The following is a 72,089-nucleotide window of genomic DNA, read 5'->3' as shown; positions in this document are numbered from 1 at the left end:
ATGACACACTTTTTTAAAAGTATGAGGAATCGTAATCCAAAATTTATCAATAGGTCGATTTTCGGTGGAGCAAGGGGCAAAGTATAACTATGCCTCATTGCCTTATGGAACCTTCCCAACCTTCCCTTCGGAATCGTTTATCGTTGAGGGATTAGTTCGATTTTTGTATCGTACGAAGAAGTCAAATAGAACTATGAAATCACACTCCAAAAACAATGATACAGACAATAGAGAAGGGTCCATAGGGAAATAATTAATCAAATAGGGTAAAAATGCTTTTTATTCGCCGAAGTAATTTTGGCCTCCGTCATCAGATGACCATAACACCCCCTTGATTACAGCATATGGATGCATATTGATGTCCAGGCCTGTTGGAAACGTTTACCAACTTTGAATGTCTTCAAGGAAAGGGATTACTTTGGAATTAATACAAATTGACTCTCCTTATAATATATTGTTAATGTCTACTTGTCACTTTGAGATAGAATAAAGTGCATATTGAGATCAAATGGCTTCTTATTTGAAATAAAATGTCACTTTTACGTTCTTGGTAAGATAAATCAGAGTATGATCAAGTGTCTTGTAATAAATGTAGGTTGATGAGATAACAGGGAAGACGCAGGATGATATTTTATGGGGAGGGGGGCTTGGTTAAGATTTTTGGAAAAAATTTACTTAATTAAATTTTTCTGAAAATAAATTTTAAAATTAAAATTTTGGGAAAAAAATTTCAAAATCTATAGCTATTCTCTAAAATTCAATTTTTTGAAAAAAAAATTCAAATAATAAATTTTTTGGAAAAAAAATTCAAAAATCCTCAGATATTCATAAAAAATTATCTTTTTTGTAAAAAAACTTTCAAACGTTACATTTTTTTAAAAATTTCAAAATTCATAGTTACTCTCAAAAAATCGAATTTGGGGAAAGAAAATTCAAAAACATTATTTCAAAAATTAAATTTAAAAAAAAAAAACAAATACTAAATTTTTTAGTAATTCAAAAATACTTTAATTTGAAGGGTCTACAGCCCCTCCAGCCCACCCCCTGCAGACGCCCTTGGATAAGTACAAAAATGTTCCACTATTCTCAAGTGTGTCATAATTAAATTTACACCCAGTAGATCCATTATCAAGAATGGTTTTATTCCATAATGTACATGTGGTTGTACACAGTTTATTTTTTTGGCTGTAAACACACATCTTCCCACATTTAATCAAATAACTTTAGCCTCATAATTGTCAAAGTATATATTTTTATATAAATAGACCCATTGGTTGTACATTACCTATCTACGACGTAAAATTCCATCAAAAATTGTTTTGATGTTTGTTAATAAAGCTCGTGTTTGTTCTGCTGAAAGGTTCTTCAACCCAAAATGTCTCACAATGACTCTTTAAAACTGTTTCAGGTATATGCATAATACACATACGTTATAGGTACTAAATGTAATCTATTGAAGCGTGGATAATATTTGAAGAAGAAAAAAAACTTAGGGCAGTTCACTATTACCTCAGGGATCAAACATAAACTCTCATTCATCATTCTTAGATATTATCATCCAAGTAGGATTTAACAACTGGTAAAAAAGACTATGAAAATCAAGTTACGATTGAACGTTTTCATTGATGTCATTAATTGCACCATAATTGTAGGAGAAGCCATATGGGGGGGGGCTCAAAATTGATGTTTGTACTACAGAATATAAACACATTTCCAATAAATCCAGCTGAAACTTCATTAAATGGATTTATGAATACAATAAGATTCAACACTTTCATTGAATACTACTTTATCTTTAAAGCATAAAGATAAAGTACATAGAGTGATTGATGACTGATGATACTAACTAAGGGAAATTCTTTGACGTCGCAACAGCAGACTAGAAAAAAAAAAGATAGTTGATCAAAACAATCGAAAATATAGTATTTCCGACTATAATTAAGTTCCAACAATTTTATAGTATTCTAATAATCCTGAATCAAACAATATATTAACACTAATTAAATCCATTTGAAAATGTTACACAGACAAAAAATTACATCATTTTAAGGGAACAAAGTTTGTAGCATACTTACGTATCTTATTCAATTAAATACTAAATAATCCATGATTAATGCTTTGAAAGGCTAAATAAAATTATATTTATAATTTAAAATTGGAATAAAATCTAATATACTTCATTCTTCGGTAGTTAATTCAAACCATATAAAAAAATTTAAGTTGCAAGTCTTCACATTCCAAAATCTGCCTTTGGTCTAATAAAACCATGGAAAATTCACTTCAGTTAATATTTGTGGAGGAACTATATATTGTCCAATTAATATATTGCGCCAAGAACTGTTTGGATCAATTTGCAAAAATAAAGGCTTTATTCAAATCTTATGTAAATCAATTCTAAAAAATAAAAAAAATTGTAAACTCAATAACTGAAGTAGGGATTCCATTAATTAAGTCGTCTATAAATGTAGCCAAATGTCATAAAATCTTATTTTTACTGTGTCTAAGTATGTTAGTATAAGAATCCACATACGTTTTCGAATGCAATCTGTGATTATCAAAGAAAATAGAATAGGTTCTTCTACTTTCGGAAATCGAAGAATGTGTTTGCGAAATTAAGTAAGCTATAGAAATTATTATTAAAGTAATTATTCCATTTTTTCATGATTATTAAGCTCAATAAAATTATTTTTTTAGTATTCATTTATTGTATTAAGTTCTTTTTGGGGCATTTGATATCTGTCACAAGGAGCGCTAAAATCTCGTGACGTAACTCCTCTTATAGGGCTCTGGATACCAACCTATAAAATAAATAATAACTGGATACTCAATTGATACGTCAGTTGATATTTTATGTTATTTCTATGTAATAAAAAAACCAAGTAGTAGTAGTATTTATGTTGTAGTCAACAGCTGAAAGACGATCTAATCTCCTTTTTTTTCAATAGGTTGTGCATCTAGTTATTTATAAATTATAATATAGGTGGATGAGTAATTGTAATACATAAAATGTAACAATATTGTAGTTAAAATTTATTTTTCCCAATAATTCCTTATTTATTAAAGCTATATTTAGAGTTTTCAATTATTATCCATGGTTATATTCCTGTATTTAAGGTCCCAATGACATTATCCGTTGCCCTATGGTTAATTTTTTTAAGGATTTCTTTTTAAAAAAAGATTATTCCACCAAATTATGCTGCGGAGCAAAAAAAAAAAAATTAAATGAAATATGCCGTCAAAAAAACATCAACGAAAATCAAAAATTATTTGACAATTTGAAGAATGTTTTGCAGATTAGCTACAATGAACTGTGTCAAGGCAGGAAGTAGAGAAGGAAATAAACAGACATTTGCAAGAATGACTAAGATGTCGATCCACAAATTATACTCATAGTCCAACAACGATTCTGCAACAAATCCACAAGGTTACTCTCCGTCTTTTATGAGCACACACGAATGTTCAATCAGGTTTTGAATATAATTGAATCGATATAAGAAAGGATCTTCAACTACAAGCAAAAGTAGGATTGTATTTTTTTAAAACAGAATGTAAACGTTTCCAACACACTTGAGTAAATGTATAATAATTAATAACTGAGTGCGGATTTAACATATAGGCATGTATAATTGTGTAAATAAATTGAGTTACATAATATAATATACAAAATTAGATTTGTATTACATAGATTTTCCCATTCATAGAAAATACCGATATGTTGTTGCTTCTTATACAATAATAAACATATGTGAAAAAAGGCTCTCAAAATGACTAGTGCAACGACAGAATCTTTTTTTGTTTTTTAAACCTCATCTAAAATTCAATAATTATTTTTACATTGCACAGCGAAAAATAAACTAAGAAAAAAAAATCAAACAAAGTCTATACTACGTTAATGAGACAAAAAAAATATATGTTTGTAGAATTTAAACTTAACACTTAGTCTTCAGGATTGTTAATGCACTAAATCACAGATAATTCATCGATATACACATGTATCGTTTAACTAATTTCTTTGTATTTTTTTTTTTTTTTTTTGGTAAATAGTAATTTAATTTGGGCTAAAGTTAAAAGAGCAACTTGACTCAACTAAAAGCTGAAATCTGGGAAAAATAGTATAACAATTGAATGGCGATTATACATTAGATAGAGAAAAAATTGTGCTATAAGAAATTTAAAAAAAATGCAAAACTAAAGGGAAAAAATTGGCCCCATATGTGACTGGACTCTCGTATGGATATGTACATGATTAATTTCCATTTAAAGAAAGAGGAACAGAATTAACATCTTTCAATTGGAATTTTCCATCTTTCTCCTCAACAAGAACACTTGAATGTCTATAGATATCTTTTGGAAGTGGAGTCACTTTTACAAATGTTGGATCAACAATTTTTCGCAGCTCAGGGGTCTCTGAAAGTCGATAATCCAAGTAGTCATCAACTTTCAAAAAATGATCTTTACGCGAGAGACATTGGATCATCCCTGTAACAATGACATGTTCAAGCTCAACTGCTGGATGGCCCATTCCTTCGAGATAAGAGGCAGCTGCGGCTTTTGAGAAAAACTCTCTTCGTGATGGCCATTCTTGTGGAACTTTCGAGTATGTTTTACATTCTGGTGATAAATAGGATGATTGCACCTCAGGATTTCTTCCCATTCTAATGCGTTTGACTGACCAACCCCGTGGAAGAGAAGTATCTTGAATATACTGTACAGAATCGTCTAAATCTAGATAATTAATTTGTGGACGGAGGAGTGTAGAAGAATATCTATGTTGATCTGACTCATAAATGAACCATCCAGCATCTAAACGACGTTTTTTACAAGCAGGACTGGGGGAAAGACATGATAAACTTGAATAATCAGATGCTATACAACCACCAGGGGTAGAGTAGGACCGTTTTCTTATTCCAGAGTTATTTTGTTGGAACAAATACGATATAGCGTTCTCAATTTTAAGGAAAACCGCACCATCTGGACTCTGATACTCAGTTCTTGATTCCTTTCCATAGTCTTCTTCTTTGTAACAACGGATGATCCAACCTGGAGGTAAACGAGTAGAAGTTGTAACAATGGGAGGGGAGGTGTTTTAAACTTAGAAATTGGAGATTTTGAAGCATTGATATTAATATGGTCATCAGACACTCTGAAACCATTATTAATTATTCTTCGATTCATTACTATATTCTTCTTTATTTTAACTAAGAATCTTTTATGCCTTTCCTTCCGAGATAAATGAACGGTTGACTCAGCTTGTAATGCAGCATTCTTCCACTTATGTAGCATCTTTCCAACAGGGCTCCAATCCATTGAACAACTAACATCCTCTTTAATGGCTTCTTTGGCAAATCTACGAAATTCTGCCACAGAGCACCAAGGCATTGTCTTAGTTACCCAACCAGACTCATCATTCCAATTGAAAAATTGAACATGCACAGATATCTTGTTTTTAGCCTCTCTTATGTAATCCCCATCAGAACTTCGAGTCACAAAACAAGGCCAGTAAGGGAACCCAGCCATGTGACCCCATATTAAAGTTCCAAGTTTTGGCAAGTTGTCTTTGGTATTATCACAAGTATTTTCATAATCAGACAAGAGATCAGAATCTGAAGCATTTGTCTCATCATCAACAAATTCGTAAATATCTTTGGATTTAGTATCGATTAAATGAGATGGGTTTCTTCGAGGTAATTGTCGACCTTGAATATTTTGATGATCGTTGCGAGATACAGTTTGGTATAGAGGAAACTTACTGCTAATATTTTCAGACTCGGAGGTCTTACTACTCCTTCGCCTACTTTTCTTTTTCTTAGCAAGTACATTTCGTGTTGCCCCATCAATATTTGTTGGAATATATACAAATCCTAGTTTTTCCAATCTCAATGCAACAGGGATACACATAACAGCCTCTGCTTCCTTAACAGCCCGTTCGAAAATATTACGGAACTTTTTCCCTGGCTCAAAATCCTTTTTCCTCTTTGGAAATTTATATGCAAGCTCCTTAAACTTTTCATAACCTTCATAGGACAATACATCCGATTCATTTACCCAAGCGCGTAGATTATCATATGCCAAGAAATGAATATGAGTCTTCGTACGCTTGGATGATTCTATAACTTTGCTCGTAACTCCTTCGTATGGATCAACTGTAGTTATTCCAGGCCAATAAGAAAACCCTCTAATTTTAGCCCAGAGAAGACAACCTTCTATAGTCATTTGATCACTCAGCGAACATGACTTGTGTATCTTCTGAGAAAAATCCATTTCAACACATCCCTGAGTTCTACCATCTGAATCCGGATCACAGTCCGACATTCTTGATTGTTTTAAATGAACTCCCGAGTCATCTGAATCTTCTGCAGTTAATGAAGGTCGTTCTTCTTCTGATAAGCTCATTTTTACAAACCTTCAATGGTAGTTATTTATAAATATTCTATCTTGTAACAATGGGTATTTATAAATCCATGGGCTTGATATTTAAAGTTAGTTCTTGTGATCACTTTTTAGATCCTGCAAAAAAAAAAAAAAAAAAATGAGCGTTTTTAGAACTATATATTTATAAAAAACGCGATAAGTGATTAAAATATATCAAATTTGAACTGCAATCCAAAGTTTTGAATGCACTCTCATGAATTTGAAATGAACAGTCCTTATCAAGATGTTCACAACATTCGATAAATTATAAGATGTGTTATTCTATTTGATGCAATTAATGAAAATAAGATATAAACAATGACAGCCCTGATTAGTTATTTGATTATAAAAATATAATCTTTGTAACTTGTAATACATAATGATGATCAATAAATAAAATATGGAAGATCTGTCTCAGAACATAGATGAATAACGAAATAAGCTCATAATTCATAACAATCGGCCTCCTCACTTGGATATCAACTATTTAGCAAACAATGGATTTAACGTTGAAATCCTCATCCATTAGATAAATTAAGGAGGACAATGTCAAAAGGATTCTTTTGCTAATGATTTGATTCTTCCCTTTTTGAATGTACATATACTAGTTCTTTATATCAAGTTCAAATACAAACCTTGATATGACAGTCGCCATTTTATATTGTGTCTTTTCCCCTTTTCCATGTATGTAGTACTCAGTAGCTAAGTTAGTTGTTGTAAGTTGAACTTCTTGTTTCTTCCCCTCATCCGAAAAGTCGTGCTAGAGCTGTTGCTGTTTTACGTACATACAGGGAATAATGATGGAGCAGGAACAAGGCTATAGCATTATACTTCTTCTTCTATTAAAGAACTCACACAACTTCTCCTCTATACGGGGTGTCGTAATTTCAAACATGAGTTGGTAAATTTCATGCATATTCATTCAATGATTTTCTGTAAAATGACAAAGTTATTATAAAATAGGATATAGATTATTACTTAAGCATATAATTCATAGAGATTTATAGAATAATATTCTGAATAGTACATAAAAACCAATCCAAGCTGTAATGTTACAATATGTTGCACATAATCAAGGCCATCGGACCCGGGGAGGCATATAATGCCATATTCCCCTTATTAATTTTGGTGCCCGGTACTTTCCCTTAAAATATAAAGAAATAGGGTGTACACGTCGTCATTGTTTATTTTTGGTTGAAATTGCTGGGGTACACTGTATAATTTTACCCACATGTCGTCATACTTTCTCTTTCTATCTCGAAATTGGAGACAGCAACAGCAGAAAGTTGAAACTCAATTATCGCAACCTTTATTATTAAAAGGTTTTGATAATTGAGTTTCAACTTTCCGCTGTCGCTGTCTTCAATTTTGAGATAGATTGTACTCGGATAATCCATCATGTCTCATAATAATTAATAACGGAGTAGTGATTAGCACTACTTCCGTTAGAATCGTTGTTCGATTTGTTTATTTATATTTTTCTTATTATATTATATTAATTTTATTAACCATTTTGTATCTGGTTCGAACTCATTATATCGTGTTGAAATTTTAAGGGATAGTTAATATCATTATTTATTTATATTTTAAAGAGAAAATCTTATAAGCGAAATGTCTCTACGGCAAAATAGTATAAAGCGAAAGTACTGAGTACCATTAATTTTATTTAAAATGTAGGTACATATTGTCTCTTTGACTTTAAATATACGGTATACATATTCCAAAATTCTTCTCGCTCTAATCTTCAAATTCTCAAATCCTGAAGCGTTTCTTCAAATAATTTATAATGTTATAAATGCTGGTTAAATCCATGCTTAATCAACTGGCTATGATAAGTAAGAATTTATCCAATAAACTAAAGGAACTATTATGATTCAGTTGACGTGTAGATGCGAATCTTATATTCCAGATAATCTAAGTATCTAGTAGTTTTATTGAAAAGAAACTTCTCTTTTCAAGATGAAATTTGGAGGCGCTGCTCATATCAATAATCTCCTCCACGTTCGAAATCAATTTCAAGTGAAAAGCAATGGTGAACCTGAATTTAAAAATCATGGATCTAAAATACCCAAAAATTCTTTATTCCCTATTTCATCCTCTGAAATGGAGTCCGACGTGGATCAAGTTTTTACTTCGGACAAGATCACTTTTTTGACTTTTCGCGGAACCCCATTTTTTAATATATCACTGCAAACACTTCGTATGTTCTTATTCGTTATACATTTAATAGCCTTATGGGCTTCTATTCGCGCGTTTATGGTTTGGGAGGAGGTCCAACCCTTTATGCCAAGGAATGATCATGGAATACGTGTGGGAGAGAGTCACTGGCTCAATAAACAAGTTACTTAGTATAATATTATGTAGTTTACATTTTTGGATATATTTTTTTGGTACATATCGTACCCTACTTTTTCTTTAACTTCTAGGTTGGAACTATTCGAAGCTGCGAAATTCTTTACTTTGACGTTCTAATAGCCTCCTATGCTTTTTATATGTTGATATATTATGTTTTTGTCGGAATTGGAATTACCGTGCAGTTTGGCTCATCCGTAAAGAATATTTACTTTCTCTTGTTATTGAGTCCTGTGATACTCTTATTAATAATATTTGAGGTAAATATATAATTAATTGCCTTTAAGCAGTAATTTACGCTTTCTCGTTAAAGTGTAGTATAATTTTATTCATTATTGACAATCGTCATTTTATAAGAGTAAGCCTAGAGTATGAAGTCATGTTTAAGAATACTTTAGATGAAAGACTTTATTGCCTAATGGTCTACCTCCATCATTATATTAATCAAGATGCTCTCAAAACTATGTTAACCTACTCAACCTGTGCTTCAATACAAGTAACCTTCTCAATACTCACTTAGTATCCACTAATTATTAATAACTTTTTCTTGCATGATCCGTTATAGTTTTTTACAATCCTTCTCCCTTTTTTCGTACGAAATCTTCCATTTCAAAAAAAGAAGATTTGGAGCACAAAAATGGACGTTCACATGATGGAAATTAATAAAATCTTTACTCGGAGTAACTTTGATGAGAATCAAACCCCCAAAGAAAATTATGAAAACGGCAATAGTGATTTGGAATATAGAAGTGCCGGCTATGTAGCTTTATTTAATTATAATTAGCTTATAAGTATTAGCTTATTAAGGTAGGCGTTTAATTAAATTATTATATATGTATGTATGTATTAAAAATAAATTTCCCAGTCCAAATTTTCCATTGGCTCAGCATTCTTCAGCTTTTGTAATTGTTGTACTAAAAAACTATGATTATAGTAAGTAATTGATCCATATCGGATTTTATTTTGTTTAGTTTGCTCTCTTTGCCACTTGAAGAATTGTCCTCTATGGATGTGATAGTAGATAGATTCTCTATCCCTCACATCCAGTCTAACTTCCTCCTTAGGAACTATCCTCAAATTTCCTTTGACTAAAGAATTAAAACACTTGTTAACAGCAGAAATTGATTTTAAAGTCGAGAGATTGCAGTAATTTAATATTCTTTCAACGAGTCCTTCTCTTCCAGTCATGAGTAGTCTTTCTATCACGGAGAATCGACTCCATAGTTGAGTATTTGATTTGATATATAAAGATATGATTGGATGTGCTAGAGAGAGTTGTTGTAAATCACTGTAATATAAATTATTTATAATTTTATTCATTATATGATGATATCCTGGATTTTGTAGAATATCCATTAAAATGCTGGTTGTAGTAGTTCTGTCCATTATGGGTCCAGGATGAAAACTGCAATTTGTTACTTAGCATAATATGTATAATAAAATATGCTACATGTCTTAGTAACAGGTGACGTTTAGTTTGAGAATGATCTTTAGAAATTGATTAGGGAAATATGTGTTTGATGGATCACCTTATCAAATTATACTATAATAATATAGATTTTGGTGTAATTTAATTAGAATTAACGTGGAGGAAACACTATCTTGTGAGTACGACTACATTATGTATGGCTGTCTTGGATACTATTTAGGAGTAGGGCTTCAAAATCTAACTACGCAAAGGTGTAAAAATGTGGAAAAATAAGGATGAGTGAATTACATAATATACCTAGTATCTACCATGGAGAATCTATTGGAATGCTTACTCGTTTTGTTTTTTAATATATATATTCATGGAATCTCCCATCTTAATTATGGTAGGGTGTACGTACAAGAATATTGTTGTTTATAGTGCGTGAAGGGGAGCATTTATGAAATCATTGTTGCATAAGTTTCTTATGTATTGTTTATGTTTTTAATTAGATAATTTTTTGTTTTGTTGCAATTATATTTACGATTTAGTATCATATAACATAAATTTCCGTTTATGTTTTTAATTAATTTTCTAGTAGAGGAGACGGGAGATAGTTCCAATACTTTTTATTTTTGTTTTAATTAGTTTGTTTGACTCAAATTAGGGCCATCTGCAGAGGGTGGGCTGGAGCCCTCCCCCCCTCATTGACAAATTTCCAAAAAAATTAACTTTGGAATTTTTTTTCCATAAATTTAAATTTTTTGTAAATACCTATGGGCTTTGATTTTATTTCAAAAAAATTCCAAAAACCAAGCCCCCCTAAAAAATAATAAAAATATATATATAATCCTGCTTACGCCCCTGTAGACACGCCAAAATTTGGCACAATATACCAACATATGTTTTGTCATTGTTATAATATATTTATATATTATACTAGAAAGTAATTTTCCCATAAATTACTTTTGAATGGATCCCGTTAAATGTTGTAACTGTCCCCGTAGCCATAGATGATAGTAACAGTTAAAAAATGAGTGAGATAATAATTAAGATATATAATATTTATATTATATAATACCGATCAGTATTATAGGTTGGATTAATTTACTCCCACAAACCTCTTCAGACCCATTCCCTAGCTAACACTAACAAGCATGTTTCCTAATTCATAAGTGTACCTATATTGTATATCTAATAAAACAAATATATATGTATGAATCGTTTAACCAAGTGGATACATTTTTGATCTAAGACATACAATGTTTTCAATGCAGATCTCGCAGTTGTTTAGCATGTTGCATCGAACGTGTATACAGGGTGCTCTGCATATAGTGCTCCCTGATTCTAAACATTTTTGTTATAAGAAATAATAATGTTGTCATGTTAATGAAATCTCACAGGAGTTTTGCATATAGTATTGAGCGTGTATACAGGGTGCACTGAATAGAATGCACCCTGATGAATACCACTCATATTTTTGATCTAAAAAATAACTATTTAGTCGTATCAATTAAATATTGCAGGCGCGTACATGTAGCATCGGGTATGTATAAAAGGGGTATTGTTTTGTTAGTGAGCGCTATATAGGCTAAAGTACTCCCTGCTTTATCTGTAAGCGCAAATTTTTATTATTATTCTTTGATTCTTGGGGAGAAAAAACTATCACTATTGAGTAGCTACATGTGAGCGTGCTCATAAAAAACATAGTGACACCGAGGATTTGTTGGGGAGTTATTATTAAAGCAAAATTTGTCTTTGAGCCTATACCTAATTACTCTGGGTACTAGCGTTATTTAAATTATAAAGAAGAATAAACAATATAATTAAAAATGCAGCACTTGTGTCTTGTTCGAACTGACCCCTTTGCACTGAGTGTTAAAAGATCTCCAATTTATCACAATGAGTGAGTTTTGAATTTTGATAAAATGATAGCAGAATAATCAATAATCCAAATGATATAAGTTATTGCAATGTCAAATAAAAATTAAATGTATTTTAATAAAATCATTACTCAGATATAAAATACCCCCCGACCAAAAAAAAAATCAGTTTTTATCTAATATCTGAAAGAAAAAAATACAAAAATAGTTAATTTTTTTCTACATCAATTTGCATTATGTTGTACAATTGTAATGTAAATTTGGTGGTTATAGGTTATAGCTTTTTGAATAATCGCGAGAATGGGCCTGTTGCTACTGTCTCCAGTCTCCCCTCGATTATATTATTATTGAGGTACACATTCATTTCTAAATAGCATTTGTCGTACATTCAGTATACATCTCGAGCTTGGAATAACCAGTTATTTGAAAAGCAAATTAGCACCAGAGCGATAATAATTAACTATAAAATATTATAATAGTAAAGACTATTATTAGTTATTGCCCATTATGTCAATTTCTTAAGTTATGTTTATGCCCAAATATACGTATCTTTGATGTGTAATTCTTTTTAAGATATTTAGGGGAATCCATCTAGATAAAAGAGGGTTTTTAATTCGATTAAATCTTCTGTTATGATGAGTAGGTATGTACCCTCTTAGAATATGCTGATAATTGATAACATGGAATGAATGTCATCGTTTTTACTTGGAAAAGAAGGTACATCATCACAACTAAGTAAATAAGCAATTGTATACACAAAATGTATTATATGAGGGAGCTAGAGAATGAATATTTAATGAAATAGAGGTCGTTGGCGTAAGTTGTCCTTGAAGAAGTGGATTTGGACCTGTGATGTGTATGCTATGATGTCGACACTCTCCCTCCTTCGATATGTACATAATAGTCGACATAGCATAGAAGCATTGCTTAGGTCTCTCTCTCTATCTAGGCTTTTTACACATACATATGCATATTTAAAGGTAGGCTAGTCTACCCAAGAGGAAAAATAATAAAATGTTGTACTTGTATATGTAGCTAGTAGTAAGATAAGTGAATCTAGAAAGAGAAAAAAACACTGTGAATTGTATATACGCCACTTTGAAGTTCTAGCTCTGCTCAGCTCACCGGACGGACTCTTCTATTTTTAGTGAATTCCCACTTTACCGAGTTTTTTTCTCTTTTTTTTTCATTCCTTAGTTCTTCTTATTTTGTTTGACTTTTTATTGTGTGGATTTTCTCTCTTTCTTCTCTCCTTGTGTCGTCTCCCCTGAGTTGAATCTCTGTCAAATCCAATAGTGAATTTAATAAAAGTTATTTATTTAAAGGTCTTCTAGGGATTGAAGCCAAGTTTCTGGATGTCTCATGCTCCTTTGATGTCTAAAACCTCCAATAGTTCGACACGTGTCACTTGCTACTTAATTAAGCAAGCAAGGAAGGAACGTGGCATGTCCTTGGAAGTAGTAGAAGAATCATGGCAGAGTCACGCAAAGACACTTCGGATCTCTACCGACAGTTGCTCGACAGCAACGACTTAGTCAAGGAATTGGATGATATTGAAGCAATTTCTCAGCAAATCTCACAGCACGCAGAGCTCCTCTATCAAAATTGGAAGACGCATAACAGTCGAGCTTCGAGTCTTGAGCCACAAGAGAACAGATTTCGTAACCATCCTCATCACAATACTCTTCGTCACTCTTCCGTCTCTCCAATTAGTAATATTAACAATGAAGCTCATAAATTCCTAACTCTTCCAGCGCGATCCTCTTCCATGACACCTCAAAACACATTAGAACTTTTAGCATCACCTGATGTGAGTGGGAATCTAAAGGATTTAGTCAGCAATTTCGTGTCTTCAGATCGTGCCAAACAAGCCGCACGGCAAACCACCGTTTCTCAAATGAATCCCATTCGTCGATCCCCAGATGTCCATAGGGCAATGCCCACCATTTTCAATCACAAGAAACCTATGCATGAAACAACAACGACAGCAAAAACGTCGAAAGAGCTTGAGTTCATTCCTATTCCTGTCAAGCATGAAACCTCCTCTTCTTCTGATGAACAGGATATCGACTCTCGTATTCATCGCAGTGGTGTATCCTCTGCGAAGTACCTATTTGAAACCCCTAAAAGTGACATGGAAACTACTCCCTTAAGTGTACTCCGTCCTCGTCCACTTGCAGCTTCTACCCGGAGTTTATTTCATAATCGTAAATCCGTCCCAGCTCCACCACATCCTGAGCTAACACCTCAACAAAAACAACATATATTTGAACGAACAAATTCTGCAGCACAAACCCCATCTGTGCAGTCCTTACCCATTCATCGGTTTCGTAATTCGGGCTCCGTGGCAGAGCGTGTACTCATTTTTGAAAAATGTCCCGTGTTCACAAACCCATCGAATTTAATTTCCGATCCTAAAAGTCGTCCTTCAAGTTTTAGTGGTGCTCCCTCAAAAGTGATACCCATTACAAATTTAAAAAACAACGAAGTGTACCCCTCAAATCTACGAAATCGACACTCGATAGCAGTGAGTCCTTCTTTCAGCGAGTCAGGAGAGGTGAGGCATAGGATGAATTATTATCATGTCAAGTACAAAGAGTGATGATGCAATAGATGTAATTTAAATTTGTATTCATTATAAATGACTGCCTTATTTTAATATCATTACTTATGTTTTGCTATTGTAATATTTCAGTTTGTATAACGAAATTAAATTATTTTAATTTAATTCTGTTCGAACAAACTTGCATTCTCTCACGATAAAGTATAAACATGCATTCATTTGCCAATGTCTAAAGGAACATATAGTATATTTTTAAACGAATTTAGCCCCTGAATTATGAATTATTAGCACACCCATATCTATATAATATGGAAATAGAACATCATATAGGTCATATAAGGAAAGTCATTCGATTAACACTATTTATCACGCATGAATTATTTTTTACATAATTTATTTCGATGTACATACTCTTGAATCATTTGTAGTTCAAGGTATAATGTAGGCTATTTGCGTCTTCTTTACAAATCACGTATGTACAAGTGTCAGTTGGAAGTGAAAAGTCAATTAATTTTTTAAACTATACAAATGTATAATGGGGTTTATATCCCGCAATTCAAAAGTGATTACGCAAAGTCTTATTTTTGATTTTGTTTATAAATAGTAAGAAAGATACAACATTCAAAAGCTTATTGAAGGTCGAATTACTGTCCATTTTCACCCTCTTAAAAAAATCGACTTATGACTAAAAGCTAAAAATCATTTATTTCTTCGATTATAAGCAATTAATAACTCGTACTTTTATTAAAATTTATCTTTTTATTTAAAAAAAGTAAAAATATAGATAATATGAGGATTTATGATGTTGCAAAAAAACAAAACAAAAACGACTAAACTTAATTGCTATAGTTTTTTTTGTTGAAATATTTATTTGAAGAAATTGTGTGTAGTAAATAAGTATTCTTCCATGTAAATGATTTATTTCTAATTTTTATACTTGACTGCCAAAATTTTACTTCCGAATGTGGGCGTAGATTATAGATAAATCATTAATTTTCATGCGAATGAAGGAAGTGTCTTTGTTTTTGGTGTGTGTTGTTATTATGATGCTCCTGTTCCTTTTTACAATAAGGCAATTTACAATGTATGCATATTTCATTTTGTAAAAAATTGTACTAATGATGATTTTTAATTTTTATATAGAACGATAAATTAAGGTTAAAAGACTCTTTTGGTCCAAGAATCATACGTGAAATTCCAATCAAGAAGTTAGATCAGCCCAAACCACCGGAAACGAATTTTTCTTCCCCTCTCACGGAGAATAAGCCCACTACAAAATTTTATTCGCACTCCGACCCCTTACCTGCTGCTACTTCGCCATCTACTACAACTACTTCTTCTAATTCCTCTTCTTCTGGACAAATCCGTCCATTGGTCTCTCAGTGCTGGTCACCTCCCTCTAAAATCCTTCTCAAGCCCAAAGTGAAGCCTAATAAGGTTACTTTAAGGAAAAAGGATTCTGTAGAAAAAAGTCAGAAGCACAAAGATATTCCTAGGTACTTACGGAGTAACATTTACTCAAAAGTGGAATTGATATTTAAAGTACTCGTAATTATATTACAGGTTTTTCTTTCCATTTGGAAACCCTGCAACTCGGCAAGAGACAATTGATTCAATTATAGACAAATTTGGAAAAGAGTTCCAAAAGTTTGGAGGCTCTGTTAGCATCGAAGAATTAGGTGCCATATTTAAATCATGTGGGGTTAGTTATTTCTGGAAGGGTATAGTATTCAATGCAGTCAAGGATGAAAATAGTAAAACACTCTCTTTCACCAAATTTTCTGATTACTGGAAGAAAATCATTTCAACCAATTATGATGAAGCTTCACAGTTTATACGAATTGTCACCAAGAGCTCTATTCGTAAGGATATTTTACCTGATGATTTAGTACCTTTGATTCAGGATGTAGTTGATACGCACCCTGGTCTAGGGTTCTTGAAGGATGCCACAGATTTCCATTCCAGATATGTTCATACTGTAAGTTACTACTTATTACCCAACCAATTATATCTTAATATACATCCTTCATTTTAGGTGATAGCAAGAATATTTTTTTCTGTCAATCGTTCATGGTCAGGGAAAATTACTGTAAGTGAATTGCGTAAATCAAATTTCCTATCCACTCTTATGCTTTTAAGTGATGAAGAAGACATCAATCGAATTACAAATTACTTTTCATATGAACATTTCTATGTCATTTATTGCAAATTTTGGGAGCTGGATACGGACCATGACTTGTTTATTGACAGAGAGGATTTGTCACAGCATAATGATCAAGGTAGGAACATGTCTGAATTTATTGCTTTAATCCATGTCTCAATGTTTGGTATATCGATATATTTTAGCAATAAGCTCGCGAATGATTGATCGGATATTTTCTGGAACCGTTACCAGAGGAACGGCTCAAAAAGAGGGGAAAATGTCTTACACTGAATTTGTTTGGTTTTTATTGGCAGAGGAGGATAAGAGATCTCCCACTTCAATTGAGTACTGGTGAGTGAGACGGCCTATAATGGTCCCTGAAGCTCTACTATAAGAATTTTTTTTTACTAATTTTCATTTAGGTTCCGTTGTATGGACCTTGATGGTGACGGTTATCTTTCCATGTATGAATTGGAATTCTTTTATGAGGAACAGCTCACAAGAATGGAACAATTAGGAATAGAAACACTTCCATTTGAAGACTGTCTATGTCAGGTAAGAGATTCTGCTTCAGAATGATAAAAACATTTTTGTAATATTCCTTTTAAGATGCTCGATATGATAATGCCACAAGAAGGGAATCGTATTTCCCTCACGGATTTGAAGGCTTGTCGAATGACTCCAATCTTTTTCGACACGTTTTTTAACTTGGAGAAATATCTTGACCATGAGCAAAGAGATCCTTTTGCTTCTCAGAGGGAATTGGATGAGGACGGAAATGAGGTAAGGATTTGATTACTAAAGTAATTGTGAGTTTCACTAATTTTGCTTTTTTTTTCCCCCAACACTATAGATTTCTGATTGGGATCGCTTTGCTGCTGATGAATATGAATTGCTAGTTGCGGAAGAAGGAAATAATGAGAATATGGAAAGACTGTAAGCTATTTAAATCAGACTTTTCTTATAATTAGTTAATAACTATTTTTATTTTTTTTTGTATTATAGAGAAATGAATTACGATGAATTAGACCCAGAAATGCATTTAGGGGAAAATTATGAAAAAACGGAAATTGAAAAAAGTTAAAATGGATTCGATGTTATGAGAAAAATAAAACATCCTAATTGGAGACCAAAGTTGCCGTATCCAAAAAAAATTATACAAGAAACACGATGGACCTTCCTTCATGCGGAAAATCTCATCACACAATTTTTTTGAAGAAACTGAACCAACAAACAAACAAACATAAAAAACTAATTTTTCTAAAGTGAAAAAAAAAAAAACATAAATAGAAAATTGCCATATATTAATCATAATTTTGTTAATTTATATGTAATCAATCATTATTTTTAAAAAAAACCACAAATATTTTAAAAAAATCCAATTTTTTTCTTCGCTCATGGATATTTAAAAAAAAAAAAGTTTTTATAGCTTCTACTTTAATTTTTTTCCCATATTATGCATAAGCTGCGATCGGCTAGATTCTAAATTATTTATTTGTTATAACTTTCTTGTTTTACAATAAACAGAGATGATCTTTGTTTTGTTGCTTTGTCAATGGTATTAAGGCAGCTTTAAAAAATAAATAAATGCTAATCATCATTAAATAGATAAACCATTTGCTAGCCTTAATAGAAATATATATATATATCTGTTCAGTCATCTTTTTTACTACACAAAATCAAAATTACTGACCGAATCGCAAAAAAAATAGACACACATTTACCACAACCATTTCGATCTAAATAAATTTATGTGCGAATACGTTGTGTTATAATCCTTTGTTAACATTGTAATAATTTTAAATAAAGCTCCAGTAACAAAACTAAATAAAATCTGCTTTTATTTGCTTGTCTGCATCGTTTAAAGATGAACAAGTTGTTTCACTTAAGGCCAGATGAGTAGCATAATATGTTGGGGGAAGTAAATTCGTATTTTCAATGTATTTCAATGCTTCATCAGAAGTGTACCAATCATCCGATTTTAGCCAAGTATATCCCGTTCTGTTGGATAAATTGTTGCCAACGAGAATCCAACTTCATAATGGCCTTGTCCCTATTTTCAAGACACTCCGACAACCAATTTTCACAGCCCTCAAGTGCGTTGGCCATAGACAGGTACAGATGTTAGTCATTGTTTCCAGATCCAGACTGTAGGTTGGATACATAAAAATTTCCCATCCGAGCTTCCAGAGCTTTTGAGGTGTCATCAAAGATGTGTGTGACCTGGTGTTGTCTAGATGATGTCTTGTTGTCTCCTATTCACCAATGCTGGTCGCTTCTGTTTGATTGCCAGCCTCAAACGGTCGAATTATTCATAGGAGAGGGCTGAATTGAGCCGGGGAGGGGGAATCGCTCGAACATCTGTTGTGCAACACAAACCGAAAGAGTATTTATCCCGAATACATTACAAATTTTCTTGGTCGCTTTCGACGTGTTTTTCCCTTTCGGGTAGTAAAACTGTAAAATATGGTAAATTTCTTCCTTAGATACCTCCATATTTGACGCTTGATAATTCACGGGTGAACCAACCCAGCACAATAATGCCAAAAACGCGTTTGTAGTATACACTCATACTTTTAAAACCCATTATCCGATGTGACCAATAATGAACAAGATAGATTTAGTTTAAAAAAGGATGTGCAAATACGAAATTAATTTTTCCCCAACCTAATATTAGGTATATAGCAGTTCAGGTTTTACTATTGTATGCTTTTTTTTATAGCAAAATACACTATTTACATCCGAAAAAAATAAAGATTTAAATCAGTATAGAGATGGTCTCTAACAAAAGAGTATAACCTCCTATGAACAAATTACTCGTGACTCTTTGGGTTACCAATGTATTGGTTACTTCATTCTTCATTCATGATGTAACGAAGGTAGAATATCTTTTTCGAAAGGAACAAGTCCCTATTTGAAAAATTACGAATTAAATGTATGGTGAGGATCAATTTTCAACTATGACAAACGCTATAACTTTGCATTGGGTTGGTTAATTGTGAAGTAATGTAGGCTATTTATTTCCTTATGGTGTTACAAATAGGAGGGAGAACAGAAGGGATATTCGTAATTTTGTATCGATCCTTATTTTGGACTGAAGACTGCAGCCCCGTTCAGTTCAGTCAGCTTGGTCCAGTGTAGTTCAGGGCTGCTTATCAGCAGTCCTAAAATAGTACTGAGAATCCGAAGGACCTACGGTCTTAAGGAACGTTTCTAAGACTGAGTTGGACTGGTCCGAATAAATAAGGGATGATAAACCACTAGATATTTGCCTTTCCGACAGTTAATATGTTCTCTTTTTAAGCTTCAAAGTTAAAAGACGGTTCTATAATTATGTATAAACGCTCCTCCCCTGGTAATGTAATTTGCATTTGCAATTTTGTAGACCTTCTGACTCTTACATTACTATTCATTTAGTGTACTGGCAATTATTCGTGTATCAACTAGACTGTTCCATATTGTCACTCCTACAAACTAATATTTACTTTTTTTGGCATGTAAATAAAGGATTTAAAAAATATTGCAGAGCAAAGTCTGGACGGATCGAGCCGAACTACATTGACACATTCCAAGGGTGCAATTATAATTTTTAAACGGGGGGAAATCATTCATTTTTTGACTACATAAAAGTTTATGAGGGGGGGGGGGCATAATCGCCATTAAACTTTCATGCTTTTGTATAATTTAGTATTGGGTTCAAGATTGTATAAATCATTTCTTTAACTAGGAAACAAACAGTAAATATATTTTATGTTTTTATTGTATTTTTCAATTTTTTGCTGTAAGTATTTCCCTTAGCTTCTTATCTTATCTATTCTTCCTTTCTCCACTCCACACCTATTTGACTTTTATTCCTCTAGTCATCAAATATACTCATCAAGGAGTGTTGTGCAATGTGCATATAAATATGTTAGCCTAAGAATAAGTTAGATATGATATGTTAGTATATGGGGTCATACATCAACTGGACGTCATAAATATATGACCCTATATATATATAATATTGTACAAAAATTCAAAAAACCATAGAAAGACGTAGCTCAATAGATAACATGCTCGGGAGAAATTATTATTTCGAAATCAACGTGCGTAGGTTTGCGCCCCGGTGCTTTCTAGAGAAGGGACTATACTTCATGTATATTGATATCAAAGAAGATTTCTAGGTCAGATGGAGTAAATGTAATGAAATAATGTTTACTTATACTTTATTAGTGCAACTCCATCTGACTATTTAAAGGAACATTAAAAAAAACCTCCCCATCCAAAAAAATATTATCCTGCGGACGCCCCTGATTAGTGGTCTTCAAGAAAACCAATATATGTTATCTAAAAACATACTTTTGGGTGCATGTCGAGGGTAAGGCCTACAGTTTCCTTCATCCAAATACCGATGCCTTCAATGCTATTGTAAGCCCAGCTCTGGGACGCCATGAAAAAAGACTACATCCGCAGTGGGTGCCACAGGCCTTCTGCCACCCCCTGGAAGCCATCCTTCCCGCTAAGGGCGGGAACATTAAAGATAAGAAGAGCTCAGATACCCACCAATTGATTGAATTTCATCAAAATTAATACTAAGTATTTATTCAAATTTTAATGGACTACTCGGTATAGGCTAGAGTAAAACTAGAATGTGTACTCGGGAGAGCACACATCTCCCTCAAAAATCATATTCCCTAAAAAATAACAACAAATGACACTCATTTGAGTTATGTCTCTCAGTTTGATTTGTGTGACTTTGACCTCTAAAAATTTAGAGGTCTCAATTTGTTCCAAAGCTATAGTCGACTTTATATTTTTAACATTTTGTTCTGTTTGAAACTCTGAGATCCTGAGATCTCTTGCATGGACCCTCATCGACTTAATGGGATTGACCTGGGCTGTTCCCTTTAACTCTTCCAGGCCCAGTTTGGCCTCTTTGACAGAGACCTTCTTCTTCTCCAACATTTTGGAGATGCTGACTGAGTAGACGGTGGTCCTCGAGACGCCCAATTGTTTGGAGTGTGTGAATGGAAATTCGTCGATCACGTTCAAGTGTCATTTTCTCGACTTGTACGTAAGCTAGGGAGCTCAGGTTTATTTTTGTTTTGTAACTAATTGTTTATACTTTAATATAATGAAATATGAGTTAATTTCAATCACACAACCTTAATTAATTATTGAATAAGTAAGTGTTAAGATTTCAATGGAACACCCGGTACGCAACACCCATATATTTTTCCTTTTATTACACTTTAAATATAGTGGGGAAATGTTTCCATTTTCAACAGCCCTGTAATTATGTTATTTGCAACAAAATAGTGTCAATTGGGGGTTTGCGTCATTTACATATTTTATTTTTTCTTATTTAACATTCTTCAGCATCATGAATGGGATTTTAATTACTCCAAATTGAAAAAAATAAACAAAAAACAAACAGGTTTATTGATTAAAAATTATTAAAAACAGGAGGTGCTCTAATAGCAAACTAAAAAGTATATTATCCGGATAGGGTTGTTATAATCGTTAGCTTGAGGTCGTAGTATAAATTTTTCAGAGTGCCATCTATGTGAGATATTTTATATTAAATAATATTCTTCTATAATCTACGAATATTTGTTAAATATATAAATATTATTCTCTTAAAACATGAGTTCATAATTATCCAATACAGTACAGTAACTAAAGGGGGTAGTAGGGGGCCTTGTCCCCCTAAAAGATGTTTATGTCTCCAAAATTAAATATAAGTTTAATTTATTCTACTAAAAATACTGAATTTTAGACACATTCTATTTTTGTACTTCAACATTGCTAATTTTTAAATGAGCCTCTAGACCTGTGACTACTGAGAGTTGTAATCCTAAATAGATTTATGAATCTGCTTTTGGTGTTATAAGGCATGGGATCCAAAACGGTCGGAACAATCAGTTTGAAATTTAGTAGTTAGAGGTATTAAACAAACAAAGCATGTTCTTAGGATATTTTTCGGATCTCCGAGATCATAAAGAGACTGTATTTGACCAAAATAAAACCTCATTTCCCTTCTCTCTGTCTCTTTCTACATCCACCTCTCTCTCTTTTCTTCTACTTTCATTCTTTGCTTCTATTTCCCTCCCTTCAGCACTGCAACACACGGCACGGTCTGCTGTGTGTAAATGTTACATAAATTGTATTTAAAAAAAGGATTTAAGGCATTAAACAATTTCAGGAATAAGTAAATTAAAATATTATTTCAAGCAAGTCACCAACTTGGTAATTTCGTTTATGTTTCATCATATTTAGCATCCTCTATATTTATTCAGTAAAATAAAATATTTGCTTTTATCATAATAAACATTCAAAAAATTGTTTATTTTCGTCTTCATCTCGTAATCGTCATACAAAAAAGATTCGTTGACGAATACATCATAACTGACGATACACTATATTCAACCTGCAAAGAAAGTTCAGTGGCATACGAGCAAACTTTTTCTCTTGAAATCAATTTGCGAAGGTTCGATTCACGGTCCCTCCTAGAGAAAGAAATATATATTACTATCTGGAGTACCCAGAATTGCTTGATTACTGATTATGTCATGTTTTCTCCTTCAAAAAGTTTTTTTATAGGACGCACTGAGCTTTAGCTAAACAGTTGTGGTGTGTTAATTAACATCTCCCTTTAAAAAAGAATTCTCGGCTGTCTTTGGTGTAAATTGTTTTTCAAATGCATGGTAAAATAAATATTCATGAATTGAAATATAATTATAATATTTTCTCCTACACTAATACTCTGATTTTAAATGGAGAAGGTTCTTCTCTTTATAGCACTAATTCATTTCCCCTCCAAAACCATCAAACAGGCAATTGATATTACCAATCTCGCTTACGCCTTCTCCTGTACTCTTTAAAACAACAACAACTTAGCTTTAGCTACACACGCTTGTTCTTAAAGACGAATCCTCGCAGACAATTAAACAAAGGAACTTTGTTTTATTTATATAGATCAGGAATGCCCACCCCGTTGCCCGCAGGCTGCAGGGAGTCCCACTCATCATTTTCACTTCAAGTAGCATTTTTTATATGCTACAAATATTTGATGTCATCTCGTATTTTCTGCCATTCTAACCTTGAAAAAATAGATTTGACCTTTTTTATATTTGCCTTATGAAATAAATTTGTATTTCTTCATGAAACTTCATATAATAGGTTCTGCGGCCCATTAAAATATTTCAAGTGGCAATGCGCTCCATTATATTAAAAGGTTGAACATCCTTGATATAGATGTATATATGGACTTGAAAGACAATTCCCAGGTTAGATGGAATAATAGTAAAACTATAATGCATATTTATACTTAATCAGTGCAACTCCATCTGATTAATTTATAGGAACTTTTTAAACAATAAAAAATCTCAATCAAGGCACTGGCACCTCCTTAAATTTGGAGTGTTCCTCTTTATATAAAGATCTGGCTACAAATGTGACTTTAAATAGGAGGTTTCTCCTTAATTTCTTCATTCATATGCACTGGTGAAAATATTATACCAATACAGGAAGGTATTCCATTTTAGGGTTTGGTTCTTCCGCCCACTCAATACACAGTGGGTGGGAAATATTACTATATCAATCGAAACAATACCTAATAAGTAATATTTGTTACTTGTAGTTGTTTTTTTGGAGTAAACTAAAAATTACTTTCGTATTGTAAGTATGTACAATGTACAGGGTGGGCCCTAAATACTGTAAAAAATTAACATCAAATTAAACAATTATACGTCATTAAAATTTAGATATGATATTGTAAAAAAATTCGTGAGAAATTATTGCTTAATTATCTACAAAGTTTGCTTAAAAAATTTATTGGTCATTTTTCAAATATGAGAGAAAAGAAAGTAAAGAGATTCAAGAAATTTGTTAGTCTTGTTGAAGTCTGGAAGGCCTCTTAACATTATTTTAGTGATGCTTAATTTATTTACACTGAGGCTCTATCCAACCTCACAAAATTATCAGATTCGAGTCAATAAAAGTTATTATTCACCCTGTATGGTCTATTGGATGCAAAAACCAGATTCAGTGATGGTATAGGTGGCCATCAACCATTTCGGTAAGCTGCAACCGTGTCTTTGTGGACTAGGAGAACAAAATTAACAACGTGTGTAAAAAGTTTGTGATTGAGAAAAGTTTTCCAACCATATGCCAATTCCCTCTTCAAGAAAGAGATTTATACATTTTAAGAGGATGGTACTCACTCTCAAACCTCTAAAATTACGTAAAATTGGTGTAAGACTCAATTCCCTAGCTTTTGGAGTAACAACTTTTGCATCCATCCAGTCCGAATTTGCATCTGATGGATTTTAGAACCTGGTTTGCAAAAATCCCAAACCTAATTAGGATGTACTGAAAGCCTCTCTAATTAGTGAATAGCAACATTAACATGGATTCCCCCCCCCCTATTATTGATAGTAGGTATATTCAATAATATTCATGCAAAATTTTAGTTACTAATTATAGAAATAAAAAAGTTATATGCGATTATTTATTTTACAGTATTTAGGGTCCACCTGTACATAATTTTCATCTGCGTATAATATGCTAGCTTATGTATACACGTACCTATATAATATCCACTTGTTACATAAATGGTCAATTTTATAGGTGTTAACTATCAAACTATCAATGTGTGTGGTTTTTTAAAAAATATTTTATTTCAATGATAATAAATTCAGCATGAATATGCCACGTTTCTTTAGGGTGATTAAAAATTATATCATAGGTATTAAATAATAATAATGGGACGACTAAAAAAAAAAAAAAATCCCAATGCCGATTCAGATCCAATTCTAGAAAAAATTTCCGATGCCGATTCTTCACTATTTTAAATAATAGGTAAAAATACCATTTTGGTATCAGGGACGTCTCTAGGATCATACTTTAAAAAAAAAATTAAAATATTAAATTTTTTTGAAAAAAATTTCAAAAACTTATGACTATTCATTAAAAATTAAATTATTCGAAAAAAATTTCAAAACTACACAGCTGTTTACAAAAAAAAAAAAAAAATCCACAGCTATTCACAAAGAATTAAAATTTTCACAGAAAGATTTCCAAAATCCACGGTTGTTCACAAACATTAAAAATTTCGGAAAAAAAAATTTCCAACTGTTCTCAAAAAAATATATTATTTGGAAAAAAATTCAAAATCTCCTTCTGTTCTCAAAAAGTGTTTTTTTTTTTGGACAAAATTCCAAAAATTAAATTTCTTTAATTAAAGTTTTCGAAAAACAAAAATCAAATATTACATTTTTTGGATAGAAATTTCTAAAATACTTAGTTTAACCAGAAAATTATTAAAAAAAAATTAATAAGTCAAATATCAATTTCTAGTAAAAAGCAAACATTTCTTATTTTTTTCAAGAATTTGAATTGCAAATTTAACGTCAAAAAGTAGGGTAGGAGAAAAGTTAGGACATGGTATTGAATGTTCTTACCAATAATTTATTATTGTTCATAAATCATAAAGTAATTATTATTGAAGCAAAAAGGATTTCAAATCGATAAAACCCTCCTAAAATAAGTATCTATTTTCGTATTATGTAAATTCTTTTGAAATGATCACTACTCATACGCATATCTTTAAATTTCAATATTCAATTCGTTTTCTTGTTCATATTTATTTATAAATATATCTACCTATTTCATAATTATACATCTTGAAAACAAAATTGTTCTCGTACATTAGTTCCATCAATGAACTGTATAACTTATTATGTATATTTAGTTCTACGTAAATCAAATCCCTATCGTCATCATTCTATTCTGTTGCCAGTTGTGAATGTTTCTGCTTCTTTTCTCCAAATCAGTGTCTTGAACGTTGATTGGCTGAATTATAATTTGTTCTTTCAGTGCTGTAAACAATTCCTATCAATTTTTGAATCATTATTCCAAATAGCTTAGCAAAATTGTTTAACTCTTACCAAATAATTTTGGGAATTATTTTGGTTTCTTTTCGGAGGGAAAGGTTGCATGATACAATAAAGATAAAAAACGATGTGTTGGGGTTACCTCATTAAAAAAAAATATGATCGTATTTTGGATGGGATTTCTCTATTTTATCATTGTTTTTATTTACACGTTAATATATCCTGAGTAGTATTGGATCGGTTCTAAGACGGATTTCCTAATTAGTCTCTCCCTCCCCCTTTGACTGATGTATTGGTTGTAAGGACCGACACATTAGTCTTTCAGTCCTACGATCCTAGCTATCTTTTCACCTTCCTCACTCCTACCTAGGATTTAAGAATATAAGAACTATGTAAATAGTGAATAATAGCAAGAACGTATAATATTAATAATACGTTCTAGTCACAGACTTCCTACTTTTAACTTCATGTATTTTTCTCTTTGAAAGAGGTTATGAAATATGATGAAACTTCAGCGACTCAAATGACGTAGTTACTAGTAACTACGTCATTACATCTCTTTTAGTTTCCATAAAAGACCGAGAGGGACCAGTCCTATGACTGAAAATTTTTATTAGGAGCGGACTGATAAAACTCAGTCTTCTTAGTTTTTTTACACCGATCCAACACTAATCAGGAGTTTGTTGTCTTCTAGAGACTATCACACACTCAGGTCTTTTATATAATAAAGCTGAATATCGACTCTTCATTCAATCCATTTCACTAATCACGGAATAGTTTATGGCGCAGTCGGCAATGAAGTGAAATAAAAATTATAGCAGCTTCAGAAAATTAAAAAAATTATTGTTCTGGTTGCCAACAACAAAGAAAAAAAAACACTCATCCAAAAAAAAAATGCTAAGGATTTACAATCCTAAATATTTTAACTCTTTTTTTCATTTTCAATACGACATGCAAAGCTTTAGCTACACAGGTTCGTCAACGACTCATTTTTTAAACTTAATTTTCTTTTTAATATAACGCGCTGAGATATTTCTTATCATGCTCGTTCTTAAAGACTAATCCTCCTAGACAAACAAACAGACAAACTTTGCTTTTTTTATATAGATGTAAAGGGTTCTAGATCTTATCTAGTGATATACATTTTCACTTAACCTGAGACATTGTCTGGATGTTCAGATGTGATTTCAGAAAAGAGCAAAACATTGCTTGAATTTTGTTGGCCTTGAGAAAATTTAGAATCTTCTTTGCTCTTTCCAACCCTCTCAGCTTGTTCTGTTCAGGGATAATAATTTTTGTTGTCCTCCTCCGTGATTTTGCACCAATGTCAGACCGAATCTGTACCACTAGATTAGATCAACCCTGTATATATGGATTACAATGGAATAGTTTAATTTTGTTGTCGATGCTTTTGATTAATTACTTGTCCCTTATCAGTTTTCAGAACGTTGATTGGTTGAACTTGAATTAGCTCTTGTTAAGCCATGAGTAATTACATAGATGGAATAATTTGCTAACTATTATCATCTGATTTTGGGTTCTTCCCCAGCCACTCTCTCTCACACATACTTATTTAAGAATGAAAGGTTGAGTGATATAGCAAGAATCACATCAATTGTAGAACTAAGTATTCCTCAGTGTTTTTGTGGGCATATCAGAAAAGGACGAACTTTAATCTTTTAATAATGTTTTACGTCGTTTGTATTCCTATTCATTACGTGTTCTTTTCTACCTAGGGTGGGAAAGGCGTTTGAAAATAAATATGACTATTTTCAATATATGCATGCATACTTTGTGATTCATGTTTGCTGTAGTCCTGAAGTTGGAAGAAGACTCACAGCTCCCTTAACTGCCTTTTGCCCCCCCCCTCCTTCCTACTATTTCTCTCCGGTTTCTTTCTTTGTAAGATAAGGATCGCTCCAGTTTCCACAAATATTCGCATATTTTTCCATATAAAAAGTTCCCCTTTCATACTACCTTCATCGAAATCAAAAGTTTATTAATATTTATTCAAGTTGTTTCCTTTTTTTTTAGGTCAAATTTTAGTTATGCAGCATGCTTGATTCTCTATAGAATACTCCATTTTGAATGCCAAAGACTTTATTATTAAGAAACTATTGTTTTTAAACAATAATGGTAATATGAATGAATAAGCAAAGATGAGTAGAGAATTACCATTATGAAAGAACCAAGGCTATCACCAATGCTTCACAACCCTACTTGTTTATGTATAGAGAGATTGCTGGGATAGATAAGGTCTTTTATACTATGACTAAGTTACATCAGATAGGTATATATATTTATACGTATAATGAAAGCTATAAAAAAATGACTGCTCCGAAGGAGTCTTTATTTCAGGGCCGTCCGCAGTGGATGGACTGGAGGGGCTGTAGCTCATCATCCAATTAAGGAATTTTTGTTTGGGTCAGAATTAGGGATGTACCAATAACAAATTTCAGCCGATTCCAGTTCTGATTCCGATACCATCTATATGGGCGATTCCAATAGCGATTCCTTCTTATATATAAAGGAATTTCATATAACCTAGATAACAAAATGGTTTGGTTTTTTTGCATGTTTAACTTTTTATTAATTACGGATAGGAAATTATACATACATTTATTAATCATAATTAGTTGTTAATAAATTTAAATAAAAATGAGGAATTACTCTTCGTGCTCAGGAGTCAATTAATTCCTGGTTGGCTCATATTATGGAATTCGACGCCCATCCTTTGTTAGATATTTAAAGTCAGCCTTCTCGCCCCTCCGCCTTTGATCTAATTTCAACTGCTTCACTGATTAAAAAAAACACGTTTGACACTGACAATAGGCATTTTATAGGTTTTGCTCAAATGAAATCAACTGGTCTTGAACTGTCTCCGGTTCCTAATTGAGTTCTATATGCTTGTCCTAGGAATTGAAATATAAATATATCAGTACTCGAGTCTGGACTTGTGTCTTTTTTAATGGACCTGAGACGGATACTGATGACTTGAACTTGACTCAGAAAATATGAAATCGACTTCAGTTCTGTTATAAACAATATTGTTCAACACACATACAAGAAAGAAATATTTAATGAAAAATGTACTTTATGGTTTCAGAATAAACCCCTCCATCCAACTTCTACTGTGACGGACTTTTTGAATGACTCATAATATAATTCAAATGTATGAGGCACTAAAAATGAGGGTATAAATCTACATACAAATACAAGATTATATATATACAGGGTCCACAGAAAGTCCTTTTAAATTAACTATAATATAATATTATAATTATATTTAAGGTTGCGATGAATTATGTTTAAACTTTATAAAATATCAGTTTTGTTAACCACAATAGAAGCCAAGAGAGAGGCTATAATCAAGGAGTACCTGAAGGGCAAATCTCGATCAGCCATCTTGAGGAACATGAAGAGCCTGGACGTCAACACCACGCTCATCAAGAGAACCATTTAGAGGAACGAAGAGACACAATCTATCAATGACAGCCCCACATAAGGCAAACTAAGGTCAAAAAGGACGCCCGGAATCGTCAATGCTGGGATTGCATAAATCCCAGGAGGAACCTCACCAAAATGGCCAAGGATTTCAACATGGGTTCAACAACACTGAGCAACCTTATCTAAGATAACTTTGGGATGTATCCCTACAAATTAAAGATGTAACAGCACCTATTAAGTAAGGTCAAGGCTAAAAGTCTTGAGAGAAGCTTAGGACTGGCACATCTCCCAGCATTGTATTTTGTGATGAGAATATTTTCACTGTGGAACAAGCTTTTAATTCCCAAAATGATCGGATTCTGATCAAAAAAGGTGAGCTTGGTAGCCATGGAGTAAATAGAGTGTAGAAGCCAAAGTCTGTCATGGTTTGGGCGGCCGTGACTGAGACAGGGAAGTCCTCCGTGGTGTTTGTGTCGGCCGGGGTAAAGATCAATCGTACTTTCAGAATGAGCCAAAGACCTTCCAACAGGATGCCCACTCCCACATATCCAGAGAAATGCAGCGGTGGACTGGAGGCAATCGGAGTGGCTTCAAAGACAAGACAGCCTGTCCACAAACAGCTTCGACCTAATCATCATGGATTACTCAATGTACTCCATTCTTGAGAACAGAGCCTATATGACCCCATTTAAGAGTTTGGACGACCTGAAGGCCAAACTGATGGTTGTCTGGTACTCCATCCCGTGGACATGGTGCGTGGAGCATACAAGTCCATTCCAGAGATACTTCTAGGTGTGGTCAAGGCTAAGGGTGACCATTTCGAATGAAAGTTATGTCACATGCTTTTGAAACTTGTGTCGACCTCTGTCTATAATAATATGCAAATTATGTAATTAGTTATATCATTGGTATTTTAATAAACATTTCCCAGAACTTTCCTTGGACCCTGTATATATCACCGTAAAATGTATTAAACATATATTATTACACCATTAGACAATCTTATTTCCATTCTGAAGATAAAAATTAACTATTACAATGGAAAAAATAAGTAAATTTTTATTTACTTATCATATTTTTTCTACTCCCAAACCAATTGAAAAAAAAATTAGTTGTATCAAATTACTTTGATATAATTCAAATAAAACTGTTTATGATTGACATCAAGTAGTTTTTAATTTAGGCATTGAGGCTTTTTTTTTATTTTTAAAGCCATTTGATAGAGTTTTATTAAGGTTTATTGGAAATTTGTCCATTTTATGCAGTAAAAAAAAATGAGTCCTTTGAACTCTTTTTTGACACTTCCCCTCCCCCCCTGCAGCTCTGATACCACCCCCTTGACTACACCTTTTGGGGGAATATCGAGGTGAAGGCCTGCAGTTTCCTTCATACAAACAGCGAAGCCCTCAATGCCACTGTCAGACAGCACTGGGATGCCATGACAGAGTACTATATCTGCAACGGGTCCCAGGGCTTCCACCGTCGCATGGAATCCATCATTGATGCTAAGGGGCGGCTACATTAATGACTAAGAGAGCACAGACACACATCTATTTATAGTAATAATTTTGTTGAAATTCTATTGTTAATTAATGAATTATATCTTGCTGAATTTTAAAATTCAAAGTGTTCAGATTTTAATGAACCACCCGGTATATGTAATAGACATTATTTCCCATGGAATACACCTCGTAATAAAAACCATATTTCGCGAGGAAGGCATAAAAAGATGCCGAAGAGTAAGTATAGGTCTAATAGACCCAGGTGGTATTAGGAATTAAGTGACTAAAAGAAGACAAATAAACAGCTGACATAAAATACATAGGATTTGAGAACAATTTGATACCATCATTTCTTTAGTAATAGTTATGAAGAATATACGCAAAAAAAAAATCGAGTCCTTTTCTCCTTCAATAAAGAGGTGTTAGAAAGCTCAGGGGATTACAAAAGTCATTATGAAATACATGTATATACTATTTTCATTTGTACATAGGAACTGGCTTCAATGCAGGTCAACATTTATTTTTGTTATTATTTTTTTATGATTTAACTTTCTCCCGCTTTTCGGTGATTTAAAAAACAAAAAGAAATTAATGAACTCAAGCTAATAGTTGCTTAGAGCACGTATTTTCAAGAAGAACACCCTTCCAAAGAAAAAAAAAAAGGAGCATTAAGATTTACCCATCTGTTGTCATGGTCAGAGCAAATGAATATTCAGAGGTAAGTACAAAATAGCTGAACAGTACTGAATATGGTCACCCTTAATGACCTTATTTTGATTTTTTTTTAAATCGCCCAAAAACCGACAATGAATTTAATCTTTGTCTTAAAAAGAAGAACAGATATTTTAGATTTTGGTCGGTTTTCAACTGTTTGTCCCCCATACAACAGGATATTTAATGAATTCATAAAAAAGTCCCCGTACAGGGTTTAAAAAAAAGGACGTATGGGGATAAAGAGGATAATGGATAAATCTAGTACTTAATTATTTAATTTTCCCTCTTTTTTTAAACTCCATCAATCAGTCGTAGATAATATATGAAGCGACGAAGATTTCCTAGAGGAGGATACTATTCCTAGCAAGGTTTTTCCCTTATCGCTCTAGCGGTTCCGGTTCTTGAGCTGATATAATTGGAAATGACAAAGATTTCGTCATATATTGCTTATGTTCAATATTATGGATCCAGGTCCGCTACTAAGCATGCCTGGGCCCTATAATATTTTTTAAGTAAGGCTTTACCAAACATTACTATCTAAAGCCCCTCTACACGAATACGACCCTGTTTGTATCTAATATAATTTCGTGAGCCTGAATTTTCTTTTATGTGCCTTTACCAAAACTGAGGCTGTATAATAAATAACCGGGACTGAAGACCGGTGAAATGAAAGAACCAAGACAGAACCCGTAAAATGAAAGAACTAACACCGAGACTGATAAAACCGCCAAATCTGAACCGGGCACAACCATGATTCCTATAGACGGGATTTTTGTAGAACGCGAGGAAAAAGTTTGAGCAAATGAATTCTGGTATAAAGAGGAGAACCTTTTACATTTTTATTAGTATTAGTACCAGGAAAATATGATAATGATACATCACGATTTTTGGTAACAATGAAAATCCGCATTATATGAAATCCAAGTTATTTTTTAGTACTAAAACCCGTAAAATGGGATAAATTATTTCTCATTGTCAGTTTTTCCTTTGTTTTTTAGTATGGATGAGACAATAAACACACTTTATACATCATAAATTATTTAAAATAATGTATGCTAGACAAAATAATTGTAAAAGTTAATCTTAATCGAGGATTTATTTGATTTATTAATCCTGTCATTTCAATACTGTAAAATTTTAATAATCGGAACTTAACCAATAATTATTCAGCAACCTTTTTAATACAAGTTTTGTTTAATAAGTAATTACCAAAAGTTTTAAATCTATATTTTAATTAAAATAATTACAGGACACTTCTATTATAGGCATAGAACTCATCAACAACTACAAAAATTCTTGTATATTGCAATATATAGTGGTTTATAATTTATTATCATATTGTAAAAAGGGATATGAGGAGAATATACCTCACTTATACGAGGAGTTAGAATTATTTCAAACACCACGTGATATGAAATCCGCGGTGTTTGAAACCTGGTTATGCGGAGACCTCCTGTGTATAAATTTGTTTATATTAATTTTATTGTGCTTTTGTAAAACAATTTATAGCAAAGATAGGGGAGAATGCTTACTTCAAAGGAATATGTTTTAATTTGATATATACATTCAAAATTGTTTATTTAATAATGGTCTACTCAAAATAATGGTGTTTGATCATATCAAAGGTTATGATTATTGACGCATTGAATAGTAATTGTGCGCAGTATCAGTTTTAACGAGAGCAGGGACTCGGGGAAAGTCTTTTTCTTATTTTAAATTTGAATTGAATTTCGAATTTCGTTTTTTTTTTGTTAGAAAATAAATTTTGAATCTTTAAATGAAAGGAAATATTTTAAAATCCTCGTTTTTTTAGAAAATATTTTAAATTTTCTAAAAGAGTATAGTCTTTGACACCCGTATTGTGTATAATCAAGTACAAGGCTATGGCAATGACCCCAATGCCACCTTAAAACCAATCCGAATTTTGAAAGAAAATAAGATAAATTTCTTTGAATGACTTTTAGAATAATCACCCCAAAATAAGAACCAATCCTTTGTTAATGAAATTATGACACATTTTAGTAACATTTGTTAGACTATTTTGCTTCACTGATTCATATGTGCATATTTTGTTTTCATATCTTATCAATTATGGAACAAATTAACATTACGTAGTTGTCTAAAATTTTATCAGAGGAAGGAAACGATATTATTTCCTTTACATACATACTGCATATATGTAATAGTTCAAAGTACATCCTTATTCCTACCCCTATGTAATACATTTCCCATTATTCTACAATGCAAAAATTATTTGTAGCTTGTTACATGCTCTATTTTCTTGTTTTTGTTGACAATTTGTAAAGGGTTTTTGTTAGAAATTAAAACTGAGAACTTTTTTATTCTTCAAGTGATAAAGGCGCAAGTCAAGATTAGATAGTTTGCGGGAGAAAGGTTTCAGTATGATCATCAGTTACTACTAAAATAAACTATAATACTATTTCTCAAATCAAATCTGGAGTTTTATTCATTTTCTTTATTCTAATAACCACCTACAAATTGTTTATACTAAACCATTGGAGACGCCACAAATTGTATTTAAAATAGCAAAATTAATTGAAAAAAATAATTAAAAATAAGTAAATTTGATTTCAATGTACATATAGGGGCCAAATCAAGTATCACTAATCAAAGTGAACACTTTAAATGTCCAAACTTTTAATATAACAGTCCGTATTGTCACAAGAAATATATTAATGGGCCACAGAACTATTTAATACATATTTATTTCAAATTTAGGCAAAATACATTAAACCTGGGGGCTACGGGTTGGACATCCCTACTCTAAACTATAGCTATAGATATCTTAAATCATTATGTTGATGTTCATGAGAGATGAATAATAATTTTATTACAAAAATAGATGGTTGAAGTTATATCTCAAGATAAGCTAGAACCTTTTTTCCATACTGCATCTGTGATCGTTTGCTGTTTTTGGTGGACGAGTTTGCCTCTCATGTAGCTGGCCACTTTAAGAAGCCTCAGAAATCTGTTCCCACAGAGACACGGCCAACTCCTTGCTGTACGGAGATACAGTTGGAAGATATATCTTTATTATTAGTAAACGAATTTTCCTAACTGAATTACGATTTTCTTATATTTTTATATAGTAAATTGACATGAGATCTCAAAATCTCACACAATCATAAGTTTAAAAACATGAGAAACCTTTATACAAGCTCAAATTAATTATGAGGCTTAACTGCATGTAAATATATGCCCCCTAAGACAGTGGTTCCTAAACTTTTTGTGCCCAAGGTACAGCAAAATAAAAATTGATTGACACATCTATTTTAATTAAACTAATCACTTGTATGATTATAAGCTATAGCAAATAATGTATGGCTCTCACAATTCATACGACACACTTGAACAGGCAAATTATAATTGAATAACAATCATAATTAGTTTTCAAATTCAAATACACCTATATGAGGGAAAAAATGAGCGCTCTAATTTTCAATTGAGCGTGCTCTCAAAAACGAGCAAGAGTGAGTTGACAAAATTAGTTACTGAGCGGGAGAGTAATCAGAATATCTTGAGCCGACTAATGCTCTGGTGGTGACAAACGAACAGAGGCAAAAATACCCTCTGTTCAATTTCGTAAGCGAAGGTAAAATTAAATTTTAAAAAGGAAAGAAGAAAAAGTGTCCTGATATTTATCCATGACTCAGGCCCAACTCTCGCTAAAATCGGCCTTAATTTGTTAGTTTTATATAGATAACTGCGTTATTAATGATGTCGTTCGATATGTTGATATTGTTCATTTTAACCACAATTTTAAATTCCTCATGGCTACAAGATAATCATATGGCACTCTTTACAAATAATTATGTAATTCAATTCTACAAAGTACATACCAACATGCGTATTTAAGGCGAATGCTGGAAAACAAAGAGTGATAAGGCCTTGATTTTTCAAACAGAGTGTCATTAACGTACAGGATTGATCTTATCTAGTAGTACACATTTTATTATTGTCCATTTTTCAAGAGTAACATTTAAACGAGAGGTTTTGTGAGTACATTTATTTGACAAAATCTTCTAAAAATATTGCTTGGCACAACTTTTATCCAATATGTGAGCCCTCAGCTCTAATAATTGTCTCAATACAAAGTTTAAATTCCTTGCATACCTTGATTATGTAGTCAGACTCGAGCCTGGTCCACTCCTTCTTAATGACAGCCTCTAGAGACTGGACACTCCTGTGAGGAGTAGCACACACCCCTCATCCAGATACTTCTAGATAAAGTAGTCCAAGGGTTTCGTATCTGGAGAAGAGGGTGGCCACATGTTGATGTCCCAAAAGTGCGGAAAGCCAAAATGGGTTCATATAAATAATAAGATGGCCAATATATGACGAGGGATCAATAACAAATCTTATTCCTGTCCTGATAGAAATAGTGTGGTATGAATGAGTGTGGAAATGAATGGTATAACTTGTAAATTCGTTTATTTATCAAAAATAATAAATTATGAAATAGTCATGACTAAAGCTTTAAACCAAGTAGCGAAACAAGGACCCACGTGATCAATAGCAGTAAAATGTATTGGTGCACAGAAACATTTATGTCAGCTAAAGGTACTGTTGAATTATTATTAGGAGTTATGATGATGTCTAAAAGATTTTCCTTTTAAGAAAAATCCTAATTCAAGGTCTAATAAATGAACATTGCTTAGCTAGACAAGACTTAGCTATGGATCCCAATTCAAGTCTCGGCTCCAAGTTCCCACATCTGACAATAATTGATCATTATACCTTTATTATTATATTATCAATTATTATAATAACTATTAATAAATCCTAAATGTATAGTTGAAAACTCCTCTTCTCTTTGGTGGGATATTCAAAGAAGGAAAAATCCTATATAGTATTAAAATAATTTATACGTGTCACTGATGTACGCCCCCCTTAGAAAAACAACAATGAATGGCATTTATTTCAAAAATGGAGACAGATACAGACTTTAAACATAAAAGAAAAGTTTTTCATAATTCTGAGTTACGTACGTAAGGTTATGCTTCATTCTGATCAAACTAGATTGCTGGGCTCTGGAGGACAAGTTTGTTTTTTCGCGATTCCACATGTCTTAAAGTTTTTCTAAGTTTGGGTTCTCGATTCCACAATGCACCAAAAAAATTAAAAATCCAAAAAACAAACTCTTGTACAAGTGGAAATAAAAAAGGGAAGAAAGGAAGTTGAAGATTAGCAAGTTAGTCTTAGTATGTATCTTCATTATAAGGAACATTTTATATAATAATTATATTTATTCCAAAAATGATTCTTACTTATGGTGGGGATGAGTTTCCATTATTACTTATAAGACAACTGTTCCCAATTAAGTTAGTAATGACAATTAATAAATTACTAGGTAAAACATTTGGAAACATTGTCTTATATTGACCAAAATCAGTATTTTTACATGGTCAATTATATGTTGCATTTTCAAAAGTGTCAAAACGGGTGCAAATTTGATCATATTTATATCAAATGGACAGAAAACAACATAAAAATGTTTCATACAAGGAGGTTTTTATTTATAGTAGATCGTTTTAGCTTAGAATTTTAACATAAACAAACTAAATATTAATAAAATCTTTTTCATTTTTCATTGCCTATCTTTAAGATAGAGTGTTTATGCATGTCAAAGAATAAAATAATTTGTTCTTTCCCAAACAGCAATTTTCGAGTGTGATTCCGTGCTTCATCCCTCTTTATTATTATTTATTTTCCAGTCTACGTCAGTAAAAAAATAACTTAGTGACGTCATAAGAAAAGCGAAATTTTGGGGGAAAATGTTAAAATGCTGCATCATTGTATTTATTCAAGTTAACGGTCGCGTTTTGTTACTTTAGTTTAATGCTTTAGCAATAAAGTATCAAGTGAAACGAGGGAGTCGATAGGTGACCATAAAATATACTGTGTATTTTGTATAAGCAAGGTAATTGTTCACATCTTAAAATATAACCTTACCTAGCTAACATAAAAATATAATATGTATTTTTTTCTTCAGCTGTCTACGTTCCTGATTTACTAAACTTCAAATACCCACCGCTACTAGTATATTATTCGCAAATACATAATACCTAAGTCATTTTAATGTATCAAAATGAAATTAGAATAGCTTCTTTTAAGCTGTTAACAATTATTGAATAATGATTCCATAGTTGAGAAAAAATAGTAATTGATTTTGGGCCTTCGTGTTTGTTTATTTTCGAAAGAAAGGTTGCGTTATACAATAAAGGTAATCATGTAAAACAGAACTAATTTTAATTCAACCAATCAACGTTCAGAAGAAGAGAAGCAGAAACATCGAGAGTTGACAACAAAATACATTGAGTATTTTTGTGTTAGGGAGGTAACAACTCTATGTGGAATATTCAATTATTGAATTATCCTAATCACGAGCAACTTGTACACGACATATATATTAAAACTTTTAGTATAAGTTAAGAAATGCTCATATTTCAAAAATATGTGCATTTATAAACAATATAGTCTTCCTAATTAATCTAATCTCATGTTTTATTAAATTTTATTTTGACAAACAATCAGAAATAAAAAGTTGATTAAATCAATTGAGGTCGCCTTACTTGCATTATTCTAAATAATGCTTCATAAATGCTAAATCGTTGCACAATAAATGAAAAAAAATGACCGAATTATAAATAATCAGAAGCCAATTTTCCATATTTTCACAAATTAAATGAGATTTAGATATATATGAGAATTTAATTCGTCGTATTTGAGGGTTTCAAAAAATAATAAGCATAGATGGAAGGGCTACTAAGTTAAGAGAGTTTTTAATGAAAGAGACGACAAACATATCATTGGAAAAAAATGATCCACATCAACTCTGATAGGTTTAAAATTGTCTACTGCCCAATGTTTATCTATTTACTAGGATCATTGTCGGTGATGCAAATCCTCGTGAATTATTTAGTTGGTCCATTTTTTTGGAATTGGTAATCTGAAGATTTAATTATATTTTCCTTAGCAGTTGTCATTATTATTTAATTCCTGAGTAGTGAACATCCTTTCCTAAATAGATTCAATTCCATTCAAAACTGAATTGAACACATTCGTTTGTGCTCTTAAAAGACGGAGAGTAACCCTGGAGGATTTGTTGCAGAGTTATAATTGTAAATCCTTGTTGAATTCAGAGTAGAATTGGGGATCAAAATCGGAGTAAATGTCCTTGTTTATATCCTTTTCTCCTTCCTCTCTTGCTACAGATTACCGTAGCTGCTATAATTAAACGTCATGAGCATTACTCATTCTATCCTTCAAAACATTCTTCAAATTGTCAGGGCTACTATGTTGGTTTTCAGTTTTTTTTTTAAATACCTATTGTACACAGGATTTTCCTCACTAGTCATTGTTAGTTTTATAGAGAAACATAACTCCTTTGTTCTTCCCGCGCTCTACAAAAGTCCATTTATAGTCATTTTTGAATTGAGGGGGTGTGAGTGATTGTAAATTTATTTATTTGATTAATATTACAACCATCTTGAATCAATGTGCGTAGATTCGGTTCACTGTCGCCCCTAGAGAAGGAAATAAAAATTATATTTATGGACTTCGAAGACAATTCCTAGGAAATACGCAGTAATTGTAATATTATAATGCTTACATATAATTAATCAGTGTAACTCCATCTAATCAATTAAAGGAAGGATATATATACAGTCCAATATTTCATATACATGTCTGGGTCAATTATAACCTCTAAATTCAAATTTGTGAGATGAGTTAAGATATTGAAGACTTTTAGTTATAGTTTTAAAACCTTTATTTGATTTAAAAGACTTATTTTGGCCCAAATATTGTCTTTTAAATAAAATCTATCAATTTATCATTCTTTTATTACGATTTTGACTATTTTAAGTGCAATTTGCGGTTCCTCCAAAGGATTGTTAAAGATAGTTTGTTGATAAAGTTGACAATAATTTACCAAAGAATAAAAAGGTAATCCACAATCAATTTAAAAAATCTAGTTTGCTTTTGTGTTGATAGGCCACATATGAAGAAATATAAGCGTGTGTAGCTAAAGCTCAATGCAACATATTTTATTATTAAAGAAAATGGGAGTACAAAGGTATGTAAAGGTATTGGCGCTCAGTTCTAAATAATATGTCAGACTTTGAGAATGTGCATTGTAGTAAAGTTTGGGATCATTTTATCCAAAATAGAAAAACATAACAGGGCAAATGCGAATGTGGCACAATTTTAAGGGCTAAAGTCACAAATAATACAATTAGGCTTCCTGAATATGTGTAGAGAAAACATGAAATCAACATAGAGGAAGAAGAAACCAGTATCTTTTTTGTAAAATAAGAAAAAATGCAAACCTTTTCTAAATTATTCTATTAGAGAAAATAATTTTTCCAAGGATGATGAAAATAAGACCAAATAGGATTTAGACAAAGAGGGATAAAGAAGAAAAGGATGGCAATGAATAGTTGAATATTGCGACCGAAAACATAATTAAAAACAACAAGATTTCTGAATTTATGTTATGGCCGTTTTGAATAAAGTAAATGAAAATTCATTTTGCACTGATAAATCAGTTCAAAAAGCTAAGGGTTTATATGACCAAACTGGGGACTTGAGGGAAGCTAAAGTCCTTGTTAATTTAATAAAGTCAGTCTTAAATATCAGGGGTGTCCGTAGGGGGCGAGCTAGAGGGGATGTAGCCCTCCCCCAAATCAAGGAGTGTTTGCTATTTAATGGATTTTTTTTTCGTCACTCGGGCAAGTTAAGCAGCAGAGGAAAAATTTAATATTTGAAATCTTTTTAAAAAAATTTAATATTTAAAAATTTAATCTTCTGTTAATAGGTATGTATTTTTCAATTTTTTTTTCAAAATATTTAATATTTGAAATGTATTTTTTCCAAAAAAATTAATTTTTAGATTTTTTTAAACTTTCTTTGAATAGATATGTAATTTTGAATTTTTTTTCAAAAAAAAAAAATTTTTTTTTTTTTCAAAAAAAATTGATATTTGAAATTTTTCAAAAAAAAAAATGAATAACTTTCTTTGAATAGCTATGTAATTTTGAATTTTTTTACTCAGCTTTGCAATCGACTAGGATATGATACTCTTCATGCTTTGATATTATGACGCACAAATATCAATTTAAAGGATCTAAAAACTAAAATATATAAATTATTTAGGTCCATAATTTTCCTGATATTTTTTTAAACATTATCGATTCCCGGGAATTTATCATCACAATGGACCACATATATTTTGGGTAGAAAATTTTAAACATTTTTTGATGTGTTAGATTTTTTTATATTGGCAACCTGAAGAAATTTTTTATTTTCTCAAACTGATATCATTATTATTTCATTAGTGAGGTTAGAACGTTTATGTATAAAGTCACTACGTGTGAGTTTGCTCATGAAAAATGGAGAGAAACACCAAGGGTTTGTTATCTTCTATAATAAACTAAGTAGAGTTTGTCTGTTCGTGGAAGCCTATATACTTATAATTATGCACCGTGTCTTTAAAAACATGTTGAAAAAAACTCTATTATATTGATTCATGAATGTATGAGTAATCTACATAAATATTGTTTTTTCCTGATAAAGATCGAGTGTGTTTAAAAAGTAATTCATTTTCATTAATTTCATATATTTGAATTCACCTAACCTAATTTATGTTTTGTAACCTAAATACATATAATTTACATACTCAAAAGCAACAAATTCGTACTTAATAACTAATAGGACAAGATTAAGTCGTTGGAAAAAATATATTTATACTTATTCCTACATAATAACATGTATGAATTCAAGACAATATAATATGTAAAGAAACAAAGCACTTTTGATGATTAATAGAAATTTTTATCTTGAAATATTATCGCTCATGTGGTGGAGAGACGTCATATTTCTATGTACAATATTCTAAAGAGGCTTAAACAATTTCTGTTATGATTCATAAATAGGTCATTCAAACAAAAGATACGAATCTACAACGAAATATCGAACTTTCATGGGGATTGGCACCCTTAGGGATAACCCTTTCATTGCTAAGTAATTTGGTATCAAGTGATATTATTCAAGCAGGTAAAATGATTTTCGATGTATCAATTTTGGTCTAGGGTAAGGTGCATTACTTTCATGAGAGAGGAATGTGTAATGTTTAGGACCTCTACGTGACAAATTTACAAACATTTCAGATCTTATATTTTTTTAGATAACAAATTTCAGTTCTTCTTTTGATTAGGCCCTCAATTATAACAGGCCCCTTAAGAATAATTTTTGATTCCTCTAGACTGGGGATGTCTAATCCATAGCCTGTATTGCAGCCCACTAAATGACTAAGTGAGGCCACTACTCATTCCCACTTTAAGTACGTAGTATTTTTTAGCAAAATTGTCACAATATCATCAAATAATACGTGTTATATATCAATGGTGGTCGAGACCCCTGTGGGGGTTATTGGACACAACAGAGGGGTCGCCTAATTATTTCTAAAAAAGAATATAATTTTTATTTTCTATTTACAATATATTCGATTATTTCTTCGTTGTATTTCTTATATTTTTCAATATATGTAGAATTAAAATTTTTGTTCCATATAGTCAAATAACTTATATTATTGGTCTCTTGGTTGAATTTTATAGGGTCGATATCGACTTTAAGTCATCTATTTGTATAAAATACACTCCAAATTTTATACTTACTTCTCAATGAGAGGCGTAGGGATCGCACATTGTCTAGCCAGACATTTCAAGGGTCGAACTCAAAAAAAGTTTGAGAACCAATTTTATATATTGATATTTTTCATACATGTAGATATTTATATTTTTATTATGTGTACTTATCATCTTGTATCATAAACATATTATATAACTAATATAATATGTTTATGATGCAAGATGATCGTGTACAACAGTAATAAAGTGTACAGTTTAATAAAGCCACGATAGAGCAAGGTGATTGAGTATAACTCTTAAAGATCATTACAATGCGTAATACATCCCAAATAATTGATTTTTGAAAAATTATCGCTCAAAGAAAAAAAGATTGAATGAGAAAACAGAGAGAATTTATTTTTTTTAATTTCTTTTCGAAAAAAAAAAAAAAGTTGAGCAAAATTTTTAAAAAAATTCCAAAAACCAGCCTCCCACCCCACAAAAAAAAAATATATTTATATATAAAACTGCTGACCCTCCTTTACAAGGTTGCCAGATTGACCTTTTGGCCTAAACTTGAAATAAATATGTATATATCTGTTTTCTTTAATGAAGCCATTTTTCATGAAATTTAATTTAATAGGTTCTGTGGCCCATTAAAATATTTCAATTCAATGCGGCCCATTATATTAAAAGGTTGGACATCCCTACTCTAGACGATTGATTGATTTATTTTTCTGAATAAAAATTACGAATCTTCGATTCGGCCATCGATTCTGTATAATTATATATATATAATCCGATTTAATAAGGTGTTCTTGACCACAACACTGAAGTCTAGGAGTATCAATTAAGGAGCAGGAGTCTGTTGTATTCGCGTCTCAAGTCACATTTAACTCATGTCAGTCTCAAATATCATTTATAAGAATTCGAGTGGAATAAAACTCTATACTTGAGCATAGTCTGATCCTAAAGATTTAAAATAAAAACCTCCTCAAGTACAAATTTCAAACTTCACCTATGCAAGGAAAACTAAAATTTCAGCAGGGGCGTCCGCAGCGGGACGTGGAGGTGCTGTATCCCTCTCCAAATTAAGGATTTTTTGATTTTTACTAGAAAAGTTATTATTTGAAATTATTTTTCAAAAAATTTAATATTTCAATTCTTTTTTCCAGAAAATTTTAATTTTTTCAAAAACTAAACCCCCCAAAATATAATCCTGTTCATTGTTGCATGTCCAACTATATTGCTTGAGATTCACAATCATCCTTTATTTGAAATAATAATTATTTAAGTACCATTCATAGGGGCGTCCGCAGGGTGAGCCCCCCCCCCAAATATCCAAATTTCTAGAAAAATCAATTCTTCAAAAAAAAATTTCATTTTTTTTTGTGAATAGCTATGGATTTAAAAAATGTACTTTTTTGATTGTTTTTTTTTCTCACAAAAATTCCAAAACCAAGCTACCTAAAAAAATCATCATGCAGACACCCCTGTTGAATCTTGATATTGAGTATGATAAATCCCAGCTCGGGTTGAATTTCTCATTCAACAACGACTTCAAACTTGAACAGAAAAGAACTCGAATTCAAACTCACATACTCAAGAGTTGACTGTGAATTGTAAAAAAAATGACTCGTGAACAGTTCTGATCAATAACTACATATCAGACGAATGAAGTTAGTAATTATCCCCTGTTGCTTTTTTCATTTTATAAACGACCACTCTCGTTAGGCCAATCCAATAATTAAGAAAAACAATTTGTTTGTCATGTACAAAAACAATAAAAATCCCATAATAAAAATAAAATTGTTTCATGCATGAAAGTCCCATTGAGCCCCCCTCAGCTTTATTTTTGATTGTGAGTAAATAAATTACCTTGAATTGAGCATACCATTAATTTCAAGTGAAAATGTTCATGCATTTGTCATGATCCCTAAACAAAACTTAACGTGATTGGGAAAGCCCATAGCAGTTTTTATTTCCTTCTCAATCCATATTGTGTTGCTCCTTTTAATAATGAACTCTTCACTTGTATCATAGGCTACAATTACGGATGACGAAGAGCTAATAGACTATGACTTTACTGATGAAGAGGACACATACGAAGAGGATGATGAAGAAGAAGTAGATGATCATGAAGATGGCTATCGTCCAATAGACAAACGATCTTATCAAAATCCATTCCCTTATCCAGTTAGACATCGGAGAAATAGCAAATATCCTTATTACAAATACGAAGCTCCTCCTCTCTTCACTCCCAGATTTGGTAGAAAACCGGATTTTTCTCGACAAGTTCCTCTACCACTGCCTCAAGAATCTTCAAGAAACAGACGTAATACTACGGCCTCAAGTCAAAAATCAGATCCAGAGTTATATTACCATAGATTGGCTAATTTGGAAGATGATGGTCTTGGAGTGAGTCTCCCTGATTATACGGAATTGCATGATCAACCACCACCCTTGGCTCCTAGGCAAGTTCAAAATAGATCCATGACTACAAAAGGAAGACTAAGATCATCACGGATCAAACCAGCAAAATCAACAAACAATATTTATAACTCTCGCGAGGCTCAGTACCGCCCACCATCACCTCCAACACCAGTTAGATATAATTGGGGCCTATCCCCCGTTAATAATAAGTACCATCAATTAGGTAATTATATAAATTGCATAATTTAAACTTGATTTAAAAAAAATGTTTATTTGATAAAAAGTTAAAGAAGACATTGGTTACGAGGATCGACCATTACCAAGATATCAAAGATACAAGAGGCGCTCTCCCAATCCATTACGGAATCAAGAGTTACTTCCCGATAATGACTATGAAAACAGAGATGATCAAGATGAAAATGGTCAATATGGAATAAGAAAATCAGAGGAAGATGAAGATGAGCGACCAGAGGATGCTCGACACGATTTCAGAAATCTATCTCCATTGATCATTAAAGAATCCCAACATGGAGGGGGTTCAAGGCTACTTCGCTCTAGCAGTGGTGAAAAAAACCAAGGGCTCTTTAAAAACGACCGTTATGACGTAGATAATGAAAGCTATGATAAAGGGTTCTTGAATACATATCATGCTATTAGAATCACTCTTTTTAAAAATGGAGATGAATACTTCCCGGGAACTGAAATACTTTTCAGGCCATGGAGAGACGTACTGGACTTGGATGGCTTCCTCAAGATGATATCTGTGACAAAAGCGAGAACTATGGATTTAAGGAGTCAACTAGATTACATTTTCGATACAAACGGCCACAGAATAACCTCTTTAGACGAAATAGAGGAGGGAGGTAGTTATGTTGTTTCCGAAACGAGGAGATTTATTCATGGAAGTTATGGTATGATTGGAGAGTCTTTTCAAGTGGAACAATATCGAGTTCCATCAAGGTATAATTTTCATCATAGTAGGACTTAAGAACTTAGGTATTTTTAACATTTTGATTTACCTATAGGAGTGCGAGTCGACAAAGGAGGAAATCTTTGAGTCAAAAATCCATAAGTCCTCCTTTGACTAAGTCAAATTCGGGAGATGGAAAGATTGTTCGTGTTGTGAATAACGAGGATCATTCATTTCAATATGAAGTACTCCTGAATTTAAAAACGACACAGACATTTGAAGAAATTCTTGAGGACATGGGAGAGGTGCTCAAAATCAAAAATGCAAACAAAATGTACACCAACGACGGCAGAGAGATTAAAGGTACAGTTAATTTCATAGCAGTGAGTGCAAATTCTATTTTTATGAGGAAAATCCAGGTTTCTCCCAACTCAAAAAAGATCTTGCTGCCGAAAATGTTTTCTACATTTCTTCTGGTCCTGCTGAGATCAACTACAATGGCTCAGAAAAGATTAATAATACTCTTGATAGACCTCTTACATCCACTACCAATTTACATCGAGTTATGAGTGAGCCCAATATTTCTCAAAATGCTCCAACGAGCCAAAATCCTCATCCGTTGTTGAGTATTTCCTACTCTAATTCAAGAGGCCAACGTCCTGTTAATTACAACACAGAACCTCTTAAAGTAACAATTAAAGGAAATCGAAAATCCTTCTTCCCTCCTAATCATGGATATAGAGAGACAATATTGCCTCCACCTAATCGAATTACACTTGATTGGGTGTATGGATATCGGGGAAATGATATTCGAAAGAATCTTTGGGTACTCTACACTGGAGAACTTCTATATTTTGTCGGCTCTGTCGCTATCATTTACAATCGATTTGAAGAAACTCAAAAGTAAATTTTTTTAAATATTTGCAAATTGAAATATTATTAACATATTTTTGGGATGGGGGATTAATAGATATTATACAGGTCATACTGAAGACATATCATGCATGGACTTACATCCTAATAGAGAAATTGTTGCTTCTGGTCAGAATGCAGGGAAAGGAGATATTCACGATGTGAAGTGTCATATACGAGTTTGGAATGTTAAGACTTTAGAAACCCTTCTTATCACTGGTCACGGGGACTGTGAAGTTGGATTTGTTGGAATTGCATTTTCAGTCATGAATATTGGAAGCTACATTGCTGCCATTGATAAGTCTTGTGACAGGATCATGACTCTTTGGGATTGGAATCCGGATGGGAAAATACTTGGAAGAGTTGCTACACATCAAGAAGGAGCATATGGATGCTCTTTTCATCCTTTAGACAATAACCTATTAATTACATACGGAAAGAACATTCTTACTTTCTGGAGTCGACGGAAAGACGGTTTTTTTGAGAGAACGGACGTTATTGGTAATAATACTATTCTATATAAAATAAAATATTAGAAGTTTTAAGTTATTATAATATCATTTTAATAAAATCACAGGTAATTCAGCTATGAATGGAGCAGCTATTGACAAAACAATTAATACGATCAACTTCTTAGAGAGTGGAGATCTTGTAACCGGGGATGAAGAAGGAATGATTAGTATTTTTACAGTTTCCAGCGAGGGAGAATATTTCATGTCTCACGAGTTTGATGCACATTCCAAGGGTGTTAATTGTCTTTACATGTTGACCAGAGGTACTTTGCTTAGTGGAGGCGAAAAAGACAGAAGAATAGTTGCTTGGGATGCCTCTCGTGATTTTGGAAAAATATTAGAAACAAAATTGCCTGAAGGAGCAGGATCCTGCCGAACGTTGACTCCTCAATATCCAGGACGTAATGATGGAAACATATATGTAGGAACAGTCAAGAACATAGTACTTGAAGGAGGTCTTCAACGTAAATTTACTCCTCTAGTTTGGGGTCATTCCAGACAAGTGGACGCTGTGACTACACATCCAGATGATCTTTCCTTTGTAACTGCAGGACATGACCGAATTGTTGCTCGATGGAGAAAGCAAAGAATTGTTTGGAAGATTAGTGTTCAAACCGAATGTTGCAGTATTGATTATTTTCCAGGAGGCTCTGTTGTGGCTGTTGGTACTGCTGATGGTCATATAATAATTTTGAATGCAGAAAATGGAGCTCATGTAACGACTATACGGGTTTGTGCCTCTCCTATCAATGCTTTAACTTACAATCCTCGAGGAGAATCTCTGGCATGTGTCTCACAAAATGGATTTGTATATCTGTTTAGAGTGACCAAAGACGGATTCACTTACAAAAAATATGGTAAACTTGGTGGAGTGGGTGGCGTCCCACTGTATCGTATAGATTGGTCACAAGACGGGGATTACTTCCAAGCTGCTTCCACAGATTATAATTTATGTGTGTGGAATTTAAAATCTCATAAAATGGAAAAGGATCCTGCCAATTTCCGTGATATAGAATGGTTGGAACATACATGCACCGTGGGGTTCCCAGTCGTTGGTATTTGGAACAATTTGAATTATAGGAATGAACCTTCCATTCCATCGGTTGTACATACGGGATTTGAAGGTCAATTTGTTTCAACAGGAGATCATCATGGATATTTAAGACTCTTTCAATATCCATGTGTTAATCCTCGTGCAGAATATTTGGAAATGAAGACAGGTTCTGGGCCAATTTATGGGTTAGATGTATTTTTTAAGGATTCTTATATAGTGACAGTAGGAGGATCTGGATCTCCCTCCATAATGAGATGGAGGATTCGATAAAAAATGAAGAATTTCCTTCTCATAACTTATTCACTCTTGTTCATTCAGTTACCAATTCTAATTTATATTATGTACATACTTATTCATCGTAGAATTACTTCAATTTTACTGTCTATATACAAGATGATTTCGATGACAATTATTTATTCCAATAAAATATGAAAACATACGATACGATATTCATTAGCAAGTTTGTTCTTTCTCTCTATTGACTATTTGCTACTCACATTCCATCCTTCAATAGCAGAAATCCTCTGCAGCTATAAGAAGGAATGTGAAAACAAATGCAAAGAAAATAATCACAGCTAGATAGTCCAACATCCTGGTCCGTAGAGCACTATTACACCACTGCCAACCTGTAAATTCATAGTTCAGGCTCAAATAGATGCATGTGTGCGCTGCATAAGTGAGAGAGAGGGAGGTTGGCCGGGATAGGGGGAGGTGAAATGAATGAATATATAGATAGAAGGAAAACAAAAAGCTGTTTTAATATTAATATACAATATATTTTCTGTACAAGTTGCAACCAAAAAATGAGACCAATCATTTTAAATAAAGGATTTACAGTACTTGGGATGAAGATAGTGTATTAATTGAATATTCTATGGATGATCGATGCATTCATGATTTCATTTTGGACTATTTGAATACAAATTACTCAAATAAAAGTATTATGAGGCACATTATAAAGTTCAACTCCTCAAAGTTATATTACTCATAAATACATAATAGCCATGTAATTTTAATAGATCAAAATGAAATGAGAGTATCAATTAATTGTTGGTAATTAGAATGGCCATTGTTGTAATTGCATTATGGAACTTAAGACGAAGAAATTGAAACTTGTACAATGTACCTATAAAAGTGGATACTTGTATATAACAAAACCATATGTAATGCCATTAAAACTAGCTGTTAATAACCAATAGTAATAACAATAGACAATAGAAAAATCTTGAAACCCATTTTCTTATTAATTACTGTACAATTATTAATCATACAATTGTAAGATAGATTTATATAAAATTTTGTAAAATAAATAATATCTTATTTCTTTTTGAATACGTTTATTTATAGTCACCTTGTATTTATTACACATCATTTTTAATCATAAATAATTGTTCATTAAATAACGGTAGCATTGTAAGCTTTGTAACTCAACGCAACCTTGATATAACTTTATTACTTCAAGTTATTTTTTGATGATATTACAATTTATATAATATAATATAAGAGATGATAACCAGGATTTGCAATAAATTATTCAAAAATATTTGTCTAATTTTTTAATGTTCAATTATTGTAAACCTTGGGACCCATTTTAGTGGCCCCCTACAAGTGTTGCTACTAAAAGATGCGATGATGAGTTTGTCTTTAGAGAAGTGACGTCATAGTTGAGTGTCACGGAAGCTTTAACTTCTCGGGAATATGTCTTTGGCTCTTTATATAGCTCCAGACAAATTTTTTATCCGTGATGAGTCCTCGTTGAGTCCGTCCACACCCGCTTTAGTCATTGATCGACTCAATTGTGACATTGAGTGCGTCATTGATGCGGATATTCCCGTTATTTCTAATCGAAAGTCCATCCACGGTCTTCTGGGAATCGTTCCCCTTCTCTCAGGCCCACATCTTGTTGTGATCACCCATAAATCTAAGGTATGTGAACCCGAATAGGAATGGTATGATAATGATAATTCTTTTTAGGTTGGGGAAATCGTTCATAATCACACAATATGGAAAGTGGAAGCAACGGAAATCATTTCATTTTCAAGGGCAAATCTTCACCTAACCAAAGAAGAGTCAGAAAAGAATAAAGTTATGATGGACATGATCATTCAAGTCCTCTCTACGCCAGCCTTTTACTTTTGTCATACTCTGGATATGACTCGAAATATTCAAAATCGTGGAAATACTGATACAAAACAATCCCTTATCCAAAGTGCAGATTTTGAATACGTCTGGAATCGAAAACTCTTGGAACCCTTTTTTGATCGTCCTGAATTACATCGATTCTGTCTTCCAATTATTCATGGAGCCATTTTCATTCAGCGTTGTTCTGTTAACGGAAAGTTTTTTCGGTGGGCTTTAATTTCAAGGCGATCTTCAGACCGGGTTGGGACTCGGTTTTTCGTAAGAGGAGTCAATCATTTTGGAAAGGTGGCCAATTTTGTTGAAACAGAGCAAATTGTTGAGCATGATGGAGCTATTTCATCATTTGTTCAGTCTCGTGGATCCATTCCAATGTTTTGGTCTCAATTACCTACTCTTGAATATATGCCAAAACCAAGTATAATGCTTGGAGAAGATCATCAAACAGGGTTTGATGTTCATTTCGGTGAGCAAATCAACAAATACGGAGATGTCGTGGCTGTAAATTTAATTAATACCCATGGATATGAAGGAAAATTGGAGAAAAGTTATCGACAACTTTGTTCTAATTCTGTCAAAGCACCTAGAATATCATATGAAGGGTTTGATTTTCATGCAGAGGGTTGGAGTCGAATCTCCAAGCTTATCGACCGTTTGTCGAGCTATCAAAATAAATTTAATTTCTTTTATTATGACAGTCGTCAAAGGACTCCCAACTTAGTACAATCTGGCATTTTTAGAACGAATTGTATGGACTGTCTGGATCGAACCAATGTAGTCCAATCCATGCTTGCTTTTGAGAATTTGAAAAGTGTCTTTAGTCGTATGGGAATATCCAACTCTGGGTTAGAGCTCAATACGGATTTTATCAAAGTCTTCAAAAATGTTTGGGCGGATCATGCGGACGTCATAGCTGTTCAATATGCTGGAACTAGAGCCATGAAGACAGATTTTACTCGCACGGGAAAGAGAACTTACGCAGGAATTTTGGACGATGGATACAATGCATTGTCTAGATATGTGAAAAATAACTTTTTTGACGGTTTTCGACAGGATTCACTGGACATTTTTATAGGAAAAATTGGAACGGGTGGGTTTCCTCTTTCAGTTGTTTTTGTTTATTTTCAAAGTTTTTAACTATTACTGCTTTTTTCAGGTCTTAACGCACGAAGTTTTGATTCTTACCCCATCTTCTTTCATCAATCTGAATTCAAAGCTGTTCATATCATACCACTGTCCCTCCTCGTCATCATTGCCTCTTTCTTCCTGATTTTACTGTTTTCATCGGAAATTAACTCTCACACATTTTTGTTTTTATTTTTTTTAGCTTGTCTCATTGCTATACTTCTCATGATGTTGTTTCGGTTTGGGCCTCAATTTGTGGACTGGCCTAAATTCAATCAGTTTCATTTACAGTGAATTTATTTAAATTCATGTAAAAAAATAATTGTAATTCATATTAATCAGACATTTCTATACACCTACAAATCTACCATATGTCTTATACTTACCATAGAAAAATTCAATCTATTTCTCTGTTATTTAAAAAAATATTACTTAATCATTGATATTATAATTTGATGTTTAAAAATGTCAAATTTCTTCTCTTATAAAGAATAAATTTTGTTTTTAACCTCAAGAAATGGACCACTTTATGCATTCTTTTAAAGAGCATTAATTATTATTATAAAGGTGTATCGCAGTACTCGTACGACTCAAAAATTGAATAACACCCATATTCAAAAGTTTAATTTCAAATGTTTTCAGACGTCAAAAAACTAGGGCTGTCAATAAGTTTTGATATCAATTGCCAATGAGTTCTTATATTATCTGGAGAAGCACAAGCTTTAATCACGCAACCTGTTGTTGTGAAAAACATCTTTTTTGATGATAAATTCCACTTGGTAAACTCATATGATTTTTGAACAATTATAAAGCCATATTATTTGTCGTATTTGTAATTTTATCTCCCCATCACTTGGTATTTTAAGCAACTCTTCCATTTTCTAATTATATTTGAAATCCCAAAAACAAATTCTTGAGCAAAAAACGATAAATTGACGGAATGTATATAAAATACAAAATATAAGTAGATTTATGTTAAAGAATAAATTCTAACATAAATACTGAACAAAATTATTAAATTAATTATTTAAACGGATGAATTTGTACTTCAAAAATAAAGTATCAACTCCAGTTTGTGTTTGTACAAGATAGTTATTTAATAAGTTTCATTCAAATAATTAATTAATCAATATGAAATGTTATTCCTCGATTAATCTTTCAATACATTTCCCAGTGTAACCTCAGAGCATTGAAACAATTGGTCTACTCTTTCCCGACTTTCAACTTTTCAGTTCTTATAAACCCTTTCCATCGATCCACAAAGCTATTCCACATCCTTTTGTCGTTTTAAAATCAATTTTGGGTCTCTCACAAGGTGGTGGATTAGACTTAGGACCCAGTTCTAAGTCTCGTGAAAGTTGTTTATGATAACTCAAACTATGAGTATTGAATAGAACAATCGCCACTGCCTCTGACCCGCTCTCGATAACTTCCTCACAATCTGGGATCGGACAATTGATAACTGTTGGTGCTTTAGGGATTATGTTGAATCTGTTGGGGTCTACGAACACATACACTCGGTTAATTAAATGTAATCATGAATAAAAATACTCTTGAACAAACAATATATTTCAAAATGATTACATTCTAAAAGATATTTATAATTAAATATTACCCGCAATTAATTAAATAATGAATATACTTACTTATAATAAAATATATAATTATGTGAATAAAGCCTCCACATGGAGTCTTTTTTTAAACAGAACTCAACTGATCCCTTCAGGATTTACTCCCAATTAAGTAATCTGTAAGGCTCCTAGTTAACGTTACATAATTCTTCAGAAGGGTGCCCGGTAAAATGATTGTGTTAAAAAGGTTGGGGTAATATCGTTGTTAGTTAAAATTTGGCCAAGCAAACTATTGAATGATAAAAAAAAATTCCCCACAGCCGTGAGCATCAAGGACCCCTTCTTATATCCTATAACACACCTCAGCCCACGGGTTGTGCAAGTAAACTACTGAGCCCCAAGGAAGGTTAAATTCTTGCACAGCAGCTTCTTTGAGCATCACCGATCTCTTGTAATATCCCATAATACATTTCGGTTCACTAGATAACTTGATACTAAAGTTCAAATGTCAGTTCAACATTCTTTTTATCCTAAAACTTTTATATCGCATGAATAATAATAACACCTTTAACTTTTCCTTCTAACTTAACTTGGATTTATTTCAATCTATGTGTGAGTAGACCATGTTAGATATATATAAGGTGTGTCGATAAGAAACGAGCAACGCAGTATGGTTGACGTTAGCTGACAACTTTTTTTGATGACGTCACAACGGAGACAATTTAATTGTTACTGACTAGTGTTAAGTGTTAACTCATAGTATTCCGAGAATTATATCTTCTTCTGTAGCAACCTGTACAAATCCATCAGATATCCGCTACTTTTGTATATCTATTTGAAAATTATGATCTGACCCATTTTTCATCAAAAACAACTTTCAATTAATTTAAAAAAAAAAAAATTTAGTACCGTAATTGTCGGAGAGTAAAAATTTAGACTAAGAGTTCTGTCTGATGAGAAAATAAAATACAATAATATGTATTAATACAATTTGTTCTACCGAATTTCTTTTTAAATTGACTCCTCTGTGACGTCATCAAAATCACCGATACAGTTGTAATGAAACCTCTTATCGACACACCTTATAATATCGTAATCTGGGGCATGGACTTGGGATAGACTCAAGTAGGGAATACTAAATACATGGAATAATCCATTATTTTATCTCAATACAGTCTTTAGGAATAAGAAATTCCTTTTTTCTCTATTTACTGTTCACTGTACGGGGATTACTTCTTTCTTTTATGCATATTGTATATGGACTCATTAAAATAGTAGTGATATACACAATCGTTGCATGTTATGCGTTAGGAGGTTGCGCAAGTTAAAAAGTCATCGAGTTCCAAATTATCGATCGCCAAAATAAACATTTTGATTTATTTCTTATGATGATTAATTTCTTTTTAAGATTCAGTTTTTTTGTTAAAACAGTTCCGTTCCTGAGTTGGTGACTTTACAGTCGTTTGTGTGCGCGAATTAGTGTGCACTCAAAGTATCAAGCTAATTAACTACCATGCGATACACAAATATATGCTTCTTCCCTTAAATATATTCATCTATACATATAAAATGGAGATTGTGTGTGTGTGTGTGTGTAGATGTCCTTTATACGTTCCCACACTATTGTACCTAGGGGGCTGAAATTTTGCATGGGTCCCTCTTTTGAGCTCGGACTTTCTAAGACGAGAGTGTTATTAGTAAATATTTTATACTTTTTACTGATAACTTTGATTGTAATTTGGTGTGAAAATATTTACTAATTTCGAAATGGAACATTTTGCTAATAAATACTTTTGTTATACCCTCAAAAATCATAATAAAGCAGGCAGCTGATAATCACATCAGTATTTTAAACAATGATACCATAAGTCTTTCTCCCCCCCCCCCTCTCCTTACACGTGTTTTTCTCTACAGGATTATCAACTTTGATTATGATAAAAGAAAAATAAGCAAACACGACAGCGGTTTTTATGAAAGAAGTGCTAATCAATTAATTCTCCGTTATCAATTATAATATAATTGGACATGATGGATTAGTCATATTCGACAAGACTCTTGAATTGACGGACAAGTATTTGCATGATACTAGGCAAGTGCGGCGATTTCCACTTTGTTTTGATCCAAGATGTGTCGGAAGAAGAGGTAGTTGGGTGTTGCGCAACAAACCACTGAGATGATTCGGGGAGGTAGTCAAAGGTCGAGTAGTCGGAGAGAGCGAGGAAAACTGTTAAGCTCAGTACAATTGGAGCAATCTGAAATTGCAATAGAACGATGGTCTTTGTCTCTTCATAAACCTTCTTTCTTATGCAAAGAGAATGAAAGAGGCTGCATTAAGTAGTTACCTAAAAGACTCGAATTCTTGAAGTTGTTTACCTAGGACTGTGACTTTATTCTTCCAATGTATCAATCCAAGTTATGAGAACCATAACTAGTTATTTAAAGCCTCTTATAATACAAATTTTTATGTGTATTTTTCTATATGATACAATGACATTTGAATTTGTAACTATGTTTTGTAATAAATGATATTGGTCTTTAGTGATATTTAACTTATGCGAAAGCTTCAATTCTTGAATCTATACAATTGTTATATATAGGGATTGATAAGATTCCCCACTCAAGGAAGGAGTTGAGTCTACTCTTTTGAGGCTTAGGTTGGTTTGGTTTTCTTCTTCGGATAAAGTTTCAATCTGCCATCCTTCCCGTAGATATAGGAATTCGAGAATCTCTTGTTGAGGATAAATTATCTTGGATCCCTTCTTTTGTCCTAATAATTTTGCCCTTAGAGAACATGGAATTATTTATGTTTTTAATGAGTGAAGATCGATCTAATCATATGAAAAGCACATCTAAATTTAAAATTTGTCTCATTTTTTTTATATGTATAATGTTTGATATGCTTCAACATTAAAATAATAACTAATGCATCATATTCATGCTGTGATAATTCTAAGTAAATATATCTATCTTATCACAAAATTGATAGATGTAACTCTTTAGCGACTTTTTAAATTTTTCCCCATGGATATATATTTGATCTAACTTAGTTGAAAATTATGCATTTTTTAAGTATCCATAAGCCGAAAATACGATCAAAATCACTAATTTGATGATATATATTTTTATTAATGAAATGAACATTTTGTTAAATAAATGTCCTAACAAAATCTTTTGTTTAAATTTTACTATTCAAAAATTGAAAAAAATAAAATGTGTTCCACTAGATAAGATAAACCTTGTATATATATATTATAATAATAGAGATACAAGGTTATACCATAACGCGTGTACGACTGATGTTTGACTTCCACCAAGCTTTTAATATTGACGACATAGTAGATGAGTGGTTGCGTGTTTTGTCAAAACCTGTCTTTCTTGCCTAGCGGTCGGTACGATACATTAAATTAAAAATTCGGGCAATAGTTATGTCATAGACTATGAGTGGTTGCGTGTTGTGTCAAAATCTGCCTGTCTTGCCCAGCAGTCGGTACAATCAAGGACTCATGTAAGCAGGACCGGGCACGCGTAAACATGAATTCAAATATGCGTGCAACATGGGTCTATTGAAAATTAAACAATGCAAGGTGTTGGATAAGATAATAACTAATAACTATTAGTTACTTTGTGGACGCCATCTTTATTGTGGTTTGTAATTCCAATCATGCCAATTAAGTGTTGTGCTCCAGGGTGTAGAAAGGGCTATGACAACAAGTCACAACAGTCTGGTGTTACGATCCATCTGTGGCCAAACAAACAGAGAAACCCCGGACTTGATACTGCCTGGCTGAGAGTCATTCCAAGAGAAACAGATCTGAAAAAGACAGATTAGGCACCATCCAAAAGTACAAAGCTGCGTTCCCTGCATTTCAACGACTCTGATTTCATCTGTGAGTCTAAAAGAAGTCAAACCCTTGGCAAGGTTCTAAAGAAGAGGAAAGATAGTTGCTCACTTTTGATGCGTATGCTTATAACTGTCCTTCTTTTATAGGTACCTCAAACCAGATGTAGTACCGTCCCTATAGACAAACTGGCCCAACTACCACTCAACTCCTAAAGCGTCGTCAAGGCCATCTCAAGCTGCGACCACGTCACGTAGGGTGTCAACAGTTCAATAACCTACAACAACATCTGGAATTTGAACTCTTGATTGAGGAGTTAGTCCTCTCTATGGAAGAACTTGGTGACAAATTGGTCAAGGAGACACTCCCATCAGACTTCATCCTCATCACAAAAACTAAGTGTTGCCCTTTTGATGCTATCCCATGATGAGAAATTGGGCCCCCAAGTAGTAGCCAGCATCCAGTTTGAGACAGATATGTCATTCAAAATATACCACTCGGGTGTGTTGATTGACAAAAAGGCAGTGTTACACATCACCTCAGAAGGCATGGTCAACACTGTGATTCAAACCATCAATTTGGCTTCCTTTCTAGGAGCAAAAGAAGAATTGATAAAACAGAGACCTGGGAAGACATTCTCAACAAGTTAGTGAAGTTTTTCAACTCCTCAGAGATTGAACCTACACAAGCTTCTAAACTCTCTTTCATCCGTGAGCAAATGGGTCTCCTCTTCACCAAACCAACAGCTAGAAAATATTCACCTTGTCTTCTTTCAGAAGAGTGGGCAGCCTTAGCTTTTCTGTTATTAAAAAATCTTGTCTTCTATAATATCCATATAACTTTAAATACTTAATATTTCATCTTAATTTATATTGTTTTCATATTTTGACTTCAAAAAGTAAAAAAGACTTCAGCACATGAACCAAAGTAATTCCTTACCTTCAAATTTTGAATTTAAATTAATTCATATGATCAAACGTAATCCATTTATTGAACATCAATAAAATTATTATATAGACGGTTTTTAATAAGCTATATAAGATTTAAAAGGATAGTGTAAAGTTATTTAAATTTATTGACTTCAGAAATTGGTTTAATAGCTTTCGATTTTTTTCTCTATTCTTTGATAATACAGTTTGAAAAAGATATAATGTATGTATTTGAAACTTCTTGTTAGTTGTGTTTGATAGTTATTCTATAGTAATAAATATATTTTAGTTTTGAATTTTTACTATTATTATTTATAACAGGACATAATTACTGCATAGTTTATATTTACGAAAAAAAAATGAGCTTCATTTTCAAACCAAATAACTGAAATTCCTTTTCGAACGCAATTCAAATCCAGTTTTTCCTTCAGTTAAGATAAAGACGGAAGACCATCATCATGGTATAAAAGAGTTTCAGACATAGGATCAAAATTATGAGTTATTTTTCCCTGTTGTGCTTCTAACTATCAATAAAACCACAAATATCAAATCATGAAATTAATATATTATATTATATAGCAGGTTATATATATTTTTAAATTGATTGAAAAGTATAGTTCTCATTGTGAATCTTATCTACATATGTTAAAACAACAGAAGGGCAAATTGCAGATTACACTGGAGATAGCCGTGTTCATTGTTCATATAAAGTATTTAAAAATATTATTTTACCAATAGAAAATGCGATCAGAAATTTAAATCAGTCTTTGTATAAATCTGAACAGAAAAATTTAGCTTTTAAAATTAAAAAAGTAAGCGATTTCATTATCAAAGACTTTGATCAAATATTACATTGTCACTCATTAAAAGATAAAGTAATGAATATATTCATAAGATTAAGATAAGTAATAATTATGTTAAGTTAAATCTAGTTATTCCAAATGTTAGAATGCAGCGGACTTTAAAACTTTTATGGACTCGAAGTTTGCCTTAAGTACGAAGAATTATGATAAACTGACCATTGTGGAGGCGGGGTCTGTCAAGTTGGAGTTTCCTAAGACCTTTTATAACTATGTAAAGGGATCTGATTGGACTAGAAAAAAGGTCATCAGATCTCTCATCAATAAAGTTAGTTCGTTGCCTATAGAGCTGAGAGAGGTCAAGAACTTGTTTGCTTCGTCACACCAAGACTTAGCAAACAAGCTTGACAAGAGAATAACTGTCCAATACTCCACACAGAGACAGAAAAATGTCTTAGATGTTCTATGTCCGTTGGTGCCTGCTGATTTGGCTAAAAACTACAGCTTCAACATTGAAAATAAGTCCGGAGAGTATAGTTATGCCTGTTTTAATGTCTACGTCATATTACAATAACTACAGAGGCTACACCCATCGTGGAACACTGATGGCGTGAAGTAGAGATACGAGGCTACTATGTACTTAATATAACATAGTTTGGCTGAGAGTATAGGGTCACATATAATTATAACATAATCTTCCATTTATTTATAGCCTTCATAAAAATGTGGATTTCATCAGGATTTGGATGCAGCCAACGTAATTTCCTTTTGATACCATTTTTTGGAACATTCATAACCACGTTTATGGACTAATATCTTTTGGTCGGGTTGAATGAGAGATGAAGATACCGCTTCGGTATCGCTATTGCAGGTTGAGTAGTAATACATAATTTATATTATTGAATCCCCCAATTCCTTCGTATTTCCTTAGAGAAGTAAATTATGATCACCGCGTTTCCTTGAAGTGGTCTACTCGCTGCCATTCTCTCCCAAAATTCTTGATCTTTGTTTCCGGTACCAAGTCTTCCCATAGAATTTGATTAATGGTGTACTCGAAGTATCCATTACAGACTATATATTAAGCATATTATACCAGTAGCTCGTGATACATTTGATTATATAATGTTTTAATATGCATATATTCATAATAGATCCAGTAAATACTAAATAGTGATGCATGAGATATCCAAGTTAATAAAAATTAAATGAAAACAGGATTAGTAGTAAACTAGAACCACTTAAGAAATAAATTAAAATTGACAAATGTCGATTTATTTATTATTATTGGAGATTGATGGGTTGTAGATTTTGTACATAGTACGCGGGTTCTTCATGAAACGATTCTCACCGATGGCAATACATGTATGATGTGAGCATTTTTCCATAAATTTGATGAAACTGATCCAGTAATAATTTCTATGAGTTCTAAGTTCGTCTTCAGTAAGGCATAAGACTAATAAGTAAATTATGAATGAGAAATTAATCTGAAAATATAACTAACACTAAAGAGTAAATTATTTTTGATACTCATGCAATCATTGCCGGTCATTCTTACTACGAAACACTAAACGGTTTAAGGCATACTAATACTCAATTTGAGCTTCTCAAAAAGGAAGTTAAGAGTTTTAATTAATCTTCAATTGAGGGTCAAGTCAACCCATAATATATTTCCCCTTATACTCAACAATTCAATTTGCGTCTTCCGGACCTTCAATGAGTATCTTCTAAAAGTAAAATCTATTCCACAATCATATTAACTACTCCTAATTATCTTTCCTAACAATAACTAAACAGTCCCACTAGTGGACAAAAAAATTGTGCACCATGATATTTTTCAGCTGTTCATCAGGTGAGTCCTCGTTTGGCTACTTGGTTTAATGCTTTTGACGATTGTGAAAGTTATTTCTTCTTCATAATTAGATCGCTCCGCTGCGGGCGAGCGTTATAATATAACGTCTGCTTATAATATAAAATGTATTGTTTTGAATTAAAATAAAGTTAGGAATTAAAGGATTCTGATGATTACACTGTCCAACAGCAAAAATGGTAAAAAAACAGTATATGCTCTATTTAATAGAGTTTGATCCCCCAATACCAAATATTGCCTTATTATTTCTCTCATAGCCTCGTGGCCTTTAGAAAAGGCCATTTTTTTGTGTTATTTTTGGCTATTTTTTAGGTTCGAAGCTGGTTTAAGCCCTCAGTGTTGAAGATAAAGATAAATTATGTTAATATATTTTAAAGCCAAATTTTTAAAAATATCTGCATCATACTTATAACTCAAGTTATCTTTGTTTAAAGTGGAAAATAGGTCCTTTTTGTTCAGAGGCTCATAGCTTCAAGACGCATAGATTCAAAAAGTATAATGGTATTGCATTTGATATTTGAAAGTATGAACTTTAATATTTAAAAAAATTATGTGCAAAAAACGCTCTATATCATTTAATTTAAGATAAGGCCACGACAATATTTCTAGAAAAAACTCATTTTTGAATTGATCTCATATTAAAAGTCCAGAAGTATTCGTATGCCCCAGTTAGAAGAGATAGAAACAGAGAGAAAGAAAAAGAATTTGCTGATTTGCTCCGAGTACATCCTTGAATATCCATTTTTTGGAGTTCCTTACTCACTACGGGTATGTAACGAGTCCTCTTGTGTCCATGAAGCTTAAAATAATTCATTTATACAGTTTGAGAGATGAGGCTTAATGTTATAACAAATTGTATAATATATCTTTTATTTTTCTCCTTTTTCTTTTTCTCTCACTTTGTTTCTATATGATTTCTTTGTTTCTACCCCTTGTAGTTGGGTATACGAATATTTATGGACTTTTGTTATGAAATCAATTCAAAAATGAGTTTTATCTTAAAAATATTGTCGTGGCTTTATCACAAATTGACAACGATATTGAGCGTTTTTGGAGTGGCTCATTTTTTAAAATCAAAGTTCATAGTTTCAGCTATCCAATGAGAGTATTATTAATTTTTTGAATCTATTTGTCTTGAAACCCTATGCCTCTGAAGCACATATTTTCCACTTTGAACAAAGATAATTCTAGTTAAAAGTATGATGCAGAAATTTTAAAAATGATTTTAAATTTTTTTTAAATTCGGCTTTAAAATATATTAACATTATTTATTCCTATCTTCAACACTGAGGGTTTAAAACTGCTATTAGCTATTGTGAGAATCTAGTTCCATCACATATCCGATCATGTAATGATATAAATAGTTTTCCCTCGAAGAGATAAGGATTAATCTAATGATGAATATCCATTGAAAAATGGGCATGTTAAAAAAAAATCGCTCGATGACTTCTATCCAGTTTGAGGACAGGCGAGGGGGAAAATTTAGTTCAATTGGACACGTGAGAAGGAGACAGAACCTGTCATGTATTGTGAGAAGATCAAGAGCGTCCTCAGGGTGGAAGAGAGAAATAACGTATTTCAACTGGTAAGGATTGTAATATTGCCCAATTCTACCAAAGTTAGAGAAACGAAGAGAGGACGCTGTCAGTGGGAGCAGCATCCTTATACCAGTACTAAGCGAACAATGATTCCAAAAGTCAATATTTTGTCAACGGGAGGAAGGTGTTGGGACTCAGTGATAAGGTTTGCACGTCCAATCCTTGCACCGTTCTTCCTTACCATTCTTCGAGGGGGAAACATCGTGAAACAATGTTTGACAGGAGTGTAGTGTTCTGCAAAGGTCAAACGTCTGTTTGCGTAGAGCTGCATGGCATCATGACGAAAATAGAGTGCCTCATAAGTATAAATATAATTAGGGGAGTGGATAGTGTTATCGGTACTTACGTTCTCAGGCATCACAGAAAAGTTATCGATAATGGAGAAGTAAGGATATATTTCAAATCGGCGGTATGCTTTGTCGAGCGTCCCGCTCCCTGGAGATCAAAGGAAGGAACTTTTCAGACGCGCTTGATGGGAGAATATGGAGAGTTAAGTGTAGTTGGAAACGTAAACCTGCTCTTTTCAACCGATTCCCTGAGCATATAATGTTCGAATACTTGTAAACAATTGACATCGAAATAGCGAAATGGCTCAGAGCTTAGAGTGCCGTTACTAATGGAAGAGTCCCCCTCATGGCAGTGGAGCACAAAAAGAAAGACAAAGTTAGACCTGTTCTCGATTATAGAGAAGTCAACGACTTTTCCGAGTGTAGTGGTGTTGTGTGTGATGATAAGATCAGACGCAGGCTAAAATACTCTTACTGTGCAATGCTGTATGTTAAGGATGTATGCATGCAAATAACTGTGGATGAGTCGTGCTGTAATTATTTGATAGTGCTGGTGAAAGATCGACCATATAAACTCACGAGGTTGGGTTTCGGGCTCAATTGTGCCCCTGAGATTATGAAAGCAGTCGGAAAAGAAGTGACCACAGATAGCTATTTTGATGATATAATTGTGGACGTAGGGGAGGTAACGGCGGAGGACTTTAGTCGTAAGTTGGAAAAATACACCCTTAAAGGGCTGTACCTCTGGGGTAGTGACAGTACTCAGACCTCGAGTCGAAAAAGGAAGGAATGGACTCACGTGGAGAAGGCCAAGAGAGAAGGCATCGCCATTGATAGCTACAAACGGACGAATCATGAACTGTTTTCAATATGTGGTCTACTAGTAAGACACTAGTCCGTTGCAGGATGGTTGAGGACTGTAATCAATTTTATAAAGTGGTGTTGTCAGGTGGAAGGATGGGGAGATTCTTCAGGAGCCATGCTAATGGGGCTGCTCAGAAAAGTCCGTGCACGAATTAAAAAAGGCGATCCTGTGAAAGGTAGATGGAATGTGTCTTGGAATGGATAATTCCAACTATAGTGTGAAGCAAGTTCGGTAGTGTATGGAGTGACACTAACGAAGGACGGTAGCCTCCTAAACGACGGAGTGTGGCTACGAAAGAAAGATGACGGCAACCACATTAATCTGACGGAGCTGACAGCAGTTTTCAAAGGCATCAACATGGCACTGAAGTGGGATGCAAAATGTTTAAGGATTTTCACAGACAAGGGCACTTTATTTTCATGATTGTGTTCTTACAAAAAAGGGACACGAATTTTTTTTTGTCTGGCTTATCTGAGATGCTAGTCCAGAGATGATTAACCATGTTCACAGATACCTTCGAAACGTGCGAAGAGGGTATGTACTTACAAACAAGAGTAGAGCTGACTAACTAACGAGGGTACCGAAGGGATGGATTAAAAAACATCATATCCCACCAAGAGATCATGGATCATGTAATAAAATCTCATAGGCTATTCACGAGATATATCATCGTACACCCAATATAATTCTTTACTTCGCGGGGATAGTTAATCCGGACATAACGAAACAACAAGCTGAGGACGTTGTGAAGGCATGTCGACGATACCAAAGCATTAACCCTTGCTCTATCTCCACGGCCGGTGGTGACTTAAGCGTTCAAAGGGACTGGAGTCGGGTTTCAATGGATATCACTCACTGGAATGATAAGAAATAGGTCTCAGTGATTGATTGCAGACCAAGTAGATTCACAGCTTGGAGGGAGGCTGAGAGAAAAAGCAAGGAAGAGGTTTCTAAAATGGGTAAACAAATATTCACTGAGCTTGGTCCCAAATGAGTGCTGTTGGATAACGGAAGAACATTTAGATCCTCCAAATTTAAGGGTATTTGCGTGGAGTGGAAGGTTCGAATTTAATTCCGGTGCGCCTATCCACCTTCAGGAAATAAAAGGAACCATCGTTCCATAAAGACAATGGCTGCTAGAACAGGGAAAAACACGGAAGAGTGCCTGTTTTAGTATAACATTAATCCATCTGGCGAAAGTGGACTCCTACTTACCGAAAGACTGTTCAAGAATAAGTGATGCAACCTTCATTTGGAGCAAAGTGGAGGAGAGGCATGCAAAGTAATCCAGCAAGGCGATTACTCCCTGGTTGAGGATGTTTGGTTAAGCCCTCCGGAGCTTGCTGATCGACCCAATGGAGCAAAGTGAAAGTAACGAGGATTAATTCATAGCGTCAACATAGATGGCCCTCCTCATCATATCTAAGATGTAAGAAAGGTCTGGTATCGTTATTCCGAGTACAACTAGAAGGCTCATCGGATTCATACGAATTCCCCTTGTCAAAGCCGTTCTCAACCGTGCCACTACGAGCCACATATTTATTTATCGTCGTATTATTAGTTTAAGTTTTCTTTTTGATTTGTGTATTTGTGATTGTCTTGCTGTTTTTAATATATTTGTGATTTTGAAATCACAGGGCTACTTCTTCTGGGATGACGTCATATGCCCTTGTGTTTGAGAATGGAACAGTGTGGGCTAGGCCCTTTAAGAATAAAGACTATAATACAGGATATAAACAAGCACATTTGCTAAAATTACTCAGATGTCTATTCCAAATACTACTCTGAGTCCAAAAAAGGACTTATAAGAAAATTCTCAGGACTCTGCTCCTTCTTTTATGAGTACATAGGACTGTTCAATCAGGGTTTGAATATATTTAGACAAGTATGCTCACTACTCATGAATTAAATAATAATACCAATTGCTAAAGAAAAGAAAATTCATTCTTCAGACTACCAATTCAAAAAAAAAATCTGTTGTGTTTTTTAGTTGAGCCGTTAATTTGTAATAGCAGTATAAAGCATGATTTTTTTTTCCTTAGCAGTTGTCATTAATATATAATCTCTGATTAGTGAAGATCCTTTCCTAAATAGATTCAAATATTCAAAACCTGTTGAACGTTCGTGTGTACTCATAAAAGACGTAGTGTAACCCTGATGATTTGTTGCAAAGTTATAATTGGAAATCCTTGTTGGACTCAGAGTATAAGTGGGGATCGATAATATCGAAGTAATTCTAGCATAACCTTTTCTTCTTTCTCCCTTGTCACAGCTGATTGTAGCTGATCTAATGAAAGGTCATGAGCATGATTATTTCTCTCCTCCATAACATTTTTCAAATTGTCCGGGATACCATGTTGATTTTCGGTTTCTTTTTTTTTTTTTTTAAACATTCCCATTCCACACTGGATTTTCACCTTTGGGTATACCTAATGTTTTCTTTCCTAATGAAGGCAGTTGGATTTTCCCTCCAGAAATATCATCAAAGCTGTTGTATAAAATTTATTAACTTTTATATAAATAAACCCTTTGTCATGATATAATAATTGCAATGTCTGTGGCTCTTAGAGAAAATTTAGAAAATAATTGCCATTATTACAATTGGAAGTAACACTCCATTTCATGTCATTCTGTCTCTGCACAATTTCATCGAAAGCTGTAAGAAACATGGTTTTTGGGTATTTGAATGACAGCATTTATTCCTTAATGCCTCAAATTGTATTCCAACATGTTCCTTAAAATCGGAAACTTTGAAATGGGAGATCAAGGAACGAAGATATATTTTGTCTTGAGTGATTGTTTTTGCTGCTTTCATATTTTGCTTCCTTATTAAATACATTTTTCAAAAAAATAATTTGATTTTATATTACTCTTAACAAGGATTTAATTCTTATTTTTTCTCATTCTCCAGCTCAAAAATAAATTTCCTCTCCCAAGCTGTCTATACCATTGGCAACGTATTTTTAATGGATCCTAATTGATCCACGTTTCAGAACTGAGTCATCTATTACGACTACAAATTATTTGCCATGTAAAAGGAAGATAAATAATTAATTTGATTCTGTTTCTCAGAAGTTATTGGCATCATACTTTAATCTCTTAGTTTGGAATTGGAGGTAAAATAAAATACATTTGCAAAGTTCCAAAAACATTTAAAATCGAAAATAGCCATTTGTTTGATTCAAACATCAGTTACAAGTTGAAGAATATGAAGCCAAAAAAACAACGATGTATAATAATCGTGGAATCAATTCTTTTTTACGGAATAATTGCGACAACATTGCTATATTTTCAAAAATTGATTTTAATTATAAAGCACAAAAGGGTTCTAACGTGCCCCATTTGAGGATTTTGAATGCAGAATAAATTTAAGATGATAATTTCAGTCAATGATTGTTTCCAACTATTTTGTAACATCTGTCAAGACATCATATTATTTTTCCCCTCAAACTATTATTATTAATTATTCATTTATATCTAAGAAGATATCACCTATGGATAGAGAAACTACGTGTGAGTGTGCTCATGAAAAATGGTGAATAACACTGAGGATTTGTTGAGGGGTTATCTATAATATTAATAGGGTGAAGTTTGTCTGTTTGACGACACCCAATATTTCAAAGCAATGCCGGGTGCCACTACTAGTAATAAATATATATTTATATTTTATCAAATTTATAATTTTGAGATTAGATTTACCTGCTAGCTGCAGATGCAAAGACAATAAGTTTAAATTCAGGATTATATTTTCGAATAATAGGATGGAAGACCAGGATATATTTTTCGGAATAGCATATATTGGTTAACTTTCTAATTTTTCTGTGGGATTGACGCAAACCCCTTTGACATAAGTCTTTGATCTTGGAAAAGAGTGAAAAGAAAAAACTACCTTAATAATTTAAGAAAGGAAAAACGGTTGATGCGTGTGCTCTTTTTTGTTTATTTAATAGGCACATCTTCAGATAATCAATTAGAAAAAGCCGCTCCTGCTTTCTAGGACATCTGTTATAAACACTACTTACTCAATTAACACCTTTGTTAATTGTTACTATTAGCTGCTAGTAATGTGATTTTGAGTACGTGGCAAAATTTTCTTTTTCTAAGCATTAATAATGGTTGTGATTATTATTTAATTCCTGAGTAGTGAACTTCCTTTTCTTCTACATACAAGCTATAATTGATGTATAGAAACCGGATTAAACATCATGCTCATGCAAAACATAGATTAACATTGAGGGATTGTGGTCTAGTAATAATTGTAAGTCCTTGTTGGAATCAGAGTAGAATTGAGAATCGACATCAGAGTAGTACTTACCTTTGTTCCCTTATTCATCTGCTTGTAGCTGATCTAATGAAACGTCATGCCAACTAAGCTGCTCTCCTAAAATGAAAAAATCTTCACATGTTTAGGGTTACCATGTGGATTTTCAGTTTCCTTTTTTTGAGATGCCCAAGTGAACCCAATTAGCATCACTGGCTACGATATCTGCCCACTGCCTTAGAAAAATGTCAACTCTACTCATATGGCCCATTAGCAGAGTTTTATTTGTCATTTAATTCGTGAAAAGGTATGTATATCTACTAATATTAATCAATGTAATAATGTTTTTCATTTATATTTTATCATCTTTTGGGATTTCTTTTATATTTAATATGATAGGGATGTGCCTATTATGTATTTGTATGTAGATAGAATCTATGTAATAGTGATAAAAAGGAATGGCTTGTAAGTCATCTAATAATAATAAAAAAACATCAATAACCCCCCTCATCCTTCTTTATTTAGCCCCGAGGAGACATGCAACAAAAATAGTTAACTCCTCTGTTGCTTTTGATTACGATAATTAGACTAAACGAAATGAGTGGAATGATTTCTTAATACACAATCGTATACCGAATGGTCCATTCAAATCTGAAGACTTTGAATTTTAAACTTCAACAAGATATTATTTATTAATTAACAATAGAATTTCAACAAAATCAATACTCTAAATATATTTTTTTATGAGATTTCTTAATTATTAATGTAGCCGTCCTTAGTAGTAATGATGGCTTCCAAAGGACGCCAGGAGGCCTGGTACCGCTGCAGATATAGTCTTCTGTCGAGGTGTCCCAAGGCTGGGTGACAGTTGCTTTGGGGGCCTCGGTGTTTGGATGACGGGCACTGTAGCCCTTCCCCTCGACATGCATCCAAAAGCTGTAGTCAAGGGATTGGTATCAGGGGTGTAGGGGACCAAAATAGTTTAAAAAACAAAAAGAAAAAAAGCTCGAAAGACTAATTCAGAAGAGTTTGGTAACGGAGGAGATGGGTTTCTTTCATTGCTTGTGTCAAAAAGTAACCTCTCCAACCTCACAAGGCTCTTTCCACCCAAAGAGCTTGATAGCTCTCTGGACAGTCTGGTGTGGAATCCCAACATCTTTTGCATGGACCCTCATGGACTTAATGGGATTGACCTGGGTTGTTTTCTTTAACTCCTCTGTGTCCAATTTGACCTCTTTGAAAGAGCCCTTCTTCCTCCCCAACATTTCAAACATGCTGAAAGCGTAGACGATGGTCCTAGAGACGCCCAATTGTTTGGAGTGTGTGAATAGAAATTCGTCGATTACGTTCAAGTGTCATTTTCTCGACTTGTACGTAAGCTAGAGAGCCCAGGTTTGTTTTGTTTTGTAACTAATTGCTTATGCTTTAATATATTGAATTAGTAAGTTTTCAGATTTCAATGGACCACCTGGTAATATCCTCTGTCGTTGCCTAAACATAAAAAACATACATGCTTAATATAATCTCATTAATCCAAGAACATCAATTAATTAACTATTGATCCTATTAAACAAAATTTCATGTTACAGCTAGATAAGGTAATAATAATAATAATATTTATTATTAGTGTTTGTATCTCGTTTTTAAGATTGAAACAATAAACCTGATTGAACATTCGTGTGTTCTCATAAAAGACAGAGTGTAATCCTGAGGATTTGGTGCAGAGTTATAATTGTAAGTCCTTGTTTGACTCAGAGTATAATTGAGGATCGATATCGAAGTAATTCTAGCATATGTCCTTTTTTATATCCTTTTATTCTTCTTCTCTTGGCACAGCTGATTGTAGCTGATCTAATGAAACGTCATGGCAATATAATTAATTTTGGCAGATATTTTCTTAACCTATAAACAGTTAGTGCAAAGTTTTTTTGAAAGTTATCCTATGGAACATAAGAAGAGACTTATTAAGGAAAATTGGATGATCCGCACATAGCGCGCATCCTTTTTTTTATATTCTTTCAGAAAGAAAAGATCAAAATTATCTTGTGTTATTCTTTCTTTTTTCTCCATAAGGTTGCTTTAGAAAAAAACTTTATAAATGTTTTTATATGTTAGAATAATGTTTATCTTAGTTAATTTATGTAAAGTAAGGATTAGGACTGTATTTTTGTCTTTATTACAAATTAAGTACTTTTGTTTCCTTTCCAACTTTTTATGTAGATGGAATAGCTAAAGATGACATCTGAAAATTTGGATAGGTTATTTTCTTATCGCATGACAACTTTTCCTAAATATCCGTAATCGAAATTTGAAAAAAAAGTCGAAAAACTATTATATAAGTCATGAATCAAGCATTAGTCAACATAATATGTACTATGTACATAATGGTCCAGAATGAGAATTCTATTAATTTTAACGTTATTAAATTAAGAGTATTTTCTGTACAGTTATCGTTTTAGTCACTGCACAATGATACCATAAGTCTTTCTCCCACCCTTCTCCTTGCACGCGTTTTTCTCTACAGGATTATCAACTTTGGATATAATATCCCAGACTAGAGTAGAGTCAACTTTTTCTTTGGTGGGAATCTATCCATCCATATAGATCCATCTATATAGATCAATGAATATATTCAACAGTTAAAACTATGATGGGATCCACTTATTTTCAGATTCAGATGAAATGCTCTAGATGTGAAGTATATTATTAATAATTTATTAGTGCATAAAACTAAAATATACAACAATTTGAAATTTAAATGCAATTTTACTTGAAATAAAAGATTTTTTTCTATAATATGAGCAATGTTACTCCTTATCACTATGAATGATGAATAAGTTATAATGGTCTCAAGAAGAGTGGGTTTTTTTTCATCATTTTCCAGCCTAAAAATGGAAATATGTCGAGTTCAGAAGAAGATACAGAATCAATAAAAACACTTTATAATCATAAAATACCTTTTTACATCAGTTTATGGAGACATTTCTATCCCTTTACAGAGTAAATGGAACATATATCACTTTACCTAAATAGTCATATTATCAATTTCAAACCCCAAAAACTGACTGAAACGTCTGTGATAACGCTTTGATACCATAGTTATCTCCTGATACAAATATCTATTCAAATACGAATTGACCTCTTCTAATGCATGTAATACATTATTCTTGCCATCTAATTCGCAGTGAGATCCTTAGATTACATAGCGGAGTTTTTCTGAGTCCAAGTCCTCACATTTCGAGTTCGAGATGAGGCCAAGTAATGATTCCTAATGCTGTGTCGTTCGCGAACTTTTTAGTAAACGTATTGAACCGACACAGTTGCATGAGTGATTCGTTCGTTTATACCGTAAGATTCGGATATATAGAATATATCACTCAACCTCAATCAAATATTTCCATTTTGACTTTTTTGTTAAGATATTATGAAATATGAATATATTCGAGTATCCCACGGTAGTTCATTAGCTTGATACTTTGAGTGCACACTAATTCGCGCACACGAACGACTGCAAACTGCAAAGTCACCAACTGATCTGTTTTAACAAAAGAATTGATTCATCAAAAGAACTGAATCTTTAAAAGACCGATTCATCAAAAGAACTGAATCTTTAAAAGAACGAAACATTAAAAGAACGAATCATCAAAAGAATTGAATCTTTAAACGAACGAATCTTAAAAAAAAACTGACTCACTAAAAGGACATCTTGTAATATCCAAAATATACCAGGGACTGCACATTTGAAGTGCTGAGCATCAAGGTAGTTTAAACTCCACCACTGTTGCGTTTCTAAGCATCAAGAACACCTTCTAATTTGCTTTTATAGACCCGCCTTATGCTTGAGTAGGTGAAGTGTTGGGTACAAAGTTCTTTCAAATTCCCGCGCTGCCGCTTCCTTGAGCATCAATGATATCTTGTGATATACAAAAATACACCCCGGTCCACGACTTGTGCAGGTGATCTTAACTAATAATTATTTATTAACTAAAATGAGCACTTACAAATCTATAGAATAACATTAGGAATAGGGATTTAAAAAC

At 32.8% G+C, this 72,089-nt stretch overlaps 4 protein-coding genes across 22 annotated transcripts; 3 read left to right on the top strand and 1 right to left on the bottom strand.

The window, feature by feature from the left end:
• Positions 1-3,604: 3,604 nt before the first annotated feature.
• LOC121129064 (uncharacterized) lies at positions 3,605-7,341 on the bottom strand. 2 transcript variants are annotated; one of them, XM_040724732.2, is made up of 2 exons: positions 6,884-7,341; positions 3,605-6,507 (listed from the first exon to the last, which is right to left on the bottom strand). In XM_040724732.2, the coding sequence occupies exon 2, from the start codon at positions 6,391-6,393 to the stop codon at positions 4,903-4,905; it is 1,491 nt and encodes a 496-aa protein (XP_040580666.1). In that variant the 5' UTR covers positions 6,394-6,507; positions 6,884-7,341; the 3' UTR covers positions 3,605-4,902. The 2 variants fall into 2 exon arrangements, with proteins under 2 accessions (XP_040580666.1, XP_040580665.1); XM_040724731.2 differs by having other exon boundaries at positions 7,047-7,339.
• Positions 7,342-8,370: 1,029 nt separating this feature from the next.
• LOC121128813 (uncharacterized) lies at positions 8,371-18,593 on the top strand. Of its 18 annotated transcripts, none has more exons than XM_071893574.1 (14): positions 8,371-8,751; positions 8,838-9,023; positions 9,121-9,259; positions 9,329-9,570; positions 12,698-13,034; positions 13,380-14,611; positions 15,761-16,113; positions 16,181-16,595; positions 16,653-16,896; positions 16,964-17,111; positions 17,183-17,315; positions 17,370-17,543; positions 17,614-17,696; positions 17,766-18,593. In XM_071893574.1, exons 6-14 carry the CDS (start codon positions 13,526-13,528, stop codon positions 17,842-17,844), a joined length of 2,715 nt encoding a protein of 904 aa, XP_071749675.1. In that variant the 5' UTR covers positions 8,371-8,751; positions 8,838-9,023; positions 9,121-9,259; positions 9,329-9,570; positions 12,698-13,034; positions 13,380-13,525; the 3' UTR covers positions 17,845-18,593. The 18 variants fall into 18 exon arrangements, with proteins under 18 accessions (XP_071749675.1, XP_071749674.1, XP_040580349.1 ...); XM_071893573.1 differs by having other exon boundaries at positions 9,077-9,259; XM_040724415.2 differs by lacking the exon at positions 12,698-13,034 and having other exon boundaries at positions 13,380-14,581.
• A 13,603-nt stretch (positions 18,594-32,196) lies between these two features.
• Positions 32,197-49,215, top strand: LOC121129043 (echinoderm microtubule-associated protein-like CG42247). The gene is made up of 7 exons (XM_040724709.2): positions 32,197-32,302; positions 44,991-45,603; positions 45,665-46,340; positions 46,406-46,653; positions 46,710-47,193; positions 47,261-47,703; positions 47,780-49,215. The coding sequence occupies exons 1-7, from the start codon at positions 32,276-32,278 to the stop codon at positions 49,036-49,038; spliced, it is 3,750 nt and encodes a 1,249-aa protein (XP_040580643.1). The 5' UTR covers positions 32,197-32,275; the 3' UTR covers positions 49,039-49,215.
• Positions 49,216-50,262: 1,047 nt separating this feature from the next.
• On the top strand, positions 50,263-52,550 carry Sac1 (Sac1 phosphatase). Its single transcript, XM_040724860.2, has 3 exons — positions 50,263-50,694; positions 50,743-51,997; positions 52,064-52,550. Exons 1-3 carry the CDS (start codon positions 50,467-50,469, stop codon positions 52,324-52,326), a joined length of 1,746 nt encoding a protein of 581 aa, XP_040580794.1. The 5' UTR covers positions 50,263-50,466; the 3' UTR covers positions 52,327-52,550.
• Positions 52,551-72,089: the final 19,539 nt, after the last annotated feature.

The sequence above is a fragment of the Lepeophtheirus salmonis genome, chromosome 14 (genome assembly GCF_016086655.4).
Source record: "Lepeophtheirus salmonis chromosome 14, UVic_Lsal_1.4, whole genome shotgun sequence".
Classification (NCBI taxonomy): domain Eukaryota; kingdom Metazoa; phylum Arthropoda; class Copepoda; order Siphonostomatoida; family Caligidae; genus Lepeophtheirus; species Lepeophtheirus salmonis.
The sequence above is the reverse complement of the archived record's forward strand: the minus strand, read 5'-3'. Positions and strand labels throughout refer to the sequence as shown.

Excerpts from the sequence above, each read along its gene's own strand:
- LOC121129043 (XM_040724709.2), top strand. The coding sequence starts at position 32,276 with ATGGTCAGAGCAAATGAATATTCAGAG. Across the intron at positions 45,604-45,664 it reads TAATAAGTACCATCAATTAG|TTAAAGAAGACATTGGTTAC; the intron begins GTAATTATATAA and ends TTTGATAAAAAG. Across the intron at positions 46,654-46,709 it reads CGACGGCAGAGAGATTAAAG|GTTTCTCCCAACTCAAAAAA; the intron begins GTACAGTTAATT and ends AGGAAAATCCAG.
- LOC121129064 (XM_040724732.2), bottom strand. The coding sequence starts at position 6,393 with ATGAGCTTATCAGAAGAAGAACGACCTTCATTAACTGCAGAAGATTCA.
- LOC121128813 (XM_040724410.2), top strand. The coding sequence starts at position 13,526 with ATGGCAGAGTCACGCAAAGACACTTCGGATCTCTACCGACAGTTGCTC. Across the intron at positions 17,112-17,182 it reads CCCACTTCAATTGAGTACTG|GTTCCGTTGTATGGACCTTG; the intron begins GTGAGTGAGACG and ends ATTTTCATTTAG. Across the intron at positions 17,697-17,765 it reads AATGAGAATATGGAAAGACT|AGAAATGAATTACGATGAAT; the intron begins GTAAGCTATTTA and ends TTTGTATTATAG.
- Sac1 (XM_040724860.2), top strand. The coding sequence starts at position 50,467 with ATGTCTTTGGCTCTTTATATAGCTCCAGACAAATTTTTTATCCGTGAT. Across the intron at positions 50,695-50,742 it reads TGATCACCCATAAATCTAAG|GTTGGGGAAATCGTTCATAA; the intron begins GTATGTGAACCC and ends AATTCTTTTTAG. Across the intron at positions 51,998-52,063 it reads TATAGGAAAAATTGGAACGG|GTCTTAACGCACGAAGTTTT; the intron begins GTGGGTTTCCTC and ends TGCTTTTTTCAG.